Genomic DNA, 71,741 nt, shown 5'->3' with positions numbered 1-71,741 from the left:
CAAAGCTGTTCAAAAAATTATCGTTTAGATGAAAATTTAAGATCTGAAGATTTTGGGGGGGAAATGTTCCTGGTTTTGGTTTTCCAAAAGAAAATATTTGCGTTGAAAACTTCATAAATTTACCTACAATGTTTTTTTATTTTCCCAGGGGTGGGAAATTTCCCAGCTATCGAGTCAATTTCTACCCTCCATCCCACTGAATTATCTCCTGGATTCCCACTTCCATGCTTCATTACTTGCCATGTAGGAAACCTTTTTCAAACAAGCCAATTCCTGTTCTTGTGTAAACTGGCTCTACTCGACTGACTTCGGTGGAGCTCGGCCCATTTACATGTGCTGGGGATTTGCTCCCTTGTAGAATTGAGACGATGTATGTGGTTGTCCAGTCGTGATATTATTATCCCTAGATCCAATGGTGCAGAATGACAGGATTCCCAGCTAGGCTGACCAGATAGCAAGTGTGAAAAATCGGGACGGGGTGGGAAGTAATAGGCACCAATATAAGACAAAATCCCGAATATTGGGACTGGCCCTATAAAATTGGGACATCTGGTCACACTCTTCCCAGCGAATCACACCTCCCAGTGTGCATGACTCCACTAGGAAGTGGTTCTTATCATGGTTGTAAAGAACAGAAGCCACATAAAACTCCAACCAAATGGTTACTAGTATAAAAGGAGACTTGAAAGTCCAGAGAGCATCTGAATTAACTCTGACACACCCCTTTGGGATTTAGAAAACCATCCTTTGTCTTTTGGTCCAGCCCTTCCACATCTGTCCAGGTTATTCCATCTGACCACGGGCTCAGGATTTGGGCCTGCTAAGAGGTCCTGCGGTAATATAAGACAGCCTGACAGCAAATCAAATTTGGAATGCTCACCCCAGAAACGCTCTCAGCTACGCCCCCAACAGCCTGTAAGGGAAAACTGGGAGTTACTTGATCCTAAGCTTTCTTCAGTATCATCACAATATAGCTACTTCCCTCCCATTGTCCATAGGTTAACCACACCCTGGCCATGCTAGGAGCCCCTTGTCAGTCTAGCTATGCCAGCGTAGTAGTGCGCTTTTGTGGGTGTAGGTTATTCTAGCCCTTTCGAAGCTAAATAATCTATACAGGGAAAACACAGTTTTGCAGTTATAACTATAGCTACAGAAAGGGCTTTTGCCAGCACAGCCATCCTCGGTCAGAGATCAAACATCTTCACACCCCAGACCAGCACTGCTGTGCCAGCAGAAGTCTGTCGTGTGGACAAGTCTTCAGATAGTCAGCATTCCCACTGCCCTTCTTTGTCAGTGCTGGGATTAACCTCCAGCGTTTGGCAGTTTCCTTACTGCTCAGGATAAGAATTAGAACTCGTTGAAACTTTACTCCTGGGGTTGGACATTTCCCAGCCATTCAGGAGATTTCCACCCTCCCTCCCACTGAAATATCTCGTAGATGCCCCCACTTGCATGCTTCATTATCTGCCATATTAGGAAACTCTTTTCCAAGTGGGCCAAATTCTATTCCGGTGTAAACTGCCACTACTCTGTTGACTCTGTGTACCTGACCGTACCGGTTTACTTGCACCACTGCTGAGACTCCCCTTGGGGATTTAGAAAACCATTCTTTGTCTTTTGCCCCAGCCCTTCCACATCTGAGCACTGGCTGAGGATCTGGGCATGCTAAGTGGTCCTGCGGTACTATGAGACAGGCTGACAGCAAATCAAATTTGGAATGCTCACCCCAGGAACGCTCCCAGCTAGGCCCTCCTCAACCTGGAAGGAAAAAGCTGGGAGTTACTCGATCCTACGCTTTCTCCAGTATCATCACAAAATAGCTACTTCCCTCCCATTGTCCATAGGTTAACCACACCCTGGCCAAGCTAGGAGCCCCTTGTCAGTCTAGCTATCCCAGCGTAGTAGTGCGCTTTTGTGGGGGTAGGTTATTCTAGCGCATTCTGAACTATATAACCTGTATGGGCACAAGCAGACTTTTGCTGCTATAACTGTGTCCGGGGGCTTTTGCCAGCACAGCCATGTCGGTCCGAGATCAAACATCTTCACCAGACGAACACCACAGTGCCAGCAGAAGTCTGTCGTGCAGACAAGGCCTCAGATAGTCAACACTCCCACTGCCCTTCTTTCTCAGTGATGGGTTTAACCTCCAGAGTTTGGCAGTTTCCTTACTCCTCAAGATAACAATTCGAGCCGGTTGAAATGTTTCCAAATGAATTTTTATAAATATGTTGTCCATTGTTTTTCAAATTTTTTTCTTCTTTGGACAAACTCAGAAATGAAAATTGTTTGCAGGGGTTTCGTTTATGATTCCCACCCCCCTTTTCCTTTCACCCATTATTTCCTGTTTTCTGGAGGTGCTCGAACAATCATGTGTGTTTTAGAAATTAAAAAATAATTGCGAGTTTCAACATTTTTGCAACATTTTTTGGAACTCTTTGTTTTTTTAATGAAAAACTGAAAATGTCCTGTTCCCCTCCCCCCCTTTGCTTTTCCACTGACAAGGGCGGGAGATCTAAAACCAAAGCTTTCCCCATGTTTTGGTGTTCATTCTTTTTGTTAAAAATCAGAAGAAATTGGAAGACACCAATTTTTCCATGAAACTTTTCATATTGACCAAAAATATATATTGAGTTCGCTAGAGCTGGTTGAAATGTTTTTGTCAAAATAATTTTTCAACTTAAAAGTTGTTTTTCAGCCAAGGTTTTGTAGGAAAAAAATCATTTAAATGAAAAATAAGAATCTAAAAATGTGGGTGATTTTGGTTTTCCAAAACTAAATATTTTTGCTGAAACGCTCAAAATGTGCTTTGAAAACCAAAAATGCATGGTTCTCTTTTTCAAATAAGAAACCAACAACATTCCCTGGGCTATTTTTAAAACTAGAAGAAAAAGATGAATTTAGAAGCTCTTTTCTTGAGTCTTATTTCTCCTGAGGAGAGACGAGGGTCTTTCCTGGACTCTCATGTAGGTTAGGAGGAGATTCTGAAAGGCACAAGGAGCAGTTATGCACCCAGCACTGCTCGGGGCAGTGTTGTTCAGTGGCTAGGTCACTGGATCGTGAGTCAGGAGAGCTGTACGGGCTGTACTGTCATACAAAGAATAATAACTGACTGCCCAGGTTACTCCAGCCAAACACTGGGCTCAAGATATGGGCTTCTTAGAGACAGCACGATAATATAAGAGTTCCTGACAGCGAAGTAATTTCTGAATAGTCATTGGCAGGGCACTAAGGATATCCCCACCAACTGACAGGAAATAAAACCAGAAAGAATTGACCCTGCTCTTTCTGCATTATCATCCAAACAAAGCTAATTTCCTCCCAGTGGCAGCAGGAAACTTTGCTTTTAGAAACATTCCACCTACCCATTATTCTTCTCATCAGCATTAATCTCTAGAATCTACGAGAACTGGATCTCTTTTATTTAGTCTGACATCTCTTTAGTGAGATTAACAATAGCCCTAGATTTTAAGGCCAGAAGGGGTCATTAGAATCATCTAGACTGACTTCCTGCATAACACAACACAGACTCTCACCCAGTGATTCCTGCATCTAGCCCATAACTTCTGTCTTATTCAGTGCCTCCTTTAAAAAAAGATAGCCCATCTAGATGTCAAGATGTTCAGGGATTAAGGCCATGTCTACACTACCACTTATGTCAGCAAAACTTATGTCGCCCAGGGGTGTGAAATAAATACACCCCCCCCCCCCCCCCGAGTGACATACGTTTCGCCAGCAGAAGCGGCAGTGTGCACGGCGGTATGTTGGCGGGAGAGCTTCTCCCACCGACATTGCTCCTGCCGCTCGTTGCGGGTGGTTTAATTACATCAACAAGGCAGCTCTCTCCGTCGGCATAGAGCGGCTACACGAGAGAGCTTACCGGTGGCACAGCTGGATCGGTACAGCCGTGCCGCTGTAAGCTCTCTCTGTGGACATAGCCAAGGTTAATAAATATAGTTTAAAATTTGCACTTCTTTTCTTAATTCAACTTGTCTAACTTCAGTGTAGATTATTGGATCTCGTCTTCCTTTGTTTGATTAAAGAGCCATCTCCCATCGGAAATCTCTTCCCCCCTGCAGTTGAGGTGTATACCAGGATCACGTCACCTCTTAACTGTCGCTGTGCTAAACTAAATAGATTGCGCTTCTTGCCTTTGGACTCCCCGAGCTCTCTCGGTTAGCCTGACCTCTGAGCCCACCTCCGGAGCTATTGTTTAATCTGAATTCAAATTGATTACAGGTAGCAGATTAATGTAAAAGCTCCAAAGGAGAGTAAATTCTGAATACTCACAGACACGCTGTCTCCAAGTCTTCCATTAACCTACAGGAAAAAGCAAGTTACTAAAAGATGAATTACTTGTTGCTGCTCTTTCTCTGGCGGCCGTGAAATGACAACGATGTCCTGAAAGGCACTGGACTCAACGTCTGCTGGTTGGGAAATGGGAGCCGGTGTGGTCTGATAAAAAGGGAGCTGGGCTGGGGGACAAGCGCTCCGGGATCTGTTCTGGGCTCTGCTGTTGACTTGGCCCAGTCACTTAGAAGAGTCGCTGCCCTTCTCTATGCCTTTCTTTGTCTTCTCTTGGCCTTCCTTCACTTAATCTGATCGGTCACAGCTACATGCACCAGAATCACTTGTCAGACTCTCAGAGTCAACCGTCTTTGGAGAGCAGCACCAGCAGGGCTCAGTGTGCCCATAAACCGCTAGGAAGACAAAGGCAGGAGCGATTTAGTGCTGCTCCCTTCTCCGATATTATTGAAATGATGCTGGTTTCCTGGCTGTGGCTGAGCCAGGCAGCTCCTGGGGTGGGAAATTTCCCAGCTCCCTGGTCGATTTCCACCCTCCCTTCTACTGAAATATTTCCTAGATCCCCACGTGCTTCACTGGCTTCTATGTTAGGAAACCCCTTTTTTTCAAATGGGCTAAATTCTATTCTAATGCAACTGGCATTTCTCTATTGAGTTCAGTGGTTCGAGGCCTATTTACAGCTGCTTGGGGAGCTGCTCCCTTGTGTAGCTGAGACCATGTCTATGATTGTTCATGGTGATACTATTATCCTCACTCCAGATGTGCAGAATGAGAGGGTTCCCAGTGACTCACAGTGCCAGGTGTATCTGATTACGCTGTCCAGTACTTCTATCAGGGTGGTAAAGAACAGAGCCTACAGAGACCCAACAAACCGGCTACTTGGATAATGGGAGAGCTGACACTGCAAAGAATGCCTGGATTAATTGACACCCCCCTCCTGGATTTAGAAACCTGTTGCTTTGTCTTTTGCCTTAATCCTTTCACATCTGTCTAGGCTTTTCCAGCTGACCACGGTGCTCAGCAATGGGGCTCAGGTTCTGCGATAATATAAGACAGTGACCCAGGCTGACAGCAAAGCAACTTTGCGTACTCACCCCTCGAAAGCTTCCAGACGCGCTCCCAGAAGTCTGCAAGGAAACTGCTGGGAGTTACTTGATCCTGCGCTTTCCCCAATAGCATCAAAATGTAACGGAGTCCCCCCCATTGTCCATAGCTGACCCACTCCATGGCTACACTGGGCGCACCTTGCCACGCCAGCTAGCCCGGGGCCCTTCTGTCGCTGCAGCTTATTCAACTATCCCCCCAGCAAAGTACGCTCTGCAAGCAAAAGCATGGTTCTGCTGCTGTAACTGTGCCATACAGAAGGGGCTTTGGCGAGCACAGCCACGTCAGCCAGGGACCAAACGTCTGCCTACCCCAGACCGACACCGCTATGCCCGAGGAATTCGGTCATGTAGACATGCCCCAGACAGCTCTGTCATGGGCAGCATCCCCACTGCCCTTCTTTCTCGGTGCTGGGATTCACTTCCAGAGTTTGGCAGTTTCCTGACTCCTCAGGGTAAGAATTAAAGCTGGCTGGAATTTTTCCAAATGAAAAAAGATTTGATTTCTTTTTCAAATTTTCCACCCTCCCTCCCACTGAAATGGCTCGTAGGATGCCCCCACTTGCATGCTTCATCGTCTGCCATGTTAGGAAACTCTTGTTCAAGTGGGCCCAATTCTATTCTGCTGTAAACTGCCACTACTCTGTTGACTTTGGTGGCGAGAGGCTGACTCCCACATGCTGGGGATCTGCTCCACTGTATAGTGAGCGTGTTGTTGTGATTGTCCATGGTTGATACTATTATCCCAAGCCGCTGTGGAGCAGAACAACACGATTCCCAGCGAATCACAACTCCCACTATCTATGACAACTATGAATACTCACACCAAGAGCGCCTTCAACTCTGTCCTCAACAGCCTGGAAGGAAAAATCTTGGAGTTACTTCATCTGCTCTTTCTCCAGTGTCATCAAAATGTAGCTGATTCCCTCACAATGGCTCTACTCCATTTTGCGTGGAGGGGGGAAGGCAAATGTTGATGATTTAGACTTTAGAGAAGTCATTTCCCCTCTGTGTGCCTTTCTTTCTTCTCTCCTGCCTTCCTCCATTAGGCTGACCAGTCACTGCTTAATCTACCAGAATTTACTTAAGAGACTCAAAGCCAACTGTGTTTGGTGTATTTATGGACAGAGCACCACCAACAGTGCTGACTGTGCCCCGAACCACGAGAGAGAAAAAAGGCAGGAGTTCTTAATGCTGCTCTTTCTCCCATATCATTGAAATGATGCTAGTTTCATCAGAGTGGCAGTGGCTGAGACAGGAAGCTCCTGGAGTGGGACATTTCACAGCCATGCAGGCGATTTCCGCCTTCCTTCCCACTGAAATATCTCTTACATCCCCACTTGCACGCTTCATTATTTGCCAAGTTAGGAAACCCCTTTTCAATGGGCCAAATGCTATGCTGCTGTTAACCAGCATTCCTGTATTGATAACAGTTGTGCGAGGACGATTTGGAGCTGCTCCCTTGTCTAGTTGAGGCCATGCATATGACTGTCCATGGTGATACTACTGTCCCCACTCCAAAGGTGCAGAATTACAGCATTTGCAGCCAATCACGGCTCCCAGTGTGTATGACCCCACTAGGCAGTGGTACTTCACATGGGTATAAAGAACAGGTCTCACGGAATCCCCAGAAAATGGCTACTAGTATAATAGAAGAATTGAAACTGCAAAGAACTTCTGGATTGGTTCTGACACACCCTCTGGGATTTAGACACCCATTGCTTGGTCTTTTGCCCCAATCCTTTCACATCTGTCCACGCTCTTCCAACTGACCACTGGCTTAGGGTTTCAGGCTTGCTCTGAAACCTAAGAGCCACTGCAATAGTAGAAAAACAGCCTGACAGCAAATCAAATTTGGAATACTCACCCCAGGAATGCTCCCAGCTACGTCCTCAACAGCCTGTAAGGAAAAAGCTGGGAGTTACTTGATCCTACGCTTTCTCCAGTATCATCACAATATAGCTACTTCCCTCCCATTGTCCATAGGTTAACCACACCATGTCCACACTAGGAGAACCTTGTCAGTATAGCTATCCCAGCGTACTAGCGCCCTTTTGGGGGTGTAGGTTATTCTAGCACATTCTGAGCTAACTAATCTCTACAGGGAAAAGTACAGTTTTGCTGCCATAACTGTGTCCACACGAGGGGCTTTTGCCAGCACAGCTGTGTCAGCCAGGGACCAAACATCTTCACACCCCAGACCAGCACCACTTTGCCCGGGGATGTCTATAGTGTAGAACACGTCTCCAGACAGCTCTGTGATGGGCAGCATCCCCACTGCCCTTCTTTTCTCAGTGCTGGGATTAACATCTGGAGTTTGGGGTTTCCTTACTGCTCAGGATAAGAATTAGAGCTGGTTGAAGGTTTTCCGCATGCATTTTTTGAAGGAAATTGTCAATTGTTTTTCAATTTCGCCCCCTTTTTGGACAAAATCAGAAAGGAAAAAGGTTTACAATTTCCTCAGTTAAGATTCCGACCCCCTTTCCTAGATTTTCACTCCTTATTTCCCTTTGACTAGAGCTGTTTGAAAAATGGTGTGTTTTAGGACATTTTCCACACAAAGTAATTGCGTGAGACAACACTTCTGAAAATTTTCCCCCTTTACTTTCTTACTGAAAATCAGAGGTTAAAACTGGGGGGGCGGATTGTGTGAAGCGAGATAGAGGATCAAAAACCCAATTTTTCCCATGTTTGCTTTTAAATCTCTTTGTTAAACTATCAGCCAAAATTGAAGACAACTAGGAATACTCACACCAACAGCGCCTTCGACTGAGTCCTCAACAGCCTGTAAGGAAAAATCATGGAGTTACTCGATCCTACGCTTTCTCCAGTATCATCACAAAATAGCTACTTCCCTCCCATTGTCCATAGGTTAACCACACCCTGGCCACACTAGGAGCCCCTTGTCAGTCTAGCTATCCCAGCGTAGTAGTGCGCTTTTGTGGGGGTAGGTTATTCTAGCGCATTCTGAACTATATAACCTGTATGGGCACAAGCAGAGTTTTGCTGCTATAACTGTGTCCGGGGGCTTTTGCCAGCACAGCCATGTCGGTCAGAGATCAACATCTTCACCAGACGAACACCACTGTGCCAGCAGAAGTCTGTCGTGTAGACAAGGCCTCAGACAGTCAAACACTTCCCACTGCCCTTCTTTCTCAGTGATGGGTTTAACCTCCAGAGTTTGGCAGTTTCCTTACTCCTCAAGATAAGAATTCGAGCCGGTTGAAATGTTTCCAAATGAATTTTTATAAATATGTTGTCCATTGTTTTTCAATTTTTTTCTTCTTTGGACAAACTCAGAAACGAAAATTGTTTGCAGGGGTTTCGTTTATGATTCCCACCCCCCTTTTCCTTTCACCCATTATTTCCTGTTTTCTGGAGGTGCTCGAACAATGATGTGTGTTTTAGAAATTAAAAAATAATTGCGAGTTTCAACATTTCTGCAACATTTTTTGGAACTCTTTGTTTTTTTAATGAAAAACTGAAAATGTCCCGCCCCCACCCCCCTTTGCTTTTCCACTGACAAGGGCGGGAGATCTAAAACCAAAGCTTTCCCCATGTTTTGGTGTTCATTCTTTTTGTTTAAAAATCAGAAGAATTGAAAGACACAAATTTTTCCATGAAACTTTCATATTGACCAAAAATATATATTGAGTTCGCTAGAGCTGGTTGAAATGTTTTCGTCAAAATAATTTTTCAACTTAAAAGTTGTTTTTCAGCCAAGGTTTTGTAGGAAAAAAATCATTTAAATGAAAAATAAGAATCTAAAAATGTGGGTGATTTTGGGTTTCCAAAACTAAATATTTTTACTGAAACGCTCAAAATGTGTTTTGAAAACCAAAAATGCATGGTTCTCTTTTTCAATTAAGAAACCAGCAACATTCCCTGGGCTATTTTTAAAACTAGAAGAAAAAGATGAATTTAGAAGCTCTTTTCTTGAATCTTATTTCTCCTGAGGAGAGACGAGGGTCTTTCCTGGACTCTCATGTAGGTTAGGAGGAGATTCTGAAAGGCACAAGGAGCAGTTATGCACCCAGCAGTGCTCGGGGCAGTGTTGTTCAGTGGCTAGGTCACTGGATCGTGAGTCAGGAGAGCTGTACGGGCTGTACTGTCATACAAAGAACAATAACTGACTGCCCAGGTTACTCCAGCCAAACACTGGGCTCAAGATTTGGGCTTCTTAGAGACAGCACGATAATATAAGTGTTCCTGACAGCGAAGTAATTTCTGAATAGTCATTGGCAGGGCACTAAGGATATCCCCACCAACTGACAGGAAATAAAACCAGAAAGAATTGACCTTGCTCTTTCTGCATTATCCTCCAAACAAAGCTAATTTCCTCCCAGTGGCAGAAGGAAACTTTGCTTTTAGAAACATTCCACCTACCCATTATTCTTCTCATCAGCATTAATCTCTAGAATCTATGAGAACTGGATCTCTTTTATTTAGTCCGACATCTCTTTAGTGGCATTAATAATAGCCCTAGATTTTAAGGCCAGAAGGGGTCATTAGAATCATCTAGACTGACTTCCTGCATAACACAACACAGACTCTCACCCAGTGATTCCTGCATTTAGCCCATATCTTCTGTCTTATTGAGTGCCTACTTTAAAAAAAGAAAGCCCATCTAGATGTCAAGATGTTCAGGGATTAAGGCCATGTCTACACTACCACTTATGTCAGCAAAACTTATGTCGCTCAGGGGTGTGAAATAAATACCCCCCCCCCGAGTGACATACGTTTCGCCAGCAGAAGCGGCAGTGTGCACGGCGGTATGTTGGCGGGAGAGCTTCTCCCACCGACATTGCTCCTGCCGCTCGTTGCGGGTGGTTTAATTACATCAACGAGGCAGCTCTCTCCCGTCGGCATAGAGCGGCTACACGAGAGATCTTACGGTGGCACAGCTGGATCGGTACAGCCGTGCCGCTGTAAGCTCTCTACTGTGGACATAGCCAAGGGTTAATAAATATAGTTTAACATTTGCACCTTCTTTCTTAATTCAACTTGTCTAACTTCAGTTGTAGATTATTGGATCTCGTCTTCCTTTGTTTGATTAAAGAGCCATCTCCCATAGGAAATCTCTTCCCCCCTGCAGTTAGGTGTATACCAGGATCACGTCACCTCTTAACTGTCGCTGTGGTAAACTAAATAGATTGCGCTTCTTGCCTTTGGACTCCCCGAGCTCTCTCGGTTAGCCTGACCTCTGAGCCCACCTCCGGAGCTATGTTTAATCTGAATTCAAATCTGATTTACAGGTAGCAGATTAATGTAAAAGCTCCAAGGGAGAGTAAATTCTGAATACTCACAGACACGCTGTCTCCAAGTCTTCCATTAACCTACAGGAAAAAAGCAAGTTACTAAAAGATGAATTACTTGTTGCTGCTCTTTCTCTGGCGGCCGTGAAATGACAACGATGTCCTGAAAGGCACTGGACTCAAACGTCTGCTGGTTGGGAAATGGGAGCCGGTGTGGTCTGATAAAAAGGGAGCTGGGCTGGGGGACAAGCGCTCGGGGATCTGTTCTGGGGCTCTGCTGTTGACTTGCCCAGTGACTTTAGAAGTAGTCGCTGCCCTTCTCTATGCCTTTCTTTTGTCTTCTCTCGGCCTTCCCTCACTTAATCTGATCGGTCACAGCTACATGCACCAGAATCACTTGTCAGACTCTCAGAGTCAACCGTCTTTGGAGAGCAGCACCAGCAGGGCTCAGTGTGCCCATAAACCGCTAGGAAGACAAAGGCAGGAGCGATTTAGTGCTGCTCCTTCTCCGATATTATTGAAATGATGCTGGTTTCCTGGCTGTGGCTGAGCCAGGCAGCTCCTGGGGTGGGAAATTTCCCAGCTCCCTGGTCGATTTCCACCCTCCCTTCTACTGAAATATTTCCTAGATCCCCACGTGCTTCACTGGCTTCTATGTTAGGAAACCCCTTTTTTCAAATGGGCTAAATTCTATTCTAATGCAAACTGGCATTTCTCTATTGACTTCAGTGGTTCGAGGCCTATTTACAGCTGCTGGGGAGCTGCTCCCTTGTGTAGCTGAGACCATGTCTATGATTGTTCATGGTGATACTATTATCCTCACTCCAGATGTGCAGAATGAGAGGGTTCCCAGTGACTCACAGTGCCAGGTGTATCTGATTACGCTGTCCAGTACTTCTTATCAGGGTGGTAAAGAACAGAGCCTACAGAGACCCAACAAACCGGCTACTTGGATAATGGGAGAGCTGACACTGCAAAGAATGCCTGGATTAATTGACACCCCCCTCCTGGATTTAGAAACCTGTTGCTTTGTCTTTTGCCTTAATCCTTTCACATCTGTCTAGGCTTTTCCAGCTGACCACGGTGCTCAGCAATGGGGCTCAGGTTCTGCGATAATATAAGACAGTGGACCCAGGCTGACAGCAAAGCAACTTTGCGTACTCACCCCTCGAAAGCTTCCAGACGCGCTCCCAGAAGTCTGCAAGGAAACTGCTGGGAGTTACTTGATCCTGCGCTTTCCCCAATAGCATCAAAATGTAACGGAGTCCCCCCCATTGTCCATAGCTGACCCACTCCATGGCTACACTGGGCGCACCTTGCCACGCCAGCTAGCCCGGGGCCCTTCTGTCGCTGCAGCTTATTCAACTATCCCCCCAGCAAAGTACGCTCTGCAAGCAAAAGCATGGTTCTGCTGCTGTAACTGTGCCATACAGAAGGGGCTTTGGCGAGCACAGCCACGTCAGCCAGGGACCAAACGTCTGCCTACCCCAGACCGACACCGCTATGCCCGAGGAATTCGGTCATGTAGACATGCCCCAGACAGCTCTGTCATGGGCAGCATCCCCACTGCCCTTCTTTCTCGGTGCTGGGATTCACTTCCAGAGTTTGGCAGTTTCCTGACTCCTCAGGGTAAGAATTAAAGCTGGCTGGAATTTTTCCAAATGAAAAAAGATTTGATTTCTTTTTCAAATTTTCCACCCTCCCTCCCACTGAAATGGCTCGTAGATGCCCCCACTTGCATGCTTCATCGTCTGCCATGTTAGGAAACTCTTGTTCAAGTGGGCCCAATTCTATTCTGCTGTAAACTGCCACTACTCTGTTGACTTTGGTGGCGAGAGGCTGACTCCCACATGCTGGGGATCTGCTCCACTGTATAGTGAGCGTGTTGGTGATTGTCCATGGTGATACTATTATCCCAAGCCGCTGTGGAGCAGAACAACACGATTCCCAGCGAATCACAACTCCCACTATCTATGACAACTATGAATACTCACACCAAGAGCGCCTTCAACTCTGTCCTCAACAGCCTGGAAGGAAAAATCTTGGAGTTACTTCATCTGCTCTTTCTCCAGTGTCATCAAAATGTAGCTGATTCCCTCACAATGGCTCTACTCCATTTTGCGTGGAGGGGGGAAGGCAAATGTTGATGATTTAGACTTTAGAGAAGTCATTTCCCCTCTGTGTGCCTTTCTTTCTTCTCTCTGCCTTCCTCCATTAGGCTGACCAGTCACTGCTTAATCTACCAGAATTACTTAAGAGACTCAAAGCCAACTGTGTTTGGTGTATTTATGGACAGAGCACCACCAACAGGGCTGACTGTGCCCCCGAACCACGAGAGAGAAAAAAGGCAGGAGTTCTTTAATGCTGCTCTTTCTCCCATATCATTGAAATGATGCTAGTTTCATCAGAGTGGCAGTGGCTGAGACAGGAAGCTCCTGGAGTGGGACATTTCACAGCCATGCAGGCGATTTCCGCCTTCCTTCCCACTGAAATATCTCTTACATCCCCACTTGCACGCTTCATTATTTGCCAAGTTAGGAAACCCCTTTTCAATGGGCCAAATGCTATGCTGCTGTTAACCAGCATTCCTGTATTGATAACAGTTGTGCGAGGACGATTTGGAGCTGCTCCCTTGTCTAGTTGAGGCCATGCATATGACTGTCCATGGTGATACTACTGTCCCCACTCCAAAGGTGCAGAATTACAGCATTTGCAGCCAATCACGGCTCCCAGTATGTAGGACCCCACTAGGCAGTGGTACTTAACATGGGTATAAAGAACAGGTCTCACGGAATCCCCAGAAAATGGCTACTAGTATAATAGAAGAATTGAAACTGCAAAGAACTTCTGGATTGGTTCTGACACACCCTCTGGGATTTAGACACCCATTGCTTGGTCTTTTGCCCCAATCCTTTCACATCTGTCCACGCTCTTCCAACTGACCACTGGCTTAGGGTTCAGGCTTGCTCTGAAACCTAAGAGCCACTGCAATAGTAGAAAACAGCCTGACAGCAAATCAAATTTGGAATACTCACCCCAGGAATGCTCCCAGCTACGTCCTCAACAGCCTGTAAGGAAAAAGCTGGGAGTTACCTGATCCTACGCTTTCTCCAGTATCATCACAATATAGCTACTTCCCTCCCATTGTCCATAGGTTAACCACACCATGTCCACACTAGGAGAACCTTGTCAGTATAGCTATCCCAGCGTACTAGCGCCCTTTTGGGGGTGTAGGTTATTCTAGCACATTCTGAGCTAACTAATCTCTACAGGGAAAAGTACAGTTTTGCTGCCATAACTGTGTCCACACGAGGGGCTTTTGCCAGCACAGCTGTGTCAGCCAGGGACCAAACATCTTCACACCCCAGACCAGCACCACTTTGCCCGGGGATGTCTGTAGTGTAGACACGTCTCCAGACAGCTCTGTGATGGGCAGCATCCCCACTGCCCTTCTTTCTCAGTGCTGGGATTAACATCTGGAGTTTGGGGTTTCCTTACTGCTCAGGATAAGAATTAGAGCTGGTTGAAGGTTTTCCGCATGCATTTTTTGAAGGAAATTGTCAATTGTTTTTCAATTTCGCCCCCTTTTTGGACAAAATCAGAAAGGAAAAAGGTTTACAATTTCCTCAGTTAAGATTCCGACCCCCTTTCCTAGATTTTCACTCCTTATTTCCCTTTGACTAGAGCTGTTTGAAAAATGGTGTGTTTTAGGACATTTTCCACACAAAGTAATTGCGTGAGACAACACTTCTGAAAATTTTCCCCCTTTACTTTCTTACTGAAAATCAGAGGTTAAAACTGGGGGGCGGAGTGTGTGAAGCGAGATAGAGGATCAAAAACCCAATTTTTCCCATGTTTTGCTTTTAAATCTCTTTGTTAAACTATCAGCCAAAATTGGAAGACAACTAGGAATACTCACACCAACAGCGCCTTCGACTGAGTCCTCAACAGCCTGTAAGGAAAAATCATGGAGTTACTCGATCCTACGCTTTCTCCAGTATCATCACAAAATAGCTACTTCCCTCCCATTGTCCATAGGTTAACCACACCCTGGCCACACTAGGAGCCCCTTGTCAGTCTAGCTATCCCAGCGTAGTAGTGCGCTTTTGTGGGGGTAGGTTATTCTAGCGCATTCTGAACTATATAACCTGTATGGGCACAAGCAGAGTTTTGCTGCTATAACTGTGTCCGGGGGCTTTTGCCAGCACAGCCATGTCGGTCCGAGATCAAACATCTTCACCAGACGAACACCACTGTGCCAGCAGAAGTCTGTCGTGTAGACAAGGCCTCAGACAGTCAACACTCCCACTGCCCTTCTTTCTCAGTGATGGGTTTAACCTCCAGAGTTTGGCAGTTTCCTTACTCCTCAAGATAAGAATTCGAGCCGGTTGAAATGTTTCCAAATGAATTTTTATAAATATGTTGTCCATTGTTTTTCAATTTTTTTTCTTCTTTGGACAAACTCAGAAACGAAAATTGTTTGCAGGGGTTTCGTTTATGATTCCCACCCCCCTTTTCCTTTCACCCATTATTTCCTGTTTTCTGGAGGTGCTCGAACAATGATGTGTGTTTTAGAAATTAAAAAATAATTGCGAGTTTCAACATTTCTGCAACATTTTTTGGAACTCTTTGTTTTTTTAATGAAAAACTGAAAATGTCCCGCCCCCACCCCCCCTTTGCTTTTCCACTGACAAGGGCGGGAGATCTAAAACCCAAAGCTTTCCCCATGTTTTGGTGTTCATTCTTTTTGTTAAAAATCAGAAGAAATTGAAAGACACAAATTTTTCCATGAAACTTTTCATATTGACCAAAAATATATATTGAGTTCGCTAGAGCTGGTTGAAATGTTTTCATCAAAATAATTTTTCAACTTAAAAGTTGTTTTTCAGCCAAGGTGGTTTTGTAGGAAAAAAATCATTTAAATGAAAAATAAGAATCTAAAAATGTGGGTGATTTTGGGTTTCCAAAACTAAATATTTTTGCTGAAACGCTCAAAATGTGTTTTGAAAACCAAAAATGCATGGTTCTCTTTTTCAATTAAGAAACGAGCAACATTCCCTGGGCTATTTTTAAAACTAGAAGAAAAAGATGAATTTAGAAGCTCTTCTTGAATCTTATTTCTCCTGAGGAGAGATGAGGGTCTTTCCTGGACTCTCATGTAGCTTAGGAGGAGATTCTGAAAGGCACAAGGAGCAGTTATGCACCCAGCAGTGCTCGGGGCAGTGTTGTTCAGTGGCTAGGTCACTGGATCGTGAGTCAGGAGAGCTGTACGGGCTGTACTGTCATACAAAGAATAATAACTGACTGCCCAGGTTACTCCAGCCAAACACTGGGCTCAAGATATGGGCTTCTTAGAGACAGCACGATAATATAAGAGTTCCTGACAGCGAAGTAATTTCTGAATAGTCATTGCCAGGGCACTAAGGATATCCCCACCAACTGACAGGAAATAAAAGCAGAAAGAATTGACCCTGCTCTTTCTGCATTATCATCCAAACAAAGCTAATTTCCTCCCAGCGGCAGCAGGAAACTTTGCTTTTAGAAACATTCCACTTACCCATTATTCTTCTCATCAGCATTAATCTCTAGAATCTATGAGAACTGGATCTCTTTTATTTAGTCTGACATCTCTTTAGTGAGATTAATAATAGCCCTAGATTTTAAGGCCAGAAGGGGTCATTAGAATCATCTAGACTGACTTCCTGCATAACACAACACAGACTCTCACCCAGTGATTCCTGCAGCTAGCCCATAACTTCTGTCTTATTGAGTGCCTACATTAAAAAAAGATAGCCCATCTAGATTTCAAGATGTTCAGGGATTAAGGCCATGTCTACACTACCACTTATGTCGGCAAAACTTATGTCGCTCAGGGGTGTGAAATAAATACCCCCCCCCCCCCCCGAGTGACATACGTTTCACCAGCGGAAGCGGCAGTGTGCATGGCGGTATGTTGGTGGGAGAGCTTCTCCCACCGACATTACTACGGCCGCTCGTTGGGGGTGGTTGAATTACATCAACGAGGCAGCTCTCTCCCATCGGCATAGAGCGGCTACATGAGAGATCTTACGGTGGCACAGCTGGATCGGTACAGCCGTGCCGCTGTAAGCTCTCTACTGTGGACATAGCCAAGGGTTAATAAATATAGTTTAACATTTGCACCTTCTTTCTTAATTCAACTTGTCTAACTTCAGTTGTAGATTATTGGATCTCGTCTTCCTTTGTTTGATTAAAGAGCCATCTCCCATCGGAAATCTGTTCCCCCCTGCAGTTAGGTGTATACCAGGATCACGTCACCTCTTAACTGTCGCTGTGGTAAACTAAATAGATTGCGCTTCTTGTCTTTGGACTCCCCGAGCTCTCTCGGTTAGCCTGACCTCTGAGCCCACCTCCGGAGCTATGCTTAATCTGAATTCAAATCTGATTTACAGGTAGCAGATTAATGTAAAAGCTCCAAAGGAGAGTAAATTCTGAATACTCACAGACACGCTGTCTCCAAGTCTTCCATTAACCTACAGGAAAAAAAGCAAGTTACTAAAAGGTGAATTACTTGTTGCTGCTCTTTCTCCGGCGGCCGTGAAATGACAACGATGTCCTGAAAGGCACTGGACTCAAACGTCCGCTGGTTGGGAAATGGGAGCCGGTGTGGTCTGGTAAAAAGGGAGCTGGGCTGGGGGACAAGCGCTCGGGGATCTGTTCTGGGCTCTGCTGTTGACTTGCCCAGTGACTTTAGAAGAGTCGCTGCCCTTCTCTATGCCTTTCTTTTGTCTTCTCTTGGCCTTCCTTTCACTTAATCTGATCGGTCACAGCTACATGCACCAGAATCACTTGTCAGACTCTCAGAGTCAACTGTCTTTGGAGAGCAGCACCAGCAGGGCTCAGTGTGCCCGTAAACCACTAGGAAGGCAAAGGCAGGAGCGATTTAGTGCTGCTCCTTCTCCGATATCATTGAAATGATGCTGGTTTCCTGGCTGTGGCTGAACCAGGCAGCTCCTGGGGTGGGAAATATCCCAGCTCCCTGGTCGATTTCCGCCCTCCCTTCTACTGAAATATTTCCTAGATCCCCACGTGCTTCACTGGCTTCTATGTCAGGAAACCCCTTTTTTCAAATGGGCTCAATTCTATTCTAATGCAAACTGGCATTTCTCTATTGACTTCAGTGATTCGAGGCCTATTTACAGCTGCTGGGGAGCTGCTCCCTCGTGTAGTAGAGACCATGTCTATGATTGTCCATGGTGATACTTTTCAGAGTAACAGCCGTGTTAGTCTGTATTTGCAAAAAGAAAAGGAGGACTTGTGGCACCTTAGAGACTAACCAATTTATTTGAGCATAAGCTTTCGTGACTCCGATGAAGTGAGCTGTAGCTCACGAAAGCTTATGCTCAAATAAATTGGTTAGTCTCTAAGGTGCCACAAGTACTCCTTTTCTTCATGGTGATACCATTATCCTCACTCCAGATGTGCAGAATGAGAGGGTTCCCAGTGACTCACAGTGCCAGGTGTATCTGATTACGCTGTCCAGTACTTCTTATCAGGGTGGTAAAGAACAGAGCCGACAGAGAACCCAACAAACCGGCTACTTGGATAATGGGAGAGCTGACACTGCAAAGAACACCTGGATTAATTGACACCCCCCTCCTGGATTTAGAAACCTAGTGCTTTGTCTTTTGCCTTAATCCTTTCACATCTGTCTAGGCTCTTCCAGCTGACCACTGTGCTCAGCACTGGGGCTCAGGTTCTGCGACAATATAAGACAGTGACCCAGGCTGACAGCAAAGCAACTTTGCGTACTCACCCCTCGAAAGCTTCCAGACGCGCTCCCAGAAGTCTGCAAGGAAATTGCTGGGAGTTACTTGATCCTGCGCTTTCCCCAATACCATCAAAATGTAACGGATTCCCCCCCATTGTCCATAGCTGACCCACTCCATGGCTACACTGGGCGCACCTTGCCACAACAGCTAGCCCGCGGCCCTTCTATCGCTGCAGCTTATTCGACCAGCCCCTGAGCAAAATGAGCTCTGGAAGCAAAAGCCGGGTTCTGCTGCTGTAACTGTGCCATACAGAAGGGGCTTTGGCGAGCACAGCCACGTCAGCCGGGACCAAACGTCTGCCTACCCCAGACCGACACCTCTATGCCCCAGGAATTCGGTCATGTAGACATGCCCCAGACAGCTCTGTCATGGGCAGCATCCCCACTGCCCTTCTTTCTTGGTGCTGGGATTCACTTCCAGAGTTTGGCAGTTTCCTGACTCCTCAGGGTAAGAATTAAAGCTGGCTGGAATTTTTCCAAATGAAAAAAGATTTGATTTCTTTTTCAAATTTTCCACCCTCCCCCCCACTGAAATAGCTCGTAGATGCCTCCACTTGCATGCTTCATCATCTGCTATGTTAGGAAACTCTTAATCAAGTGGGCCCAATTCTATTCTGCTGTAAACTGCCACTACTCTGTTGACTTTGGTGGCGAGAGGCTGACTCCCACATGCTGGGGATCTGCTCCACTGTATAGTGAGCGTGTTGGTGATTGTCCATGGTGATACTATTATCCCAAGCCCCTGTGGAGCAGAACAACAGGATTCCCAGCGAATCACAACTCCCACTATGTATGACTCCATATCAAATGGTTTAAAGAACAGGCCCCCAGAAATGTAACAAACTGGCTACTAGGATAACAGGAGAAATGAAACGGCAAAACACATCCTGATTAACTCTGATACACCCCTTTGGGATTTAGAAACCCAGTGCTCTGTCTTTTTTCCCAATCCTTGCACATCTGTCCAGCCTATTCCAACTGACCACTTCCTCAGGGTTTGGGCTGGCTAAGAGGTGCTGGGATAATATAAAACAGCCTCACAACGAACCAAATGTCATTGCTCACCCCAAGGTGCTGGGAGTTAATTGATGCTGCTCTTTCTCCAGCGCCATCAACATGCCCTCCCCTTGTCCATAGCTTGACCACACCATGTCCACACTAGCAGCGCCGGGTCGGGATGGCGACCCCAGCGTACAACTGCACTTTTATCGGTGTAGCTTGTTCTAGCTGTCTCCGAGCAAAATAATTTCTATGGCAAATGCATGGTTTTGCTGCTATGAATGTGTCTCCTCTAGGGCCATTTGCCAGCACAGCCATGTCGGTTAGAGATCAAATATCGTCAGTCCCCAGACCGACCCTGCTATGCCCGCAGAAGTCTGTAGTGTAGAGGTGTCTCCAGACAGGTCTGTGATGGGCAACGTTCCCTCTGCCCTTCTTTCACAGTGCTGGGATTAACCTCCAGAGTTTGGCAGTTTCCTTACTGCTCGGGATAAGAATCTCAGCTGGCTGAAATTTTAGCCTAACCTCTGAGCCCACCTCTTGAGGTCAAAATGGGCTTCCTACGTTTAATCTGACTTAAAGGCTCATGTCAAAGCTCCAAAGGACAGTACATTCTGAATACTCACGGACACACGGCCTACAAGTCCTTCAGGAACCTACAGGAAAAAAAGCAAGTTACTAAAACATGAATTATTTGTTGCTGCTCTTTCTTCAGGGGCAGTAAAATGACAAGGATGTCCTGAAAGGGACTGGACTCAAACGTCTGCTGGCTGGGAAATGGCAGCCGGTGTGGTCTGGTAAAAAGGAAGCTGGGTTGGGGGAAAAGAGTTCGGGGAACATCTGTTCTGGGCTGCGCTGCTGAACTTCTCAGTGACTTTAGATGAGTCGCTTCCCCTCTCTGTGCCTGCCTTTCTTCTTCTCTTTGCCTTCCTTCATTTAGTCTTATCGGTCACTGTTACATCAGCCAGAATAACTTTACAGACTCTCAGGGTCAACTGCCTCGGGAGTATCTATGGACAGAGCAGCACCAGCAGGGCTCAACGTGCCCCCAGACCGCTAGGGAGACAAAGTCCGGAGTTATTTAGTGCTGCTCTTTCTCCGATATCGTTGAAATGATGCTGGTTTCATGGCAGTGGCTGAGGCAGGCAGCTCCTGGGGTGGGAAATTTCCCAGCTCGCTGGTCGATTTCCGCCCTCCCTTCTATTGAAATATTTCCTGGAAGTGCTTCACTGGCTTCTATGTGAGGAAACCCCATTTTGCAAATGGGCTAAATTCTATTCTGGTGTGAACTGTCATTTCTCTATTGACTTCCATGGTGTGAGGCTGATTTACATCTGCTGGGGAGCTGCTCCCTCGTGTGGTTGAGACCATGTATATAATTGTCCGTGGTGATGCTATTATCCCCACGCCAGATGTGCAGAATGAAAGGATTTCCAGTGAATCTCCCCTGAGAAGTGGTTCTTAGCAGGGTTGTAAACAGCGGAGCCCACAGAGACCCAAGAAACTGGCTATTGGGATAGGATAAAGGGTAGAACTGGCACTGCAAAGGACACTGGATTAACTCTGACTCCCTGCAGGGGATTTAGAAGCCCATTGCTCTGTTTTTTGCCTTATCCTTTCACATCTGTCCAGGCTATTCCAACTGACCACTGTGCTCAGCACTGTGGCTTGTGAAGAGGGTCTGCGTTAATATAAGACAGCCCGACAGCAAGCTACTTTGACACCCCTGGAACTCTTCCAGATACGCTCCCAGAAGTCTGCAAGGAAATTGCTGGGAGTTACTTGATCCTGTGCTTTCTCCAATACCATCAAAATGTAACGGAGTCCCTCCCATTGTCCATAGCTGACCCACACCATGGCTACAGGAGAAGCACTGCGTCAATATAGCTAGCCCCGTGTATTGGTGCGCGTTTGTAGCTCTAGTCTACTCTTGTCCCCCATGAGCAAAACAAGCTATGGAAGCAAAAGCACAATTTTGCTGGTATAACTGTGTCTACACTAGTGGCTTTTGCTTGCACAGCTGTGTCAGCCAGGGACCAAACATCTTCACACCCCGCAGCAACATAGCTAGGCTAGTAGATGTCTATAGTGTAGACATGGACCAAGACATGTCTGCAGTGGGAAACCTTCCCACTACTGTTCTTTCTGAGTGCTAAGATTAACCTCGAGAATTTGGGAGCTTCCTTACTGAGTCTGGGTCATCTGGATAAGAATTAGAGGTGGCTGAAATTTTTCCAAACGAATTTTTGTGAAAAAATTGTTGATTTGTTTTCACATTTTTTCATTGTTTGGAGAAAAATCAGAAAGGGAAAAGCTTTGCATTTATGATGATCACCCCGTTTCTTTTTCCCCAGAACTGTTTGAAAAATTATGCGTGTTTTGGGAAATTTCAAAACCATGTGGGCTTCACCATTTTTGCATAATTGATTGAAACTGAATGATAACCTGAAAATATCCCCTCCTTTACTTTTCCACTTAAAGAGGGAGGCAAAAGAAATGGAGTCTGGGAATTGAAAAGCAAAACTTTCCCCATTGTTTGGTTTTAATTCTCTTGGGTGAAAAAACAGAAAATAGTGTAAGAAACACATTTTCCCATTAAAATTGTCATTCTGAGCACAAACTAATTTTTGGTTACCTCGAGCTAGTTGAATTTTTCTCTACATAATTTTTCAGCTTAAAAGTGGTTTTTCAACCAAAGTTGAAGCTTTTGCAGGGAAAAAAATCATTTAGATGAAAAATTAGAAGCTGAACATTATTGGGGGGGAAATTTTGGTGATTTTGGTTTTCTACAATAATATAGTTTTAGAGAAACCCTCAAATATTGAACCACGATGTTTTTTGATAACCAAAAATTCTATTGTTTTCATTTTCAGTTGAAAAAGCAAAAAAAATCCGTCGTGGGCTATTTTTAAAACTAGAAGAAAAAGAAGAATTTCGAAGCTCTTTTGTTGACTCTTCTCTCTCTTCCTGAGAAGAGCTGAGAATCTTTCCTGGACTCTCACTTAGGTTAGGAGATTTCCAAAAGCTCAATGAGCAGTTCTGCCATACAGGACACAGTGTCTTTGAGGTGAGCTGTGACCGGATAAGGAGGCAGGAGAGCTCGGTTCTAGTTCCAGCTATGCCCTGAGAACGGCAATGAAAACTAGCAGTGTTTGGATGACAGGTTTCAGAGTAGCAGCCGTGTTAGTCTGTATTCACAAAAAGAAAAGAGGACTTGTGGCACCTTGGAGACTAACAAATTCATTTGAGCATAAGCTTTCGTGAGCTACAGCTCACTTCATCGGATGCAGTCAGTGAAGTGAGCTGTAGCTCACGAAAGCCTATGCTCAAATAAATTGGTTAGTCTCTAAGGTGGCACAAGTACTCCTTTTCATTTTGCGAATACAGACTAACACGGCTGTTACTCTGAAACCTGTCATTATGCAAGGCACTGAATTTAGCCGTATGGAGTGGAAATCTATCACTGAATGCATCCGATGAAGTGAGCTGTAGCTCACGAAAGCTTATGCTCAAATAAATTTGTTAGTCTCTAAGGTGCCACAGGTCCTCCCAGTGTTTGGATGCTTACCCATAGGCCAAATAGCGCGCTGCTTTCCTTTGGGCAAAGGATGGAGAGGAGGAGAGCGGCAGTCACGATCTGGAGCTTCATCTTGGATTCTGTTTGGTTCTTCCAGGTCCTGACGGCTGTGGGGTTTAGTAGCTGTATTTATACAGTGTGTCTTATCTGACATTACAAGCTTAATTGCCCAAACTCAATGCCCGCATTATCGAGGAGACCAATCGCCTTTATCCATCAGGAAAGGTCAGAGATTTCATTTATCACTAAACTCCACCATGTGTTCATCTTAGTGTCAGAGTACAGGCCAAATTATGCTTTATCTGCACCCGTGAAATCCTGGCCTAAATTGGTACAACTACGAACAGAGTCAGACAAAATCAGTGGCCATCTTGGGAAAGCGTTGGCCTTTAGCTTCCGTGCAAGAAGGATGGACTTTGGAACAGTCTTAAAGGCTACTAAAAAGGATGGGAGTCAGGACTCCTCAGTTCTCTCAACTCTGCCATAATTATGGTGGGCACTGAGTGAGAGACAACTGAGTGAGAGACAACCCCTGCCGCCAAAGGGTTTACAATGTATGTGGCCAAGGGAAGGATTATTGTCCCCAGTTTGCAGACTGGGGGAAACTGAGGCTCAGAGCGATGCAGTGACTTGCCAAGGTCACACAGGGAGTCTGTGGGAGAGATGGGAATTAAACCCAGATCTCCAGTGTGGTGATCCTGCCATATATACAGTCTCCTAATATCAGGGCCCAGAGAAGCTGATTCTCAGTGACACTAACCACTTAAAGTGATTGCATTTTACAGTCACTTTAAATGTCCTCTTTACTCTGGCAGAGAGGTAAAGGGGCCTTAGTATAACTGAGGCTCTGCTACATGACAGTGGGTTGGTAGCACCACTCTAGCTAAGACTGAAATGCGATTTGGGTTCTGCACTCCAAGGGATTGCTGACATGGACTCTCTCTGACACAACACTGTCTCTGAAGAGCCAGCACCCACCTCCGGCCGCACACAAGCTCTGGAAGGTGATGTGTCCCTTGTCCTTTATGTGCCCGAGTTGGCATGATGAGCATGTTCTGGGATCTGAACAGATGCGTATTGTTCCTCAGCTGGACTGCTGACTTGCCCTTATCTGCTCTTATCAGCACGAGGCGGATGGCTTCCAGAAATGAACAAGAGGAGGCGTTGTTGCTGGCTGGTTTCTAGGAAGTGTTCTTGCATCAGGGGTGATGGCAGAGAGATGTCCCATCACAGAGGGATTTGTCACCAGTGACAAGTTAAATGTGCTGTGAGGCAAAGTCCAAGAGGAGCTCACAAGCTCTTTGTTGTTCCGTGGTTTTGACATGTGGGTAATGACAGACACACTAGGTAGGGGTGCGAGGTTATTCAGGGTGAAATGCTAAGCTGCTCTGTCAGGGCCACATCTACAGCTGGTCCGAATTGACTGCATTGGCGTCAGTGGGGCCAGATCCCAGCTGGGGTGAATGGATCATAGCTGTACTGGCATCAATGGGGCCAGATCCCAGCTGGGGTGAATGGACCATAGCTGCATTGGAGTCAATGGGGCCAGATCCCAGCTGGGTGAATGGACCATAGCTGCATTGGCATCAATGGGGCCAGATCCCAGCTGGGTGAATGGATCATAGCTGCATTGGAGTCAATGGCGCCAGATCCCAGCTGGGGTGAATGGACCATAGCTGCACTGGCGTCAATGGGGCGAGATCCCAGCTGGGGTGAATGGATCATAGCTGCATTGGTGTCAATGGGGCCAGATCCCAGCTGGGTTGAATGGACTATAGCTGCATTGGAGTCAATAGCGCCAGATCCCAGCTGGGGTGAATGGACCATAGCTGCATTGGAGTCAATGGGGCCAGATCCCAGCTGGGTGAATGGACCATAGCTGCATTGGCATCAATGGGGCCAGATCCCAGCTGGGGTGAATGGACCATAGCTGCATTGGCATCAATGGGGCCAGATCCCAGCTGGGTGAATGGATCATAGCTGCATTGGCATCAGTGGGGCCAGATCCCAGCTGGGGTGAATGGACCGTAGCTGCATTGGCGTCAGTGGGGCCAGATCCCAGCTGGGGTGAATGGACCATAGCTGCATTGGCGTCAGTGGGGCCAGATCCCAGCTGGGGTGAATAGACCATAGCTTCATTGGTGTCAATGGGGCCAGATCCCAGCTGGGGTGAATGGACCATAGTTGCATTGGAGTCAGTGGGGCCAGATCCCAGCTGGGGTGAATGGACCATAGCTGCATTGGAGTCAATAGCGCCAGATCCCAGCTGGGGTGAATGGACCAAAGCTGCATTGGCATCAATGGGGCCAGATCCCAGCTGGGTTGAATGGACCATAGCTGCATTGGCATCAATGGGGCCAGATCCCAGCTGGGGTGAATGGACCATAGCTGCATTGGTGTCAATGGGGCCAGATCCCAGCTGGGGTGAATGGACCATAGCTGCATTGGCGTCAATGGGGCCAGATCCCAGCTGGGGTGAATGGACCATAGCTGCATTGGCGTCAGTGGGGCCAGATCCCAGCTGGGGTGAATGGACCATAGCTGCATTGGAGTCAATGGGGCCAGATCCCAGCTGGGGTGAATGGACCATAGCTGCATTGGCGTCAATGGGGCCAGATCCCAGCTGGGGTGAATGGATCATAGCTGCATTGGTGTCAATGGGGCCAGATCCCAGCTGGGGTGAATGGACCATAGCTGCTTTGGCATCAATTGGGCCAGATCCCAGCTGGGTTGAATGGACCATAGCTGCATTGGCATCAATGGGGCCAGATCCCAGCTGGGGATGAATGGACCATAGCTGCATTGGAGTCAATGGGGCCAGATCCCAGCTGGGGTGAATGGACCATAGCTGCACTGGCGTCAATGGGGCCAGATCCCAGCTGGGGGTGAATGGATCATAGCTGCATTGGTGTCAATGGGGCCAGATCCCAGCTGGGTTGAATGGACTATAGCTGCATTGGAGTCAATAGCGCCAGATCCCAGCTGGGGTGAATGGACCATAGCTGCATTGGAGTCAATGGGGCCAGATCCCAGCTGGGTGAATGGACCATAGCTGCATTGGCATCAATGGGGCCAGATCCCAGCTGGGGTGAATGGACCATAGCTGCATTGGCATCAATGGGGCCAGATCCCAGCTGGGTGAATGGATCATAGCTGCATTGGCATCAGTGGGGCCAGATCCCAGCTGGGGTGAATGGACCGTAGCTGCATTGGCGTCAATGGGGCCAGATCCCAGCTGGGGTGAATGGACCATAGCTGCATTGGCGTCAGTGGGGCCAGATCCCAGCTGGGGTGAATAGACCATAGCTTCATTGGTGTCAATGGGGCCAGATCCCAGCTGGGGTGAATGGACCATAGTTGCATTGGAGTCAGTGGGGCCAGATCCCAGCTGGGGTGAATGGACCATAGCTGCATTGGAGTCAATAGCGCCAGATCCCAGCTGGGGTGAATGGACCAAAGCTGCATTGGCATCAATGGGGCCAGATCCCAGCTGGGTTGAATGGACCATAGCTGCATTGGCATCAATGGGGCCAGATCCCAGCTGGGGTGAATGGACCATAGCTGCATTGGTGTCAATGGGGCCAGATCCCAGCTGGGGTGAATGGACCATAGCTGCATTGGCGTCAATGGGGCCAGATCCCAGCTGGGGTGAATGGACCATAGCTGCATTGGCGTCAGTGGGGCCAGATCCCAGCTGGGGTGAATGGACCATAGCTGCATTGGAGTCAATGGGGCCAGATCCCAGCTGGGGTGAATGGACCATAGCTGCATTGGCGTCAGTGGGGCCAGATCCCAGCTGGGGTGAATGGACCATAGCTGCATTGGAGTCAATAGCGCCAGATCCCAGCTGGGGTGAATGGACCAAAGCTGCATTGGCATCAATGGGGCCAGATCCCAGCTGGGTTGAATGGACCATAGCTGCATTGGCATCAATGGGGCCAGATCCCAGCTGGGGTGAATGGACCATAGCTGCATTGGCGTCAATGGGGCCAGATCCCAGCTGGGGTGAATGGACCATAGCTGCATTGGCGTCAATGGGGCCAGATCCCAGCTGGGGTGAATGGACCATAGCTGCATTGGCGTCAGTGGGGCCAGATCCCAGCTGGGGTGAATGGACCATAGCTGCATTGGAGTCAATGGGGCCAGATCCCAGCTGGGGTGAATGGACCATAGCTGCATTGGCGTCAATGGGGCCAGATCCCAGCTGGGGTGAATGGATCATAGCTGCATTGGTGTCAATGGGGCCAGATCCCAGCTGGGGTGAATGGACCATAGCTGCTTTGGCATCAATTGGGCCAGATCCCAGCTGGGTTGAATGGACCATAGCTGCATTGGCATCAATGGGGCCAGATCCCAGCTGGGGATGAATGGACCATAGCTGCATTGGAGTCAATGGGGCCAGATCCCAGCTGGGGTGAATGGACCATAGCTGCACTGGCGTCAATGGGGCCAGATCCCAGCTGGGGTGAATGGATCATAGCTGCATTGGTGTCAATGGGGCCAGATCCCAGCTGGGTTGAATGGACTATAGCTGCATTGGAGTCAATAGCGCCAGATCCCAGCTGGGGTGAATGGACCATAGCTGCATTGGAGTCAATGGGGCCAGATCCCAGCTGGGTGAATGGACCATAGCTGCATTGGCATCAATGGGGCCAGATCCCAGCTGGGGTGAATGGACCATAGCTGCATTGGCATCAATGGGGCCAGATCCCAGCTGGGTGAATGGATCATAGCTGCATTGGCATCAGTGGGGCCAGATCCCAGCTGGGGTGAATGGACCGTAGCTGCATTGGCGTCAATGGGGCCAGATCCCAGCTGGGGTGAATGGACCATAGCTGCATTGGCGTCAGTGGGGCCAGATCCCAGCTGGGGTGAATAGACCATAGCTTCATTGGTGTCAATGGGGCCAGATCCCAGCTGGGGTGAATGGACCATAGTTGCATTGGAGTCAGTGGGGCCAGATCCCAGCTGGGGTGAATGGACCATAGCTGCATTGGAGTCAATAGCGCCAGATCCCAGCTGGGGTGAATGGACCAAAGCTGCATTGGCATCAATGGGGCCAGATCCCAGCTGGGTTGAATGGACCATAGCTGCATTGGCATCAATGGGGCCAGATCCCAGCTGGGGTGAATGGACCATAGCTGCATTGGTGTCAATGGGGCCAGATCCCAGCTGGGGTGAATGGACCATAGCTGCATTGGCGTCAATGGGGCCAGATCCCAGCTGGGGTGAATGGACCATAGCTGCATTGGCGTCAGTGGGGCCAGATCCCAGCTGGGGTGAATGGACCATAGCTGCATTGGAGTCAATGGGGCCAGATCCCAGCTGGGGTGAATGGACCATAGCTGCATTGGCGTCAATGGGGCCAGATCCCAGCTGGGGTGAATGGATCATAGCTGCATTGGTGTCAATGGGGCCAGATCCCAGCTGGGGTGAATGGACCATAGCTGCTTTGGCATCAATGGGGCCAGATCCCCAGCTGGTGTAAATAGGTGTAATTCCATTGAGTCCAAACCATCTGAGGGCACTGTTGAAGGGGAGTTTGCGGACTGCGTTAATCTCCCTAACTAGAATCTGTACTTGGGGCAGAGCTGCTCCCTGGGAACTGGGCACTTGTATTTGAGCTGAGATTACTGATAGAGGGGTTTGTCTGTGTGCTGTTTGTGACCGTCTCTGTTTCAGTGCTGGTGTATAGTGTGTAAATATACAAGCGGCACTAGGAAGATACCCAGACTCTGGACCACTGATTTCTTCTCCAATGAGAAGCTGACCTGTGAGGCCCCAGCGTCTGCTTTTTCTTGGCTGAATGCCCTATGGCTTTGGGCTGCTCCTTTCCCCTCTTTGTCCATCTGGGTGTGTCCACATTACAGACAGGAGGTGTGACGGTAGCATAGGTAGGCATATCTTTGCTAGCTTTAATCTGTAATAGCACAGATATGGTAGTGCGGGCTAGCAACCCAAGTGAGTACCCAGGCTTGCTGGTGACCTTCAAGCTGCCAGAGTCCTCCAAGAAGAAGATAGAGGGTGGGTATTTATTATGTGTATTACAGTAATACCTACAGGCCCCCACCTGAAATCCCATTGACTCCAAGAGAGTTATGGGTGATTTCCACCAGCTGGGGATCTGGTCCTTTGACTCCAATGAAGCTAGGGACCATTTACACCAGGTGGGGATCTGGATTCATCATCATTTTTAGCCACTCCTGGACACCTACAGATAATCCTGAGAAAAACTATTGCCTCCTAAAGAGCATAAGAATCGTCACTCCAGATGAAACCAATGAGTTAATCTGCCCTGATATCCCTTCCCTCCTCCCTAAGCTGGAACAGAGCAATAGGCCCTTCTCGTCTGGTATCCTGTCTCCTAAAGCGGCCAGGATTCCACTGGTGCCTCACCTGTACCATAGACAGAGTTAATATCACCTCCCTGCTACTGTAGCTGCTAAACTCTGGCGAGATACCCTCGGAGCAAGATACTCACATAGACAAGTGACTCTCCACTGTTATTCTGCAAGAAAAATGCCGTGTGATATTCCCACTCCAAGGCACAATGCAGGTTCAGGGGCAGCGAGTTATATGGCTTGTGGTGCCCGGGCTCCACCAATATTCAGGGCTTGGGGGCCCGGCTCCACCAATGTTTGGGGCTGGGTCTCTCCCCCGGCCCTGCCGGCCGCCCCCATGCGCCTCCCCCCGAATGTCCCCCGGCTGCCACTTGCTGCCCCCACGCACCGCCCGGAGCCTCCAGCTCAGGCTGACTCTGCTCTGCCGGCTTCCAGCATCCAATGCTGCCGCAGGGTCCTAGTCCCCCCCTCCACTGGGGTCAGGGCAGGCTGCCCTTCTGCCCTAGCCCTGAGCCTCTCCAATGCCCCAAACCCCTCATCCCCAGCCCCAGACAGAGCCCTCATCCCCCCACACCCCACCCCTCTGCCCTAGCCCTGAGCCCCCTCCCACACACCAAACCCCTCATCCTCAGCCCCACAGCCCTCACCCCTGCACCCCCTCCTATCCCCAAACTCCATCCCAGAGCCTGCACCCCTCACCCCCTCCTGCACACCCACCCCCTGCCGCAGCCCAGAGCCTGTCCCCAAACTCCCTCCCAGAGCCTGCACCCCTCACCCACTCCTACACCCCCAGCCCGGAGCCTGCACCCAGCACCCAAACTCCATCCCAGAGCCTGCACCCCAGAGCCCCTCCCCCACCCAAACTCCCTCCCAGAGCCTGCACCCCTCCTGCACCGTAATCCCCAGCCCCAGTCCAGGGCCTGCACCCCAGACCTCCTCCCCCCACCCACACTCCCTCCCAGAGCCTTAGGCAGGTGGGAGGTGGAGTTAGGGGGGGGGGGGTTCTGGGCACCACCAAAATTTCTACAAACCTGCCACCCCTGCGCAGGCCTTATTCTGATAGCAAAGAGTCAGCCAAGGCATCCTTGAGTGCAAAATATTTCCTGAGTTTCTGGGACAATTGCTGAGACCAGGGCATTCTGGGTGATTTCAGAAGGCCCTTTTGTGTGATATTTTACCAGTGCCAGTGAATTGTGGGACACGGCATGGCTGCCCTGTGGGATTGCAGAGGAAGAGGGAATTTAGTATAATAGCAAAGAGTCAGCCAAGACACCCTCAAAATGAAACCATTTACCTGAGTTCCTGAGACATTCCCTAACAGCAGTGCCTTCTGGGAGATTTCAGAAGCCTTTTTGTGTGGTATGTTATTGGATGCCCAAGGGAACTGTGGCAATGTGAATCTCCCCTCAGCTGCAGGAAAACGCCCATAACTCCTGGGGCCTACTGCTTCCTCACCTGGCGACGTAGCTTGCAGCAGCAGCCCCTTCTGGGTGATACCTGAAAGCCTCTCGTAGCTGTCTTCACAGCTGCCCAGGAGGAGTGTGGGAGAGGAGCTCAACCTGCCATAAGCCCTGGGAGATGTTCATAAGCCCCCTGGAGCAGGTGACATTTCCAAACATGGTAAAAGCTCAGCAAATATGCCTTGCTTAGCAAACTTTAGACCAGACATGAAACCAGGTTGACCTGATGTATGTGCATCGATGTGACATCCAGAGGGAACCTCTGATACTTAAACACTCTTATCGTTGTTTCCTGCCATATTGCCACTGAAGTTCCCGGACTTCTACAAAAAGTAAGATTGAAGGGGAGGTATTTATTATTTGTGTTAGGGTAACACCTAAACACCCCTAATTGAGATCCCATTGACTATCAGAATTACACTGATTGACACCAGCTGTGGTTCTGGCCCCATCCACATTCTCATCCACTCCTGCAAACCTACAGATAGTCCTCAGAAAAACTCATAAGTCCCAGGGCTGCCTAATTCCTGGCACCGAGTCCGATTGATGGGATTCTGGGAGGCAGGAGGGACAGTTTCATAGCTGGTTTTGCCAGCAAAGGAGTGGGCAGTTAGCAGGCAGTGATGCAGGAAACCATTGAGGCAATGCTTCGTAGTGGAAAGATAACTGCTGATATTCACCGATCCCGCCCAGTTTGGGTATTTCTGCAACGGAAGAAAGAAAAGATAGGTGCTAATAATATTCATTTTCAGCAGCTCACGAAGGTATCAGAACTTCTGTCACTTATAGTAGGGAAGGGACCTCCAGAGGTCATCCAGTCCAGTCCCCGGCACTCGTGGCAGGATTATGTATTATCTAGACCATTCCTGACAGATGTTTGTCTAAATTGCTATTCAAAATCTCCAATGATGGAGATTCCACCACCACCCTAGGCAATTTATTCCAGCGCTTAACTATCCTGACAGGAAGGTTTTCCTAATGTCCAACCTAAACCGTCCTTGCTGAAATTTAAGCCCATTGCTTCTTGTCCTAAAGAATTTAGGAACATAAGAATTGCCACACCGGATCAGACCTATGGGCCAATCTGCCCTGGTATCCCTCCTGCCCCTCACACAACAATGGGGCCATAGTCTGGTACCCTGTCTCCTGCAGTGGCCATCAGCCGCTGTTCTAGGAAAATGGGAACAAAGCTCCCCCTAGTGGACAATGTTGGAACATCGTGGGGGAAGGTTTTCTCCTAACTCCCTTTAGTTAGAGGTTGATCTTACCCGTGGGCAGAAGGGTTTAGATCCCTTCCCAAACTCTTAGTTATTTTTCAGACGTCCTTATTATCCTGACGCTGGATGTTCTTCTTATCCATATCAACGGCTAGGATACCTCTCTGCAGCCTGCGGCAGTGAGCCTCCCAGCTAGGGTTGCCAACCCTCCAGGATTGTCCAGGAATTAAAGATTCATCTTTAATTAACGATTATGGCATGTGATGAAACCTCCAGGAATACGTCCCACCAAATTTGGCAGCTCTGCTCCCAGCCCGGGTCGACAGATGTGGGCTTGCAGACTCGCACTCCTGGTCTAAGAATAGCCACCCCTCTCGCGAGCCTTCAAAGCCCAAACTCCAGCCGGAGCTGCAATTTCAGAGCTTTGTTTACACCGCTATTTTTAGAGTGCTAGCCCTGCAATCCGGGCTGGGAGCCTTGCTTCCACGGGCTGAGTACATGTACTTGTAGATGTCATTTAGGGCCCAGATCTTCAAAGGTAGCTAGGTCTGGGTGTTGGGAGTCTAGGCCCCATTTTCCAAAGTGAACTAGGCACTTAAGAGCCTAACTGTTACCAAGCCAAAGGCAGTTAGGCTCCTAGAGGGGCAGAGGGGCCAGCTACCCCATGACAGAAGGTGGCTGTATTTGAGCATCCTAAAATGGAGGCACCCAAAATCACTGGTGTCATAAAAATAAAGGGAAGGGTGAAACCCCTTTAAAATCCCTCCTGGCCAGAGGAAAAATCCTCTCCCCTGTAAAGGGTTAAGAAGCTAAAGGCAATCTCGCTGGCACCTGACCACAATGACCAATGAGGAGACAAGATACTTTCAAAAGCTGGGAGGAGGGAGAAAAACAAAGGGTCTGTGTCTGTCTGTGTGATGCTTTTGCCGGAGACAGAACAGGAATGGAGTATTAGAACTTAGTAAGTAATCTAGCTAGGTATGTGTTAGATTATGATTTCTTTAAATGGCTGAGAAAATAGCTGTGTTGAATAGAATGAATATTCCTGTCTGTGTATCTTTTTTGTAACTTAAGGTTTTACCTAGAGGGATTCTCTATGTTTTGAATCTAATTACCCTGTAAGGTATCTACTATCCTGATTTTACAGAGGTAATTCTTTTCTTTTTACTTCTATTAAAAGCCTTCTTGTAAGGAAACGGAATGCTTTTTCATTGTTCTAAGATCCAAGGGTTTGGGTCTGTGGTCACCTATGCAAATTGGTGAGGATTTTTACCAAACCTTCCCCAGGAAGTGGGGTGCAAGGGTTGGGAGGATTTTGGGGGGAAAGACGTGTCCAAACTCCATTTTTTCAGGAACCCAGATAAAGTTTGGTGGTGGCAGTGGAAATCCAAGGGCAAAGGGTGAAATTAATTTGTACCTTGGGGAAGTTTACCCTAAGCTGGTAAAAATAAGCTTAGGAGGTTTTCATGCAGGTCCCCACATCTGTACCCTAGAGTTCAGAGTGGGGAAGGAACCTTGACAACTGGTCTCTTTGGAAATTTCTGAAATTTCTTAGTTAAACAAAGGCCACTTTAAAACTCTCTGGCAGTGTAAGTAGACCTTTATGTAAGTGTAAATCACAGTTACACGGAGAGTCACTGACAATCAGTGCCGTAGGCTACCCTCTTTATTGCCGCCCCACAAAACCTCATGGAAATAGTTTGAATTATAACACTGACACTCAACACTGTCTGTCATGTGCTCTCAGCATATGCCTTCAAAGGAATTTAAGGCTGAATTTGTCCCATGGCATCCAATGCTGCATCGTTAAAGCCAGGCCCGCCGACAGCAATTCCGGGCCCCATTCCTATATAGTCAATGGGCACTCTTCCGGCACGGCTAGGGCTTCCACATGCCCAGCCAGCTGCCTTCCCCACCGCTGGTACCACCCTGCACGCGCCTAGGAGTCCTGTGGCCCACGCGGGTGATTTAAAAGGGCCCGGGGCTCCCGGCCACTGCCGTTGCTACTGAGGCTGCGGCTGGGGGCCCCCAGGCCCTTTTAAATCACCCGAGCCCCTGGGCAATTGCCCACCCCCCACAACCCCGTTGGTGAGTCTGGTTAGAGCAGAAAACTGAATCGGCAATCCCGAGCCCTGCAGACGAATATTGCCTCCTAATGGGTGCTGTAATTTTTGCTGTCTAAGTATATACGCACAACCACAAGGAAGACTTCTGCTCAGAAGCTATCTATCAAGACTGCTTCTAACCCGGTGGCTCTGAACCTTTCCAGACGACTGTCCCCCTTTCTGGACTCTGATTTGTCTTGCCTACCTCCAGGTTTCACCTCACTCAAAAACTACTCGCATTCAAAATCAGACATAAAAATACAAAAGTGTCACAGCCCACTATTACTGACTAATGGCCGCCTTTCTCATATTGACCATCTAATTATAAAATACATCAATTGGAATATACATATTGTACTTGCATGTTAGTGTATCATATATAGAGCAGTATCAACAAGTCGCTGTCTGTACGAAATTTTAGTTTGTACGGACTTTGCTAGTGAATCATAGAACATCAGGGTTGGAAGGGACCTCAGGAGGTCATCTACTCCAACCCCCTGCTCAAAGCAGGACCAATCCCCAATTTTTGCCCCAGATCCCTAAATGGCCCCCTCAAGGGTTGAACTCACAACCCTGGGTTTAGCAGGCCAATGCTCAAACCACTGAGCTATCCCTCCCCCCAACAGTGCTTTTTGTGTAGCCCATTGTAAAACCAGGCAACTATCTAGATGAGTTGCTGTATCCCCTGGAAGATCTCTGCATACCCCAGGGGTACACGTACCCTGGTTGAGAACCACGGCTCCAATCACCGTTCACACAGCATGGCTCTCTGACCCCCCTCTGGTGGCTGGACCACCTAGGGGCTTAGGAGTCTGCTTTGAGCTAACAGAGATGCTGGGTTCTTTATCCCATACAGTAGAGACTCCTGCTTTTATATGCCCGGGTACCTCATCGTGGGACATCCTTGGACAGGTCATTACCGGTGGGGATTAGATTTCAACAAAATACATTGTATCCATCTGAAATGAAGACACATTTAAATGGAATCCAAGTTGAGTTCATCTGGCAGCTAATCACAATTCTCTAAAGACCGTTGGCGGCTGTAAGGGTTATAGCTGTTAAATAAAAGCCAATAATCAACGAATAAAGTCTCTCCTGCCCCGCCTCTTGGAGGCACAAATTCACACTACATAAGCGTGAACAGGGTGACCGGGTAGCAAGTGTGAAAAATCGGGACAGAGTGTGGGGGGTAACAGGCGCCGATATCAGAAAAAAGCCCTGAATATCAGGACTGTCCCTATAAAATCAGGACATCTGTTCACCCTGAGTGTGAATCACATCTGCATTTTTTTTAGATTTCATGATGGACCCCCAGCTTTTCTGGCAAAATGTTGTTGTAGCTACCTAAGAAGTAGTATGGGAACACTGCTTCTGCAGTCACGGTCATCTGACACCCTAAGCTCCAGGAAAGGGGTTCAGGAAGCAGCTACCGCATTTAGTTCGGGAAGTGTTTGATATTGCTCCTGCTAAAATTATCCAAAAGAGCAGCCCCGCACCCATCTGGTTTGCAAAACCCATTGCTCTATTGCAGTGATTTTCAAAGGGGCCTATGAAGTTAGGTCTCCTGATCCACGTCCTCTCCAGCAAACAGGGAAAGATTAAGAATGAGCTCTCAGATCTGGAGACTCTCATAAAAAACCAACCTTCCACACAAACTTCCTCGTGGTTGAACTTTACAAAAAACTAGACAAGCCATTTACAACACACACTTTGCTTCTCTACAAAATAAAAAGGACACTAAACTAACTCCTTTTAGAAATTGCAGCCTTAATGTCTTTTGGGGAAAAGATTTGGTGTCTCATAGGAAGGATAGATGGTGATAGTCAGGGTTAGGCCAGAGGGGTGGATGAGGGTGGCAAACCAGTGGAAGGGGCTGGAGCCCCAAATAGCTAAGAATAAATTACTCCCTCTCTTAAATTTGTCCCTTAACCTGTGTCCTTTGGAGAAGCAAGACTGAAGTGCAGTTTATGGGTTGTTCTGATGAGAGCAAATGCCTGTGTGATATTCTGGCCAAAAGCATGTAAGTATTCTGGAAAGGATTCATTTTATAGAGACACCTGCAGATTTCTGGGGATTATGTGCTGGAACTTCCTTTCCTCCTTTAAGTCACTGTTTTTTGTAAAGCACTTTGAGACCCTCCGAAGGAACATACTGGAGAAGGGCCAAGTAACAAACAAAAAATAATTTCCTTCTGGGGTATCTGGCTGGTGAGTCTTGCCCACATGCTCAGGGTTTAGCTGATCGCCATATTTGGGGTCAGGAAGAAATTTTCCTCCAGGGCAGATTGGCAGAAGCCCTGAGGGTTTTTCGCCTTCCTCTGCAGCATGGGGCAGGGGTCACTTGCTGGAGGATTCTCTGCACCTTGAAGTCTTTAAACCATGATTTGAGGACTTCAGTAGCCCAGACATAGGTGAGAGGTTTATTGCAGGAGTGGGTGGGTGAGATTCAGTGACCTGCATTGTGCAGGAGGTCAGACTAGATGATCATAATGGTCCCTTCTGACCTTAATATCTATGCGTCTATGATTGGATCTAAACAGGGTTAATGAAATCCTCCCCAGCACCTGTCACATTTGCACTGCTACCTGGGGGCGGTAGCCTTATGGGTAGGTGGATCATAACAGAAGAGACAAGGGCTGTCATTGCCAATGGCTTCTGGGTGTACTGATTAGGGATTATTTCTCAGTCAGTGCTGGAATTGAGCAATGAGGCTGACCCCTCGCCCTGTGAGATACTGATGTGAAAGAGCCTTAGAGGCAAGAGAACGTCTGATATTTACCACAGCTCTTTTGTCCAGCACTTTGTCCGCTACCCCTTCTGCAGGTTCCTGCAAAATACAACCAGGAGTTCCTTGTTTCTGCTCTGCCACCAGATCACTGGAACAAAGCTGATTTAATTGGCAGAAGCAGAGTGGGAGGCCCTGGATGACAGTGGGAAGTATTTATTCCTCCTGGAAACTTCCACATTTGGCACAAACATCTCAGCCAGAGAGTGCTGCCTTTGGGCAACACTGACGGTGCCAGGGATATCTTCTGTGGCCAGAGTCGTGTTCTTAGGTGTATTAGGAAGCACCATGGAAGGGGCTTCCGCCGCAGCTATAAAGACCAGAGAAAACCAGACCACAACAATATGGACTATACACTAGGAACCAAAGCTGCAACCTGCTCAAGGTTACACCAGGTCCTTCCACAATCCATTTGTTAATAACCTGTGTCAAAATGCTATCTCTGCAGGGAGGACTGTTCTGATCACTAGTAACTCTGTCCAAGGAGCATTATTGCTAGGAACTGGCACAGCAATCAAGTCAGAAACAAGAAGGGGGATAGAGGAGGCGTTTGTGGAGAGGTGGGACTAATTCAATACTCCTGGTTGAGAGAAGGATTAAATGTTATAAATGTATTATTTCTCCAAATTAATCTCAAACATCACCGCTTCCTGCCTGAATCATTCCTGCGAAGGTCGGACACAGGAACCAGAACTACAAGGTGAATGGGGGCAAAGTGTTATTTTCTGAGATTTACTTCCTATCTTAAGAGGAACCAGGGTTTCTCCTTCATCTGCTGGTTGTTCTTCAGTAGCTGGGGATGATTCCATTGATTTACTGTCCGGGGGAGATCACAGTGCATGGAAGCACCTGGGGAGGTCCAGTAATTAAAGCTGTGGGGACCCAACTTCACTGAGACTCAGTGAGCCCCAGGTTATAAAGCAAGAGCTGAAAACCACTCTGGTGCCCCCTGGGAGTTTCCACTCTCAACAGATTCACCATTGACTAGACACTGATATCTCCTTATTTGGGGCTTTTCCGGGGACAACTCTACCCTATTGGTGTCATTGCCTTGGGAAGGAGCACTGCTGATGGGTCTGGCACAAGGACGCCTTTGGGGCATGGAGAGGGCGCAATGTACAATGAAAAGTCAAATCAGAGACAGAAGATTCTGGAAGTCCCGAAGGGATCATTGTGATCATCTCCTCTGACTTTCTGCGTAACACAGGCCGGAGAGCCTCACCGAGGCATTCTTGCCTGACAAATAATGAGTCTCAGATCTCACTTGGGGCAGGGACTGTTCCTCACTGTGTGTCTGCACAGCACAGCGGGGCACAGCCCCCCATGGAGTCGGGGCAGTCTCTCAGTACATGACGGTGCTGGGCCAGGTGCAGTGGGGCCCTGATCTTGGTTGGGGCTACTACCATGAAGAATCGTTTATTCTGAGTGATTGTGAGGTTGTGGTTGCAGAGTGTGGCAATTTTCAGTGTGCTGCCATGGTGGGGGTGGGGGGGGGGTCCCTGTTCAAAAGCTTGGGAAACTGCTGCTCAAAAGCCGTTAAGACACAAGATGAGGATGTGAGTGGAAACAGGTTTATTTGCATTATTGCAGAGGCATCCGAGGGGCAATGGAAGGGTAAGAACTGTGCCCTACAGTCAAATCATTGAACAGGGCAAAAGCAAATTCCACTGGAGAGTGCTGCTTTACTCATGGTCAGGCTGAGATGGGTGAGAGCACGGGACAGAAAGCATCAGGGCTGTTGTCGTGGTGGGTTTCTGGGAGCCTCGTGCTGGGAGATAAGAAGAAAAGAAACATCCATCAGGACCAAAATACAGTGGGACCCCAATAAATTGTCATAGATTTTAAGGCCAAAAGAGACCAATGTGAACATCTAGTCTGACCTCCTGCATCACACAGGCCAGAGAACCTCACCCAGTAATTTCTGCATTAAGCCCGTAACTTCTGTTTGAGCGAGAACATATATTTTAGAAAGAGATCCAGCCTTGACTTAAAGACTTCAATCCACCACTTGCCTAAGGAACTTGTTCAAATAGCTAATTCCCCTCCCTGTTAAAAAGTGCACCTTATTTCTAGACTGAATTTATCTGCCATTAGGACTTGTTGTGCCTCGGTTAGATTAAAGAGCTACCTACTATCAGGAGTCTTATCCCCCCATATAGGTGATTGTATACCAGGATGAAGTAATCTTTAACCTTCTCTTGGATAAGCTAAATAGATTAAACACCTTAAGATGCTTTTTTCCAGGCTTTGAATCTGTCCCAGAGCTCTTCTTCAAACCCTCTCCAATTATCTCAACATCCTTTCTAAAGTAGGAACACCAGAATGAGACAAAGTGGGGCCAACTCTCTACTGATGTAACTTCATTTCAAGTAAATGGAAAGTTTGGTCCAGTATTCCACTGCTGGCCTCATCGACTTCAGCTCCCTGCTACTGTAACATTGCTAGGCTCTGCTGAGAGAACCTCAGAGCAAAGGTAGTTTCTGACTCATAGATATCTGGGGCTCCTTTGTTATTATGGAAGAAAAAAACCATGTGTTATTCCCACTCAGATGACTTCATGCACATTTAATGTAATAGCAAAGGACGCAGCCAAAGCATGCTTCATAGGAAACAATTTACCCTGACTTCCTAGGACAGTTGCCAAGACCACTGCATTCTGGGTGATTTTAGAGGACCCTCCTGTAAGAGATTTCATGGGTACCCAAAAGAAATTATGGGACACTTTCACGCCTCTCGAGTGGACTTGTGGGAGAAGAGGTCATCCTCCGATAAAGCCATGGGAAATTGTCATGAGGCCCCTGCTGCCAGCTGACTGTGTATTCTAGAATTCCTGGGACAGTTCCCAGCTGCAATAAATTCCAGGTGATTTTAGAGGAACTTTTTGCAAGATGTTCCATGAGTCCTGAAGGGACCTATCGAGATGTCAACATCCCATCGCCCCTGGCAATCTCCCATAACCACCCTGGAGCTACTGTGTGTTCGCTAGGAGACTGTTCGACGTAACTCCCAGTTGCAATGCCTTCTGGGTGATACAGAAAGCTTTTTGTTTTCTGCATCATGGATACACGGATATGCCGTAAGCCCTCTGGAGCAGCTGGTCTCTCCAAAGTGCCTTTGCAGCATTTGAAAACACAGCCAATGCTCCTTACTTGGCAAATGTTACCAGCCAACAAACCAGCCAAAACATGGTTGATTCCCTGGATGTGTGTGAAAACAAATGACATGGAGAAGTAATCTCTGCCACTTACACTGTTGTCTTTACAGCTGTTGTCACTTACGGTATTGCTGTTGAAACTACCGAAGCCCCGCAAGTTGCAGAATATTTATTATGTGTATTATGGTAAAACCTGGAGGTCCCCAACTGATAATCAAATGACTCGAAGTTATGGACTGTTTAAACCAGCTGGGGATCTGACCCCAACATCACTCTCATCCACTGCTGGAAAAGAATATAATCCTTGCAAAAGTTCATACATCTAAAGACTGCATAAATAGTTTCACCACAACTCATTGATGAAATACAGGGGGACAGAAGTTGCTTAGAAAATTTCGCAAGCAAAGGGTTAGGCTGATAGTGAGCAGCGATGCAGGATACTCTTGAGGCAAAATATGATAGTCAGACAGCAAAGATAACTGCTGATACTCACCGCTGACTAGAATTGGTTGTTTTTCTACAACAGAAAGAGAAGTTAGGAATGCCCCCTGTTCAACGCCCCACCAGGGTAAGAGAGGCTGTACCATCTAGTAACTTCAGAATAAGCCAAAGTAACAGTGGGACACTTCATGCTTCTACAGTGGACATGTGGGAGAAGAGATCATCCTCCCGTGAGGCCATGGGAAATTCTCATGAGGCCCCAAGTGGGGATGGGCAGGTATCCCAAAACTCCTGGAATATCTCCCAGGTGCAATGCATTGTGGGTGATGTCAAAGACTCTCTTGCAGGATATTTCATGGTTGCCCAGAGGAATTGTGGAGACGCCAACCTCCCGTCTGTCCTGGCAATCTCTTATAAGCCTTCCAAATATGTGTTCCCCTAGGCACGCCGTGAGGTAGCTCCCAGCAGAAGTGTTTTCTGAGCAAAATCAAAAAACCTCTTCTGGCATTTCTCATTGCTGCCCCAGGGACTGTGTGAGAGGAGGTCAAACTGCTATAAGTCCCGGGAGATATTCATAAGCCCTGTGGAGTGGGAGGACTGTCCATGCCACCTTTGCAACATGGGCAAACGCAGCCAATGCTCCACGGAGGCAAACGTTACCAGACCTCAAAGTACCTGAAATGGGGTCCATTCACTGATGTGTGTGAAACTACATGGCATGGAGAGGTAATCTCTTGTACTTACGCTGTTGTCGTCAAAGCTGCCGTCACCCACGTTGCCGGTGTTTACACTTCCGGAGTCCTGCAAGATGGGGAATGTTTGTTTTGTGTATTGTGGTAACACCTATAGGGCTCCAACGGTTAGTTTATTGATCCCACAGGGCCATGGACAATTTCCAGCACCTGGGGATGTGGCGTATTGATTCCAGCGCTTCTATGGACAATTTACACCAGTGCGAACCTGCCCCTGTTGATTTCTATGAAGCTACGGCAAATTTACAGGAACTGTGGATCTGGCCCCAATATCATTCTCATCCACCGGTGGAAACGAAGAGATAATCCTTGGTAAAGCTCCGACATCGCAAGGCTGCAGATTTGTTATACCAAGCCCGACTCATGGGATCAAAGGGGTCACAATCAAAATTACGTAGAGGCCTTTGCCAGCAAAGGGTCGGGCTGTTAATGAACAGCGATACAGAATACTATTGAGGCAAAGCATGATAGTCCGATAGCAAAGATAACTGCTGATACTCACCACTGACCAGAATTGGTTGTTTTTCTACAACAGAAAGAGAAGTTAGGAATGTACAGTGTTTAACCACCCACCAGGGTTTCAGAGGCTGTACCATCTAGTAACTTCAGAATAACCACACCAGATCAGACCAATACATCAGTCTACCCTGATGACCCTCCCCGGCCTGGAGCAGGGGAACGGGCGCCCCCTAATCCTATCTCCTAAAAGGCCCACTCTGCCAGTGCTGGCCTGATCAATACCACAGACATAGGTAATATCTCCTCGATGCTACTCTACCATTTTGGTTTTATACGTTGCTGAGAATTCCTCACAGATAAATAGGTTTCTTATTCATAGCTATCTAGGTCTCCTTTATTATTCCACAAAAACAACCAAAGTATTATTCCCACTCAGATGACATGATGCAAATTTATTTTAATAGCAAAGGAGTCAGCCAAAGGAATCCTTGATAGGACACAATTTGCCCCCCATTCCTAGGACTGTTGCCAAGAGCAGGGCATTCCATGTGATTTCGGAAGGATCTCTTGTGAGAGATTTAGTGGGTGACCAAAGGAACTGTGAGACACTTCATGCCTGTCCAGCGGACTTGTAGGAGAAGAGATCATCCTTCCATGAGGCCATTGGAAATTCTCATGAGGCCCCCAGTGCGGATGGGGATGAATCCAAAAAATTTGGGATATCTCCCAGGTGCAATTCATTGTCGGTGATGTCAAAGACCCTCTTTCAGGCTATTTCCGGGTTGCCCAAAGGAATAGTGGATATGACAACCTCCCATCAACCCTGGCAATCTCATATAAGCCTCCGAAATATTTGTTCACCTGGGAACCCCCTGAGGTAGCTCCCAGGAAAAGTGCATTCATTCTGAGTCATGTCAAAAAGCCCCTCCTGGCATGCCTCATTGCTACCCTGGGGACTGTGGGAGAGGAGGTCAACCTGCTATAAGCCTTTGGAGATATTCATAAGCTCTGTGGAGTTGGAGGACATTCCTTGCAGCCTTTCCAACATGGGCAAACGCACCCAATGCTACTCGCAGCGAAAGATTACCAAACATCAAACCAGCTGAAACGGGGTCATTCATTGTGTGTGAACCTACATGGCGTGGAGAGGTAATCTCCTGTACTTACGCTGTTGTCGTCAAAGCTGCCGTCGCCCACGTTGCCGGTGTTTACGCTTCCGGAGTCCTGCAAGATGGGGAATGTTTGTTTTGTGTATTGTGGTAACACCTATAGGGCTGCAACACATATTCCATCACACCAGCGCGGCCCTGGACAATTTCTAGCATGTGGGAATGTGGCTTATTGATTCCAGTGATTCTCTGGACAATTTGCACCAGTGGGAACCTGACCCCATTGATTTCTATGAAGCTACGGCAAATTTACATGAACTGGGCATCTGCCCCCAACATCATTCTCATCCACGGGTGGAAATCAAGAGATAATCCTTCGTAAAGCTCCGACATCCCAAGGCTGCAGATCTGTTACACCAAGCCAGACTGATGGGATCAAAGGGGTCAGGACGGCAATTGCCTCGAGGGCTTTGCCAGCAAAGGGTTGGGCTGTTAGTGAGCAGCGACGTAGAATAGTATTGAGGCAAAGCATGTTAGACCGATAGCAAAGATTTCTGCTGATACTCACCACTGACCAGAACTGGTTGTTTTTCTACAAGAGAAAGAGAAGTTAGGAATGCCCCCTGTTCAACTCCCCACCAGGATAGCAGAGGTTGTACCATCTAGTAACTTCAAAACAGCCACACCAGATCAGAGCAATCGGTCATGCTACCCTGATGTCCCTCCCCGGGCTGGAACAGAGGAATGGGCTCCTCAGTCATATCTCCTAAAAGGCCCACTACTCCAGGGCTGGCCTCAGCAATGCCAGAGACATAGGTAATATCTCCTCAGTGCTAATCTACAACTTCAGCTCTTATACTATGCTGAGATCCCCTCCCAGCTGAGGACGTTCCTTTTTCATAGATATCTGGGTCTCCTTTATTATTCACAAGAAACAAGCCACATGTTATTCTCAGTCAGGTGACACGATGCATATTTAATCTAATAGCAAAGGAGTCAGCCAAGGTATCTTTGATAAGCCACAATTTACACTGAGTTCCAAGGACTGTTGCCAAGAGCAGTGCATTTCGTGTGATTTCGGAAGGATCACTGATGAGATATTTTGTGGGCACCCAAAGTAACTGTGGGACACTCCCTGCCTATCGAGTGGACTTGCAGAAGAAGAGATCATCTTCCATGAGGCCATGGGAAATTCTCATGAGGCCACAAGTGGGGATGGGCAGGTATCCCAAAACTCTTCTCCCAGGTGCAATGCATTGTGGGTGATGTCAAAGACTCTCTTGCAGGATATTTCATGGGTGCCCAAAGGAACTGTGGGGACGGCAACCTCCCTTCAAACCTGGCAATCTCATATAAGCCTTCCAAATATGTGTTCCTCTCGTGACCCCCTGAGGTAGCTCCCAGCAGAAGTGTCTTCTGAACAAAATCAAAAAACCTCTTCTGGCATTTCTCATTGCTACCCCAGGGACTGTGTGAGAGGAGGTCAAACTGCTATAAGTCCAGGGAGATATTCATAAGCCCTGTGGAGTTGGAGGACTCTCCATGCCACCTTCGCAACATGGGCAAACGCAGCCATTGCTCCACGAAGGTAAACGTTACCAGACCTCAAAGTAGCTGAAATGGGGTCCATTCACTGATGTGTGTGAAACTACATAGCTTGGAGAGGTAATCTCTGGTACTTACGCTGTTGTCGTCAAAGCTGCCGTCACCCACGTTGCCGGTGTTTACACTTCCGGAGTCCTGCAAGATGGGGAATGTTTGTTTTGTGTATTGTGGTAACACCTATAGGGCTCCAACGGTTAGTTTATTGATCCCACAGGGCCATGGACAATTTCCAGCACCTGGGGATGTGGCGTATTGATTCCAGCGCTTCTATGGACAATTTACACCAGTGCGAACCTGCCCCTGTTGATTTCTATGAAGCTACGGCAAATTTACAGGAACTGTGGATCTGGCCCCAATATCATTCTCATCCACCGGTGGAAACGAAGAGATAATCCTTGGTAAAGCTCCGACATCGCAAGGCTGCAGATTTGTTATACCAAGCCCGACTCATGGGATCAAAGGGGTCACAATCAAAATTACGTAGAGGCCTTTGCCAGCAAAGGGTCGGGCTGTTAATGAACAGCGATACAGAATACTATTGAGGCAAAGCATGATAGTCCGATAGCAAAGATAACTGCTGATACTCACCACTGACCAGAATTGGTTGTTTTTCTACAACAGAAAGAGAAGTTAGGAATGTACAGTGTTTAACCACCCACCAGGGTTTCAGAGGCTGTACCATCTAGTAACTTCAGAATAACCACACCAGATCAGACCAATACATCAGTCTACCCTGATGACCCTCCCCGGCCTGGAGCAGGGGAACGGGCGCCCCCTAATCCTATCTCCTAAAAGGCCCACTCTGCCAGTGCTGGCCTGATCAATACCACAGACATAGGTAATATCTCCTCGATGCTACTCTACCATTTTGGTTTTATACGTTGCTGAGAATTCCTCACAGATAAATAGGTTTCTTATTCATAGCTATCTAGGTCTCCTTTATTATTCCACAAAAACAACCCAAGTATTATTCCCACTCAGATGACATGATGCAAATTTATTTTAATAGCAAAGGAGTCAGCCAAAGGAATCCTTGATAGGACACAATTTGCCCCCCATTCCTAGGACTGTTGCCAAGAGCAGGGCATTCCATGTGATTTCGGAAGGATCTCTTGTGAGAGATTTAGTGGGTGACCAAAGGAACTGTGAGACACTTCATGCCTGTCCAGCGGACTTGTAGGAGAAGAGATCATCCTTCCATGAGGCCATTGGAAATTCTCATGAGGCCCCCAGTGCGGATGGGGATGAATCCAAAAAATTTGGGATATCTCCCAGGTGCAATTCATTGTCGGTGATGTCAAAGACCCTCTTTCAGGCTATTTCCGGGTTGCCCAAAGGAATAGTGGATATGACAACCTCCCATCAACCCTGGCAATCTCATATAAGCCTCCGAAATATTTGTTCACCTGGGAACCCCCTGAGGTAGCTCCCAGGAAAAGTGCATTCATTCTGAGTCATGTCAAAAAGCCCCTCCTGGCATGCCTCATTGCTACCCTGGGGACTGTGGGAGAGGAGGTCAACCTGCTATAAGCCTTTGGAGATATTCATAAGCTCTGTGGAGTTGGAGGACATTCCTTGCAGCCTTTCCAACATGGGCAAACGCACCCAATGCTACTCGCAGCGAAAGATTACCAAACATCAAACCAGCTGAAACGGGGTCATTCATTGTGTGTGAACCTACATGGCGTGGAGAGGTAATCTCCTGTACTTACGCTGTTGTCGTCAAAGCTGCCGTCGCCCACGTTGCCGGTGTTTACGCTTCCGGAGTCCTGCAAGATGGGGAATGTTTGTTTTGTGTATTGTGGTAACACCTATAGGGCTGCAACACATATTCCATCACACCAGCGCGGCCCTGGACAATTTCTAGCATGTGGGAATGTGGCTTATTGATTCCAGTGATTCTCTGGACAATTTGCACCAGTGGGAACCTGACCCCATTGATTTCTATGAAGCTACGGCAAATTTACATGAACTGGGCATCTGCCCCCAACATCATTCTCATCCACGGGTGGAAATCAAGAGATAATCCTTCGTAAAGCTCCGACATCCCAAGGCTGCAGATCTGTTACACCAAGCCAGACTGATGGGATCAAAGGGGTCAGGACGGCAATTGCCTCGAGGGCTTTGCCAGCAAAGGGTTGGGCTGTTAGTGAGCAGCGACGTAGAATAGTATTGAGGCAAAGCATGTTAGACCGATAGCAAAGATTTCTGCTGATACTCACCACTGACCAGAACTGGTTGTTTTTCTACAAGAGAAAGAGAAGTTAGGAATGCCCCCTGTTCAACTCCCCACCAGGATAGCAGAGGTTGTACCATCTAGTAACTTCAAAACAGCCACACCAGATCAGAGCAATCGGTCATGCTACCCTGATGTCCCTCCCCGGGCTGGAACAGAGGAATGGGCTCCTCAGTCATATCTCCTAAAAGGCCCACTACTCCAGGGCTGGCCTCAGCAATGCCAGAGACATAGGTAATATCTCCTCAGTGCTAATCTACAACTTCAGCTCTTATACTATGCTGAGATCCCCTCCCAGCTGAGGACGTTCCTTTTTCATAGATATCTGGGTCTCCTTTATTATTCACAAGAAACAAGCCACATGTTATTCTCAGTCAGGTGACACGATGCATATTTAATCTAATAGCAAAGGAGTCAGCCAAGGTATCTTTGATAAGCCACAATTTACACTGAGTTCCAAGGACTGTTGCCAAGAGCAGTGCATTTCGTGTGATTTCGGAAGGATCACTGATGAGATATTTTGTGGGCACCCAAAGTAACTGTGGGACACTCCCTGCCTATCGAGTGGACTTGCAGAAGAAGAGATCATCTTCCATGAGGCCATGGGAAATTCTCATGAGGCCACAAGTGGGGATGGGCAGGTATCCCAAAACTCTTCTCCCAGGTGCAATGCATTGTGGGTGATGTCAAAGACTCTCTTGCAGGATATTTCATGGGTGCCCAAAGGAACTGTGGGGACGGCAACCTCCCTTCAAACCTGGCAATCTCATATAAGCCTTCCAAATATGTGTTCCTCTCGTGACCCCCTGAGGTAGCTCCCAGCAGAAGTGTCTTCTGAACAAAATCAAAAAACCTCTTCTGGCATTTCTCATTGCTACCCCAGGGACTGTGTGAGAGGAGGTCAAACTGCTATAAGTCCAGGGAGATATTCATAAGCCCTGTGGAGTTGGAGGACTCTCCATGCCACCTTCGCAACATGGGCAAACGCAGCCATTGCTCCACGAAGGTAAACGTTACCAGACCTCAAAGTAGCTGAAATGGGGTCCATTCACTGATGTGTGTGAAACTACATAGCTTGGAGAGGTAATCTCTGGTACTTACGCTGTTGTCGTCAAAGCTGCCGTCACCCACGTTGCCGGTGTTTACGCTTCCGGAGTCCTGCAAGATGCGGAAAGTTTATTATGTGTACTGTGGTAACACCTATAGGGCTGCAACACATATTCCATCACACCAGCGCGGCCATGGACAGTTTCTAGCATCTGGGAATGTGGCTTATTGATTCCAGTGATTCTCTGAACAATTTTCACCAGTGGGAACCTGACCCCGTTGATTTCTATGAAGCTACGGCAAATTTACATGAACTGGGCATCTTCCCCCAACATCATTCTCATCCATGGGTGGAAATCAAGAGATAATCCTTGGTAAAGCTCCGACATCCCAAGGCTGCCGATCTGTTACACCAAGCCAGACTGATGGGATCAAAGGGGTCAGGACGGTAATTGCCTCGAGAGCTTTGCCAGCAAAGGGTTGGGCTGTTAGTGAGCAGCGACGTAGAATAGTATTGAGGCAAAGCATGTTAGACCGATAGCAAAGATTTCTGCTGATACTCACCACTGACCAGAACTGGTTGTTTTTCTACAAGAGAAAGAGAAGTTAGGAATGTCCCCTGTTCAACCCCCCACCAGGATAGCAGAGGTTCTACCATCTAGTAACTTCAAAACAGCCACACCAGATCAGAGCAATCGGTCAAGCTACCCTGATGTCCCTCCCCGGGCTGGAACAGAGGAATGGGCTCCTCAGTCATATCTCCTAAAAGGCCCACTACTCCAGGGCTGGCCTCAGCAATGCCAGAGACATAGGTAATATCTCCTCAGTGCTAATCTACAACTTCAGCTCTTATACTATGCTGAGATCCCCTCCCAGCTGAGGACGTTCCTTTTTCATAGATATCTGGGTCTCCTTTATTATTCCACAAGAAACAAGCCACATGTTATTCTCAGTCAGGTGACACGATGCATATTTAATCTAATAGCAAAGGAGTCAGCCAAGGTATCCTTGATAAGCCACAATTTACACTGAGTTCCAAGGACTGTTGCCAAGAGCAGTGCATTTCGTGTGATTTCGGAAGCATCACTGATGAGATATTTTGTGGGCACCCAAAGTAACTGTGGGACACTCCCTGCCTATCGAGTGGACTTGTAGAAGAAGAGATCATCTTCCATGAGGCCATGGGAAATTCTCATGAGGCCCCAAGTGAGGATGGGCAGGTATCCCAAAACTCCTGGAATATCTCCCAGGTGCAATGCATTGTGGGTGATGTCAAGGACTCTCTTGCAGGACATTTCATGGGTGCCCAAAGGAACTGTGGGGACGGCAACCTCCCTTCAACCCTGGCAATCTCTTATAAGCCTTCCAAATATGTGTTCCTCTCGTGACCCCCTGAGGTACCTCCCAGCAGAAGTGTCCTCTGAGCAAAATCAAAAAACCTCTTCTGGCATTTCTCATTGCTACCCCAGGGACTGTGTGAGAGGAGGTCAAACTGCTATAAGTCCCGGGAGATATTCATAAGCCCTGTGGAGTGGGAGGACTGTCCATGCCACCTTTGCAACATGGGCAAACGCAGCCAATGCTCCACGGAGGCAAACGTTACCAGACCTCAAAGTAGCTGAAATGGGGTCCATTCACTGATGTGTGTGAAACTACATGGCATGGAGAGGTAATCTCTTGTACTTACGCTGTTGTCGTCAAAGCTGCCGTCACCCACGTTGCCGGTGTTTACACTTCCGGAGTCCTGCAAGATGGGGAATGTTTGTTTTGTGTATTGTGGTAACACCTATAGGGCTCCAACGGTTAGTTTATTGATCCCACAGGGCCATGGACAATTTCCAGCACCTGGGGATGTGGCGTATTGATTCCAGCGCTTCTATGGACAATTTACACCAGTGCGAACCTGCCCCTGTTGATTTCTATGAAGCTACGGCAAATTTACATGAACTGGGGATCTGGCCCCAATATCATTCTCATCCACCGGTGGAAACGAAGAGATAATCCTTGGTAAAGCTCCGACATCGCAAGGCTGCAGATTTGTTATACCAAGCCCGACTCATGGGATCAAAGGGGTCAAAATCAAAATTACGTAGAGGCCTTTGCCAGCAAAGGGTCGGGCTGTTAATGAACAGCGATACAGAATACTATTGAGGCAAAGCATGATAGTCCGATAGCAAAGATAACTGCTGATACTCACCACTGACCAGAATTGGTTGTTTTTCTACAACAGAAAGAGAAGTTAGGAATGTACAGTGTTTAACCACCCACCAGGGTTTCAGAGGCTGTACCATCTAGTAACTTCAGAATAACCACACCAGATCAGACCAATACATCAGTCTACCCTGATGACCCTCCCCGGGCTGGAGCAGGGGAACGGGCGCCCCCTAATCCTATCTCCTAAAAGGCCCACTCTTCCAGTGCTGCCCTAATCAATACCACAGACATAGGTAATATCTCCTCGATGCTACTCTACCATTTTGGTTTTATACGTTGCTGAGAATTCCTCACAGATAAATAGGTTTCTTATTCATAGCTATCTAGGTCTCCTTTATTATTCCACAAAAACAACCCAAGTATTATTCCCACTCAGATGACATGATGCAAATTTATTTTAATAGCAAAGGAGTCAGCCAAAGGAATCCTTGATAGGACACAATTTGCCCTCCATTCCTAGGACTGTTGCCAAGAGCAGGGCATTCCATGTGATTTCGGAAGGATCTCTTGTGAGAGATTTAGTGGGTGACCAAAGGAACTGTGAGACACTTCATGCCTGTCCAGCGGACTTGTAGGAGAAGAGATCATCCTTCCATGAAGCCATTGGAAATTCTCATGAGGCCCCCAGTGCGGATGGGGATGAATCCAAAAAATTTGGGATATCTCCCAGGTGCAATTCATTGTCGGTGATGTCAAAGACCCTCTTTCAGGCTATTTCCGGGTTGCCCAAAGGAATAGTGGATATGACAACCTCCCATCAACCCTGGCAATCTCATATAAGCCTCCGAAATATTTGTTCACCTGGGAACCCCCTGAGGTAGCTCCCAGGAAAAGTGCATTCATTCTGAGTCATGTCAAAAAGCCCCTCCTGGCATGCCTCATTGCTACCCTGGGGACTGTGGGAGAGGAGGTCAACCTGCTATAAGCCTTTGGAGATATTCATAAGCTCTGTGGAGTTGGAGGACATTCCTTGCAGCCTTTCCAACATGGGCAAACGCACCCAATGCTACTCGCAGCGAAAGATTACCAAACATCAAACCAGCTGAAACGGGGTCATTCATTGTGTGTGAACCTACATGGCGTGGAGAGGTAATCTCCTGTACTTACGCTGTTGTCGTCAAAGCTGCCGTCGCCCACGTTGCCGGTGTTTACGCTTCCGGAGTCCTGCAAGATGGGGAATGTTTGTTTTGTGTATTGTGGTAACACCTATAGGGCTGCAACACATATTCCATCACACCAGCGCGGCCCTGGACAATTTCTAGCATGTGGGAATGTGGCTTATTGATTCCAGTGATTCTCTGGACAATTTGCACCAGTGGGAACCTGACCCCATTGATTTCTATGAAGCTACGGCAAATTTACATGAACTGGGCATCTGCCCCCAACATCATTCTCATCCACGGGTGGAAATCAAGAGATAATCCTTCGTAAAGCTCCGACATCCCAAGGCTGCAGATCTGTTACACCAAGCCAGACTGATGGGATCAAAGGGGTCAGGACGGCAATTGCCTCGAGGGCTTTGCCAGCAAAGGGTTGGGCTGTTAGTGAGCAGCGACGTAGAATAGTATTGAGGCAAAGCATGTTAGACCGATAGCAAAGATTTCTGCTGATACTCACCACTGACCAGAACTGGTTGTTTTTCTACAAGAGAAAGAGAAGTTAGGAATGCCCCCTGTTCAACTCCCCACCAGGATAGCAGAGGTTGTACCATCTAGTAACTTCAAAACAGCCACACCAGATCAGAGCAATCGGTCATGCTACCCTGATGTCCCTCCCCGGGCTGGAACAGAGGAATGGGCTCCTCAGTCATATCTCCTAAAAGGCCCACTACTCCAGGGCTGGCCTCAGCAACGCCAGAGACATAGGTAATATCTCCTCAGTGCTAATCTACAACTTCAGCTCTTATACTTTGCTGAGATCCCCTCCCAGCTGAGGACGTTCCTTTTTCATAGATATCTGGGTCTCCTTTATTATTCCACAAGAAACAAGCCACATGTTATTCTCAGTCAGGTGACACGATGCATATTTAATCTAATAGCAAAGGAGTCAGCCAAGGTATCCTTGATAAGCCACAATTTACACTGAGTTCCAAGGACTGTTGCCAAGAGCAGTGCATTTCGTGTGATTTCGGAAGGATCACTGATGAGATATTTTGTGGGCACCCAAAGTACTGTGGGACACTTCCTGCCTATCGAGTGGACTTGTAGAAGAAGAGATCATCTTCCATGAGGCCATGGGAAATTCTCATGAGGCCCCAAGTGGGGATGGGCAGGTATCCCAAAACTCTTCTCCCAGGTGCAATGCATTGTGGGTGATGTCAAAGACTCTCTTGCAGGATATTTCATGGGTGCCCAAAGGAACTGTGGGGACGGCAACCTCCCTTCAACCCTGGCAATCTCTTATAAGCCTTCCAAATATGTGTTCCTCTCGTGACCCCCTGAGGTACCTCCCAGCAGAAGTGTCCTCTGAGCAAAATCAAAAAACCTCTTCTGGCATTTCTCATTGCTACCCCAGGGACTGTGTGAGAGGAGGTCAAACTGCTATAAGTCCCGGGAGATATTCATAAGCCCTGTGGAGTGGGAGGACTGTCCATGCCACCTTTGCAACATGGGCAAACGCAGCCTTTGCTCCACGCAGGTAAACGTTACCAGACCTCAAAGTAGCTGAAATGGGGTCCATTCACTGATGTTTGTGAAACTACATGGCATGGAGAGGTAATCTCTTGCACTTACGCTGTTGTCGTCAAAACTGCCATCGCCCACGTTGCCAGTGTTTACACTTCCAGAGTCCTGCAAGATGGGGAATGTTTGTTTTATGTATTGTGGTAACACCTATAGGGTGCAACACATATTCCATTACACCAGTGCGGCCATGGACAATTTCCAGCACCTGGGGATGTGGCGTATTGATTCCAGCGCTTATATGGACAATTTACACCAGTGCGAACCTGCCCCTGTTGATTTCTATGAAGCTACAGCAAATTTACATGAACTGGGCATCTGCCCCCAACATCATTCTCATCCACTGGTGGAAATCAAGAGATAATCCTTGGTAAAGCTCCGACATCCCAAGGCTGCAGATCTGTTACACCAAGCCAGACTGATGGGATCAAAGGGGTCAGGATGACAATTGCCTCGAGGGCTTTCCCAGCAAAGGGTTGGGCTGTTAGTGAGCAGCGACATAGAATAGTATTGAGGCAAAGCATGTTAGACCGATAGCAAAGATTTCTGCTGATACTCACCACTGACCAGAACTGGTTGTTTTTCTACAAGAGAAAGAGAAGTTAGGAATGCCCCCTGTTCAACTCCCCACCAGGATAGCAGAGGTTCTACCATCTAGTAACTTCAAAACAGCCACACCAGATCAGAGCAATCGGTCAAGCTACCCTGATGTCCCTCCCCGGGCTGGAACAGAGGAATGGGCTCCTCAGTCATATCTCCTAAAAGGCCCACTACTCCAGGGCTGGCCTCAGCAATGCCGTAGACATAGGTAATATCTCCTCAGTGCTAATCTACAACTTCAGCTCTTATACTATGCTGAGATCCCCTCACAGCTGAGGACGTTCCTTATTCATAGATATCTGGGTCTCCTTTATTATTCCACAAGAAACAAGCCACATGTTATTCTCAGTCAGGTGCCACGATGCAAATTTAATCTAATAGCAAAGGAGTCAGCCAAGGTATCTTTGATAAGCCACAATTTACACTGAGTTCCAAGGACTGTTGCCAAGAGCAGTGCATTTCGTGTGATTTCGGAAGGATCACTGATGAGATATTTTGTGGGCACCCAAAGTAACTGTGGGACACTCCCTGCCTATCGAGTGGACTTGCAGAAGAAGAGATCATCTTCCATGAGGCCATGGGAAATTCTCATGAGGCCACAAGTGGGGATGGGCAGGTATCCCAAAACTCTTCTCCCAGGTGCAATGCATTGTGGGTGATGTCAAAGACTCTCTTGCAGGATATTTCATGGGTGCCCAAAGGAACTGTGGTGACGGCAACCTCCCTTCAAATCTCATATAAGCCTTCCAAATATGTGTTCCTCTCGTGACCCCCTGAGGTAGCTCCCAGCAGAAGTGTCTTCCGAGCAAAATCAAAAAACCTCTTCTGGCATTTCTCATTGCTACCCCAGGGACTGTGTGAGAGGAGGTCAAACTGCTATAAGTCCCGGGAGATATTCATAAGCCCTGTGGAGTTGGAGGACTCTCCATGCCACCTTCGCAACATGGGCAAACGCAGCCATTGCTCCACGAAGGTAAACGTTACCAGACCTCAAAGTAGCTGAAACGGGATCCATTCACTGATGTGTGTGAAACTACATAGCTTGGAGAGGTAATCTCTGATACTTACGCTGTTGTCGTCAAAGCTGCCGTCACCCACGTTGCCGGTGTTTACGCTTCCGGAGTCCTGCAAGATGAGGAAAGTTTATTATGTGTACTGTGGTAACACCTATAGGGCTGCAACACATATTCCATCACACCAGCGTGGCCATGGACAGTTTCTAGCATCTGGGAATGTGGCTTATTGATTCCAGTGATTCTCTGAACAATTTTCACCAGTGGGACCCTGACCCCGTTGATTTCTATGAAGCTACGGCAAATTTACATGAACTGGGCATCTGCCCCCAACATCATTCTCATCCATGGGTGGAAATCAAGAGATAATCCTTGCTAAAGCTCCGACATCCCAAGGCTGCAGATCTGTTACACCAAGCCAGACTGATGGGATCAAAGGGGTCAGGACGGCAATTGCCTCGAGAGCTTTGCCAGCAAAGGGTTGGGCTGTTAGTGAGCAGCGACATAGAATAGTATTGAGGCAAAGCATGTTAGACCGATAGCAAAGATTTCTGCTGATACTCACCACTGACCAGAACTGGTTGTTTTTCTACAAGAGAAAGAGAAGTTAGGAATGCCCCCTGTTCAACCCCCCACCAGGGTAGCAGAGGTTCTACCATCGAGTAACTTCAAAACAGCCACACCAGATCAGAGCAATCGGTCAAGCTACCCTGATGTCCCTCCCCAGGCTGGAACAGAGGAATGGGCTCCTCAGTCATATCTCCTAAAAGGCCCACTACTCCAGGGCTGGCCTCAGCAATGCCAGAGACATAGGTAATATCTCCTCAGTGCTAATCTACAACTTCAGCTCTTATACTATGCTGAGATCCCCTCCCAGCTGAGGAAGTTCCTTATTCATAGATATCTGGGTCTCCTTTATTATTCCACAAGAAACAAGCCACATGTTATTCTCAGTCAGGTGACACGATGCAAATTTAATCTAATAGCAAAGGAGTCAGCCAAGGTATCCTTGATAAGCCACAATTTACACTGCGTTCCAAGGACTGTTGCCAAGAGCAGTGCATTTCGTGTGATTTCGGAAGGATCACTGATGAGATATTTTGTGGGCACCCAAAGTAACTGTGGGACACTTCCTGCCTATCGAGTGGACTTGTAGAAGAAGAGATCATCTTCCATGAGGCCATGGGAAATTCTCATGAGGCCCCAAGTGGGGATGGGCAGGTATCCCAAAACTCTTCTCCCAGGTGCAATGCATTGTGGGTGATGTCAAAGACACTCTTGCAGCACATTTCATGGGTGCCCAAAGGAACTGTGGGGATGGCAACCTCCCTTCAAACCTGGCAATCTCATATAAGCCTTCCAAATATGTGTTCCTCTCGTGACCGCCTGAGGTAGTTCCCAGCAGAAGTGTCTTGTGAGTAATCTCAGAAAACCTCTTCTGGCATTTCTCATTCCTACCCCAGGAACTGTGTGAGAGAAGGTCAAACTGCTATAAGCCCTGGGAGATATTCATAAGCCCTGTGCAGTAGAAGGACATTCCTTGCTGCCTTCGCAACATGGGCAAACGCAGCCATTGCTCCACAAAGGTAAACGTTACCAGACCTCAAAGTAGCTGAAATGGGGTCCATTCACTGACGTGTGTGAAACTACATAGCTTGGAGAGCTAATCTCTGGTACTTACGCTGTTGTCGTCAAAGCTGCCGTCACCCACGTTGCCGGTGTTTACGCTTCCGGAGTCCTGCAAGATGAGGAAAATTTATTATGTGTACTGTGGTAACACCTATAGGGCTGCAACACATATTCCATCACACCAGCACGGCCATGGACAATTTCTAGCATCTGGGAATGTGGCTTATTGATTCTAGTGATTCTCTGAACAATTTTCACCAGTGGGAACCTGACCCCGTTGATTTCTATGAAGCTACGGCAAATTTACATGAACTTCCCCCAACATCATTCTCATCCATGGGTGGAAATCAAGAGATAATCCTTGGTAAAGCTCCGACATCCCAAGGCTGCAGATCTGTTACACCAAGCCAGACTGATGGGATCAAAGCGGTCAGGACGACAATTGCCTCGAGGGCTTTGCCAGCAAAGGGTTGGGCTGTTAGTGAGCAGCGATACAGAATAGAATCATACAATCATAAAATCATAGAATATCAGCGTTGGAAGGGACCTCAGGAGGTCATCTAGTCCAACCCCCTGCTCAAAGCAGGACCGATCCCCAATTAAATCATCCCAGCCAGGGCTTTGTCAAGCCTGACCTTAAAAACTTCTAAGGAAGGAGATTCCACCACCTCCCTAGGTAACGCATTCCAGTGTTTCACCACCCTCCTAGTGAAAAAGTTTTTCCTAATATCCAACCTAAATCTCCCCCACTGCAACTTGAGACCATTGCTCCTTGTTCTGTCATCTGCTGCCACTGAGAACAGTCTAGAGCCATCCTCTTTGGAACCCCCTTTAGGTAGTTGAAAGCAGCTATCAAATCCCCCCTCATTCTTCTCTTCCGTAGACTAAACATCCCCAGTTCCCTCAGCCTCTCCTCATAACTCATGTGTTCCAGTTCCCTAGTCATTTTTGTTGCCCTCCGCTGGACTCTTTCCAATTTTTCCACATCCTTCTTGTAGTGTGGGGCCCAAAACTGGACACAGTACTCCAGATGAGGCCTCACCAGTGTCAAATAGAGGGGAACGATCACATCCCTTGATCTGCTGGCAATGCCCCTACTTATACATCCCAAAATGCCATTGGCCTTCTTGGCAACAAGGGCACACTGTTGACTCATATTCAGCTTCTCGTCCACTGAACCCCTTGGTCCTTTTCTGCAGAACTGCTGCCTAGCCATTCGGTCCCTAGTCTGTATCAGTGCATTGGATTCTTCCGTCCTAAGTGCAGCACTCTGCACTTGTCCTTGTTGAACCTCATTAGATTTCTTTTGGCCCAATCCTCCAATTTTTCTAGGTCCCTCTGTATCTTATCCCTACCCTCCAGCATATCTACCTCTCCTCCCAGTTTAGTGTCAATAGTATTGAGGCAAAATATGTCAGTCCGATAGCAAAGATAACTGCTGATACTCACCACTGACCAGAACTGGTTGTTTTTCTACAAGAGAAAGAGAAGTTAGGAATGCCCCCTGTTCAACTCCCCACCAGGATAGCAGAGGTTGTACCATCTAGTAACTTCAAAACAGCCTCACCAGATCAGAGCAATAGACCAATATACCCTGATGACCTTCCACAGGCTGGAACAGAGGAATGGGCCCCCCAATCATCTCTACTAAAAGGACCGGTATTCCAATGCTGGCCTCAGCAATGCCGTAGACATAGGTAATATCTCCTCAGTGCTAATCTACAACTTCAGCTCTTATACTATGCTGAGATCCCCTCCCAGCTGAGGACGTTCCTTATTCATAGATATCTGGGTCTCCTTTATTATTCCACAAGAAACAAGCCGCATGTTATTCCCACTCAGATGAGATGATGCAAATTTAATCTAATAGCAAAGAGTCAGCCAAGATAGGCCTCAATTTGCCCTCCGTTCCTACGACTCTTGCCAAAAGCAGTGCATTACGTGTGATTTCGGAAGGATCTCTAGTGAGAGATTTAGTGGGTCTGCAAAGGAACTGTGAGACTCTTCACGCCTATCCAGTAGACTTGTAGGAGAATAGATCATCTACCATGAGACCATGGGAAATTCTCATGAGGCCCCCAGTGGGGATGAGGATGAATCCGAAAAATTTGGGATATCTCCCAGGTGCAATTCATTGTGGGTGATGTCAAAGACTCTCTTTCAGGCTATTTCAGGGGTGCCCAAAGGAATTGTGGATATGAAAACGTCACATCTGTCCTGGCAATCTGATATAAGCCTCTGAAATATTTGTTCACCTGGGGACCCCCTGAGATATCTCCCAGCAGAAGTGCATTCTATGTCATGTCAAAAAGCTTCTTCTGGCATGCCTCATTGCTACCCTGGGACTGTGGAAGAGGCGGTCAACCTGCTATAAGCCTCTGGAGATATTCATAAGCCCTGTGGAGTAGGAGGACATTCCTTGCTGCCTTCGCAACATGGGCAAATGCAGCCAATGCTACTCACAGGCCTATGTTAACAGACATCAAACTAGCTGAAACGGGATCCATTCACTGATGTGTGTGAAGCTACATGGCATGGAGAAGTAATCTCTGGTACTTACGCTGTTGTCGTCAAAGCTGCCGTCTCCAACATTGCCGGTCTTTACACTTCCAGACTTCTGCAAGATGGGGAATGTTTATTATGTATATTTTGGTAACACCTATAGGGCTGCAACGGATATTCCATCAACCCAGTGGGCCGTGGAGAATTTACAGCATCTGGGGATGTGGCATATTGATTCCAGTGCTTCTCTGGACAATCTGCACCAGTGGGAACCTGACCCAATGGATTTCTATGAAGCTACGGCAAATTTACATGAACTGGGCATCTGCCCCCATCATCATTCTCATCCACTGGTGGAAATCAAGAGATAATCCTTGGTAAAGCTCCGACATCCCAAGGCTGCAGATTTGTTATAGCAAGCCCGACTGACGGGATCAAAGGGGTCAGGACGGCAATTGCCTCGAGGGCTTTGCCAGCAAAAGGTCGGGCTGTTGGTGAGCTGCGATACAGAATAGTATTGAGGCAAAGCAAGATAGTCCGATAGCAAAGATAACTGTTGATACTCACCACTGACCAGAACTGGTTGTTTTGCTGCAACAGAAAGAGAAGTTAGGAATGCCCCCTGTTCAACCCCCCATCAGGGTAGCAGAGTTTGTACCATCTAGTAACTTAATAATAGCCACAGCCACGGATCAGAGCAATAGGTCAATCTACCCTGATGACCCTCCCCAGATTAGAACAGTGGAATGGGCCCCTCAGTCATATCTCCTAAAACTCCCACTCTTCCAGTGCTGGCCTGATGAATGCCACAAACCTGGGTAATATCTCCTTGGTGCTAATCTACAACTTCAGCTCTTATACGGTGATGATATCCTCTCACAGCTAAGTAGGTTTCTTATTCATAGATATCTAGGTCTCCTTTATCATTCCACAAAAACAAGCCAAGTATTATTCCCACTCAGATGACATGATGCAAATTTATTTTAACAGCAAAGGAGTCAGCCAAGATAGGCCACAATTTAGCCTGAGTTCCAAGGACTGTTGCCAAGAGCAGTGCATTTCATGTGATTTCGGAAGGATCTCTGGTGAGATATTTTGTGGGCACCCAAAGTAACTGTGGGACACTTCCTGCCTATCGAGTGGACTTGCAGAAGAAGAGATCATCTTCCATGAGGCCATGGGAAATTCTCATGAGGCCCCAAGTGGGGATGGGCAGGTATCCCAAAGCTCTTGGGATACCTCCCAGGTGCAATGCATTGTGGGTGATGTCAAAGACTTTCTTGCAGGACATTTGATGGGTGCCCAAAGGAACTGTGGGGACGGCAACCTCCCATCTGTCCTGGCAATCTCATATAAGCCTTCCAAATATGTGTTCCCCTAGTGAACCCCTGAGGTAGCTCGCAGCAGAAGTGTCTTCTGAGCAATATTGAAAAACCTCTTCTGGCATTTCTCATTGCTACCCCAGGGACTGTGTGAGAGAAGGTCAAACTGCTATAAGCCCTGGGAGATATTCATAAGCCCTGTGGAGTACGAGGACATTCCTTGCTGCCTTCGCAACATGGGCAAATGCAGCCAATGCTACTCACAGGCGTACGTTAACAGACATCAAACTAGCTGAAACGGGATCCATTCACTGATGTGTGTGAAGCTACATGGCATGGAGAGGTAATCTCTGGTACTTACGCTGTTGTCGTCAAAGCTGCCGTCACCCACGTTGCCGGTGTTTACACTTCCAGACTCCTGCAAGATGAGGAATGTTTATGTGTATTTTGGTAACACCTATAGGGCTGCAGCAGATATTCCATCGACCCAGTGGGGCCATGGACAATTTCTAGCATCTGGTTATGTGGCATATTGATTCCAGTGCTTCTCTGGACAATTTACACCAGTGGGAACCTGGCCCTGTTGATTTTAATGAAGCTACATCAAATTTACATCAACTGGGGATCTGGCCCCAACATGCTGGAAACCAAGAGATAATTCTTGGTAAATCTGCGATATCCCAATGCTGCAAATTTGTTACCACAACCTGACTGATGGCGTAAAGAGGGGCAGGAAGTCAGTTGCCTAGATAATTTTGCCAGCAAAGGATTTGGCTGTTAGTGAGCAGTGATTCAGGATGCCCTGGAGGCAAAGCACTATAATCCGATAGCAAAGATGACTGATGATAGTCACCACTGACCAGAACGGGTTGTTCTGCTTCAAGGGAAGGAAAAGTTAGCAAAGCGTACTGTTCAGCTCCCCACCAGGGTGTCAGGGGTTATATCACTGAGTAACTAAAGAATTGCCACACCCAATCAGAGCAATGGCCCAGTCTATCTTGATATCCCTGCCTAAGCTGGAGCAGAGAAATGAGTCCATCTAGCCTGGTTTTTAGGTGCAGTGTAGTGTGTGTGATTACCGAAATCGCCCCTCTTTAGAAATTGTATGGGTGCCCAAGGGAACTGTGAGTTGTCAACCTCCCATCAGCCCCTTGCAATTGCCCATAAACCTCCTGTGACCTACCCTGTGTTCACATGGGTTGGGGATCTTCTAAAGTAGCTCCAAGCAGCAGTGTCTTCTGGGCGATTTTGGAAATCCCCTTGGGGTGAATTTATAGCCATGCAGGGGAGCTCTGGCAGAGATGCTCAACCTGCCATAAGCCTGCGGAGATTTTCGTAAGCCCCCTGCAGCAGGTGCCATTTCTGAATTGCCTTTGTAACATGGAAAAACTGCAAGAAATGCTACTTGCTTGGTAACCTTTACCAGACAAGAAACCAGCTGGAGCAGGGTTGATTGACCTGATATGTATAAAGCTACATGACATGAGGAGGGAATCACTGATATTTATGCTGTTGTCATTAAAGCTGCTATTGCCCACATTGTCATTACTGAAGCTACCAGAGCCCTGTTAGATGAGGGGTATTTATTCTGTGTTTTACGGTAACCTCTAGAAGCCCCCTCCTGATTATCCATTGACCAAATGGAGCTACAGACAATTTACATCATCGGGAGAGCTGGCCTCATTGACTCCAGTAGTTCTATTGGCCATTTACAACAGCCTGGCCCTGCTCCTAACATCATTCTAGTCACTCCTAGAAACCTATAGATAATCCTCAGGAAAAAACCAGACATCCCAAGGCTGCATAATTTGTTTCACCAAGCCAGATTAATGGGTAGAGCAGGGCAGGGGGGCAGTTGCCTAGAGGGTTTTGCCGGCAAACAGTTGTGCTGTTAGAAGAAAAGGAGGACTTGTGGCACCTTAGAGACTAGCCAACTTATTTGAGCGTAAGCTTTCGTGAGCTACAGCTCACTTCATTGGATGCATGAAAGTTGTGCTGTTAGTGAGGATACTACTGAGGCAAAGCATGGAAGTCTGATAGCAAAGAGGACCAGCTGATACTCACCACCGACCACAACTGGTTTTTCTGCAACAACAGAAAGAAAAGTTAGGACTGCATGCTGCTCAGCCCCCCACCAGGCTACCAGAGATCACATCACGCAGTAACTTAAGAACTGCTGCTCCCGGTGAGACCGATGGGCCAGGGGACCCTGATATCCTGCCCGGAGCTGAAACAGAGGAATGGGCCCCTCTAGTCTGGTATCCTGCCTCCTACATGGGCCAGTTTTGCAGCGCTGCCCTCATGGTGTGTCTGTGCAACACCTGGCTTAGGGGGCCCTGATTCCAGGTGGGTCCAGGTCTGCCCCCGCTGTGTGTCTGTTGAACACCCGGCACAATGAATCCTCACCAGAGTGTGGGCAGGGACTGTCTCCCCTGTGTCAGGGCAGCGCCCGGCAAATCGGGGTCTTGGTTTCAGAGGGACCCTCTAAGTGCTATTGTAATAGAAATAATAAGTACATCATCTCACCAATGGAGCTGCTCTGGCGCTCTCCAGGGAGAGGAGTCCTATGAGGAAAGCTGCCACGTATGACACCTTCATCTTTGCGTCTTTACTCTCTCTGGAGCGGAGTTGTTTCTGGTCTGGCACGCTCCGTGGGAGATGGCAAGGCTGAGCACGCTATTTGTACTGTATGCTGGGCTGGGCACTGCCCACCTTATTGTTCCAAGCCCTGATAACGCAATTGCAGTGAGAGGCAATTTCTTCTTTCTCCTCCCCTAGATCCTCCCATTCCTCTTTCTCCCTATCACACCCTCGTTGCCTCTTAATCTTTCCTCCACCACACCCTGCTGGAGCCCAGACTTTCATACTCACTTTTTCATCCTGCAGCAATCCGAGGGTTTTGAGAATCAAGAGAGGCTGAGCTAGGTCAGGCCGTAGGACACAGGTCACATCCCCAGTGGTCGTTGGCCTGGAGCACACCTTTGGAAACAGGAAGTAGGTTTCTAAATCACCCAGGCACTTTGTGTTGATATAATTGAAGTGGTACAACTCCCCTAATGGTATTGCTTATTACCGTATGGAATTATGATGTAAGCTTTGTCTCCACTACTGCCTATGTCGGCAAAATGAATGTCGCTCAAGGGTGTGAATATTCCACCCCCTGAGCGACATAAATTACACTTTTCAGAGTAGCAGCCTTAGTCTCTAAGGTGCCACTAGTACATAAATTACACTGACATCAGCGCTAGTGTGCACAGCGCTATGTTGGCGGGAGAGTTTTTCCTCCCCACATAGCTTATGCTGCTCGCGGGAGAAGCTTTTTTTATGCTGACGGGACAGCTCTCTCCCATCACCATAGAGCGTCTTCACCATACATACGTGTACACATGGCTCATTCTGCCTTCTCATTCCCGGAGTCAAGTGGTTTTATGAGACTCTCCACTTTCATTTTCTAGAAAAGGTTACAAACGTGACCCTAGTGCAGAGTAAAATATTCAAACCCCAGGCAGCAAAGAAGAAGAAGAACCCAACGGGTGATTTTAAAATCTCATGATGTTTACGCCAATCTCATGATTTTGAGGGCCTGATTTGTGATTTTTGAATTGTGTGGGCTTGGCAGCACTGGACAGGAGTTGCCACACTGGGTCAAACCAGTGGGCCCATCCTGTCAATGGGCCAGATCCCCAGCTGGTATAAATTGGCCATAGCTCCACCGGAGTCAGTGGGGCCAGATCCTGTACTGGAGTGCTATTCTGATTCAAGCTGAGGATCCAAGTCATAGGTCTTAAGACCAATTAGGATCATTATGACCGTCTAGTCTGACCTCCTGCATTACAGAGGCCATAGAATTTCTTCCCACTGATTCCTACCATAAGCTCAATGGCTTCAGGTTGAATGAGAGCATAAATATTTAGTGTCAATATGAAACATCGCATCTACCTTCTTGCCTTCTCACTTGGTGTCATAGGTGACTTTTCTTGCAATTTTGGATCTTACACACACACACACACACACACATTATCTGTGACACTGTGGTCCCATGGAGGACCAACACCAGGAGGTGCTTGATGTTCAGTGCTTTGGAGCAGCTGGATCTGGGCATGGCAGGCATGCAGGAAACTCATATTAATGACATTAGGGTAGCTTGTTAGGCAGAGGGTATGGTGACCAGACATCCCAATATTAGGGACTTTGTCTTCTATATGCAGCTGTACCCCTCCCCCACACTTGCGATCTGGCCACCCTAGCAGAGGGTAACCAGAGGAAGGGCCTCTGTCTTTCTGGCCCTCCGGGCCTCCAAGGTGGTGTTTAGTGTGACCATTGGCATGTGATGTTGAGCATCAAAGGCTTCATACGTCCATAGCCAGGAGGAACTGTTATAATCATTTAGTCTGAACTCCTGCAAAACCCAACCCAGAGAAACTCATCCAATAATTTCTTCATCAAGGCCATAACTTCTTTTTGCGCTGTGACGTGTCTTTTAGAAAGACATCCAGGATAATCGCCTCAACCTAAACTCTCATTGCAATGCTGTGGCTTAAAGGACCAATTCGATCCTGGGTGTATGAAAAAGGGAACATCGAGCAGAAGGAGGGAAGAGATCGTGCCTCTGTATATGGTGGAGGTAAGACCACTACTAAAATACTGTGTCCACTTTTGGTGTCTTTTACTTCAAGAAAGATGTGGTAATACTGGAACGAGTTCAAAGGAGGGGCTGCAAAATGATCCAGGGGCTAGAAAACAAGGCTTGCAGTGAGAGAAGTTTGAACAGACACTTGATCATTGAGTATAGCTACTTACACACTGGTAGCAGGAGGTTTTTCAGTCTTGCTGGTAAAGGCATAACAATATCTAACGGCTGGAAGCTGAAGCTGGACAAATTCAGCCTTGAAATAAGATGCCGTTTCTTAGCCACGAGGGTGATTCAATTTTGACACAGCTTACTGGGGAGTTGGTGGCCTCTCCCAGCCTCAACCTCGGCCCTGGGCCCGGAATGGAGCAGCAGCCCGGGGCCAAGGCTGGGAGGGGGGGGGGGCCGGGAGCGGAGCTGCAGCCGGGCCATTATGGGGGCCGGAAGCCAGGCCCCCGGCCAGGTGCAGAGCCGCATCTAGGTTGGGGGCGGGGAGGGCTGGGCGGCACTCCCTCCCCACCCGCTGTGGGGGCTGGCCCAGGCCCACCGCACCCCCTTGAATGTTCCTCTGTGCCCCTCCATGGGGACATGCGCCGCAGTTTGGGGACCTCTAGTCTAAGGGGTCCGCGAAAGGGTGACGTTACCATAGAACAGTGGTTTTCAGCTGGTGGTCCGCAGACCGCTGGGGGCTCACAGACTGCGTCTAAGATTTCCAAAGGGGTCCGCACCTCCATTTGAAATTTTTTAGGGGTCCACAAATGAAAAAAAGTTGAAAACCCCTGATCTACACAGCTATTTTTAGTGCAGTCACACACGTCCCACCAGCACCCGGGCTGGAAGGCTCTCTCTCATTCGCAGGTAGATGTACCCCTAAAGTCTTTAAGACCGATATTAGATGTCTTTCTGAAAGGTGTGCTTTAATCCCGCTTCTGGGAGAAATTTTGTGGCCTGTTAATGTGAGGGTCCGGCTGAATGGTCACAGAGGTCCCTTTTGACCTTGGAATCTGTGAATGGATAAATCTCTGTGTTCCTCCCCTTCCTTCCTGTGCCAGAGTGACAGTAGGATTGTCCAACATGTTCATAACACTTTTTGCTCTGCATTTGATAATGTCTGTCATCTAGTCCCATGCTTCAGGGCTACAGCCAGTCACCTGCAGGGGTCAGGAGGGATGTTTTTCCTCGATGCACAATTGTAATTTGAAGGTGGGTTTCCACCTTCCTCTGATGCACCAGAAGGAAAATTCTGACATTTGGAGTTGAAATGAAACATTCTGATGGGTTGAAATGGAATTTTTCGTTTTGAATCCATATTTCAAAAGAAAATGAAATTTTGATTCAAAAATGAAAATGTCAATTTGAAATTATATTTCTGTTTGTTGTATTTCTTCCCATTGGAAAATGCTGCTGAAATCAACCTTTGCCCATGGAAAAAATTGAAGTAGATGAAATCAGGTTTGTCAAAAAGAAACTTCTTGGATGCAAAATTTCTAAGTAGCCCCGCCTGGGATGGCCTGACATCTGCATTCCCACTGTCTCCCTCGCTGAGGGTGGGACGGGAGTGCCCCTTACTCCTATGATATGCACAGTCCAGAGCGATGGGGCCCCACTCTCCTAGCTGTTTCACAAATGAGTTGGATCCACAGCTCTGAGGGAAGCCTTTGGCGCTGACTCAGAGAGCGGGAGGGAAGGTGCGATGTTAAATATTTACTCTAAATTTTTATCTTCAATAGGCTGAAATTGTTGTTTTTGGACCGATACCAGACCAGGTCCCCAGCAACTTGCACAGAAGTCACAGAGCCAGATTGCCAGGGAGTGCAAATCAGCATAGCTACATTTTAGGCAGTAGGGACAGATCCCAGATGGCGTAAATCAGTGTCACTCCATTAGAGTCAGTAGGCCAGGTTTCAGCTGGTGTAAGTTGACTGTAACACCTTTAAAGTAAACAGGTCAGAGCCCAGCTGGTGAGAATCAGCCACAGTCCAAATGGGGTCAGTGGGGTGATACCCCACCAGGTGTGAATCAGGCCTAGCTCTATTGACATGAACACCTATTTGCACCCGCTGAGGATCTGGTCCAGTAGGTTTTATGGGTGGTCATCTGCAGGCAGGATTTGGCCTGTCATCTTGATAAAGCCCTTATCAACGCCTGGGTCATGAGAGAACTGGAACAGTAAACAGGGTAAGGAAAGCTCTGTGGGACAGTTCTCCCAAGAAGTCAGCGAAACAGCTAACAAAGGACGGCTGGTGCCAGACGGTGACTGCACTTCGATAAAACTTCTCACAAGGGGCGCCTAACAAACCATAAACACTTGCCCGTTGAGTGCTAGGGCCCAGCTTCGCAGCTGCTGCTGTAAATCAGTGTAGCCCCACTGGACTCAATGCCAATTGGCCTCAGGTGAGGATCTGTCCCCTAAGTTTCTGTGGTAGGTTGGAACCAAGGCATCAAACCCATTCTGTGAAGAAAGCTGAATTCAGGCAAGATGCCCCACAGACGCACCTTGTCATGGTTCCATTAAATTCCGAGGGCCAGCTTCCCGGCTGATGTAAATATGTGCCTTTCACACAAAGTAAGACCTTACAGGCTCAAAAGACACGGTAGGCAAAGGGCTGGAGAGGAAACAGTGGGACAGAGTGGGGTAATAACTTATTGCTTATCCACATGGAGGCTCAGTGCGTAGCAAGCTGGGGTGTAATCTGCAGAGCACAATCTTGCCTGTCATTCTGTGGCTGTGTGGCCCCTGCTACCCTGGGCACTCGGACATTGGAAACACCAGGACGTCAAAGTGCCCTGCAGAAGTTTTAGAGCACAATAGCAGGGTCCGCGCAGCCACTTTGTGCCCAGCAAGCGAGAGTGCTGTGGATCTTTACGCTGGCTTGTCATGCCCTCAGGCTCTGGGTGGACAAGCCCGTCTCGAGGTCACCTAGCAGATCTGTGCTAGACCCAGCCGTAGGACGTAGCTCTCCAGCCTGTGAAGCCAATGGCCTGTGGACTAGATCAATGAGCCAGCTCTCCAGGGGGTGTGTATCAGAGCAGCTTCAGTGGAGTCAAGGAAGTCAGATCCAGAGCTGGCATAATTCCAGAGCACGTGACACTCTTTCAGCCATAGAGTATCTGGCCCAGTGAGTTAATCTGGGAATTCACACAAGGTGAGAGTAATGCCAGTGTTTAGGGTTGGCACAAAGACCTTTGCACCATATAATAAATCGCACACAGAATAATGATCAAACCCTCATTGCATGTTATAAAAGACAGCTGTGTATGGTGATTGGATCAGATCTTCAATGGGTGTAAACCAACGCCTCTCCATACACTCCAACAGAGCAATATCAATTTACACCAGTTGCAGATCTGGCCCATTGATGCCAGTGAAGTGACACTGATTTATATCATACACAACGTGGCCCTGATCTCAGTGGGGGCAGGGACTGTCTATCGCTGTGTCTGGGCAGCACCTGGCACAACAAGATCTGAGCACCAGAAAGGACCCTAATGATCATCCAGTCTGACCTCCTGCATAACAGAAGCCAGAGACCCTCATCCAATAATTCCTGCATCAAGCTGGTAAGTTCTGTTTGAGATAGTTCGGAAAGGGACCCAGTCTTGATTTAAAGAATTCCCTATGCTGGAGAATCCACCAGCTCTCTAGAGAGATGGAAAGTCCACCACTTCTTGACCAATCACATAGCTTTGTTAGCTCCTTCTGACGTTCCTCACAATCTTCTTTACACCCAACAAACCAATGTGTATCATTGGTAAATGGTGCCTTCTCATTGTCAACTCCTCCCTCCTCCAGACTGGTCTTACAAATGATACTTAGGTCTTAAATGGGGCATTTCATCCCTGTCACTTTACAAAAGCAGGTCACTTTGGGGAGCCTGTTTTACAGATGTGCCTGGAGAGAGGGCCAAGGACATACACTCAATCAGTTGCAGAGCTTGGAATGAAACCCAGGAGTCCTGACTCCCAAGTCTGCTGATCTAGCCACTGGCCGCACTCCCCTCCCAGAGCTGGGAATAAAACCCAACAGTCCTGGTTGCTACTCCTTGTGCTGGAACCCCCTAGGCCCCGCTGCTCACCCAGAGCTGTGGATAGAACCCAGGGGTCCTGATTCCCATTTGCCTGGTCTAACTATCAGACTTCACTCCCTTCCCATAGTAGAACCTTGGAGTCCCTACTTCTGCCCCAACCACTAGTTCATACTGCCTTAGCGGGGGTGTAAGCTGGAACCCCCACTGCTGAACTCCTTCCGTGTTAAAAACTGACCATCTACCCGTACGCTGATTCCTGTTCCTGCTGATCCATGGGTACCTCTCACCCAAAGACCGGGCTCCTCAATAGCCCGTAGTGCGGGGCTTTATCGCTGGAGTAGTGAGAGCCCAAACAAATCATATCTTCTGGAGTCCTCCCTTTCACATTTGTCAACACCCTTGAAAAATTCTAACAGGGTGGGGTGGCTCACTCCTTGACATCTGTCAGCAGCCAAGCCTATAGGGGCACAATAGCGTAGTGGGGCTCCTTATCTTTTATGCTTCCCTTAATAAATATGGGCAGCCCATACTATTCTATAACTTTCAATATTAACTCCTTAACAGCCCCAAGCCCCACCCTGTTATTAGTATGAGCATTGGTTTTTATGTCAGTGGTGCTTAGAGACTCCACCTGAAATCAGGTCCCAGTTGTGCCAGTGTGATGAAGTGGGAATGTTCTTAATGTTTTCTCTGAATACTGTGTGGGTGCCTCAGTTTCCCCTATGCATTTCTTAAGTATCTAGGTGGTAGGATAAGGGGGTGTGATTGTCGCAGAGCCCTAGAGGGCAGGTGTGATGGTGTCTGCACAGAGAATGGCCGACACCCTGTCTCCTGGCAATTGATGGCCTGGGCCCCTGCCCTGCAAGGTGCCAACTGAAGGCGTTGGAGAACAAAGAGATCAGGTGACCTCCTGGCCCGGGAAAGAGACAAAGGCCAGAGGAGGGGCTGGAGAGGGTGTCAGTTTGGAGCTGGCTGGGGAGACGGGGGGAGGCCCAGAATCTGGGTCTGGGCTCCCTACCCCCAAGATGGACCTAAGTGAAGGGTTCTGTTTTCTGTACCTACAAGCTCTGTTTTAGACCATGTTCCTGTCGTCTAATAAACCTTCTGTTTTAGTGGCTGGCTGAGAGTCACGGTGAATTGCAGGAAGTGGGGGGGGGGGGGGTGCAGGGCCCTGACCCCCCCCACACTCCATGACAGCCAGGCACTGCATGGACACACGAGAGACAGTCCCTGCATCAGCTGAGATCGGGGCCCCATCGTGCCAGGCATTGCCAAGACACACACAGAGGGAAACTGTCCTTGCCCCCCAAAAGTTCACACTTTAAACAGACCAACTAAGGATTATTCTCACCCTTTTATAGGTGAGGGAGCTGAGAGGATAAGTGACTTGCATGAGGTCACACAGAGATTCTGTAGCAGAGCCAGCAACTGAGAGCAGGAGTCCTCAGTCCCGGTGCCTTAACCCAGACCAGCCTTCATACCACTCTTGAATAGGAATTGGCACTATCTTAAATGGTGCAACATTCCATTGTGATGCAAAGAAAAATATTAAATTTATCACCAATGAAAATGGAGAGGAGAGAAATGGTTTGCTGGTGAGATTTATTTTCATTCCTTGTGAAGCTTCTGCTGTTCTTGGTGTAAACATTAGTGAATATCCTCATTGTCTGCTTGCTGATTAAAGACAGCAAAATCCTGCCCCAGCCCCTCACAGCACTTGTTACTACACAATTTGCGGTTAGCATTTGATTGAGGAGATCAGAGTGTGGAAGATGGGTCTTCCTTCTTATCATCATAGCCAGGTTCCCAGCTGACATTTCAATGATCATCCTGCTGTTTGAACCTCTACGGCTGGAAGGGGAAAAAAAACAAGTGTGAAGTACAGGGCACGTTTCATAGAGTCCTAGATGTTAAGGCTACAGGGGACCATTATGATCATCTAGTCTGACCTCCAGTATAACACAGGCCGGAGAAATTCACACAGTGGCCCCACTACTTGAGTTTGACTAAGGCATCAAGTCTAGATTTGAAGACATCAGGAGTGAGAAAATCCACCGTGTCCCTGGGGAGATTGTTCCAATGGTTAGCACCATCGCTATTAAAAATTTGGGCCTTATTTCTTATTTGAATTTGCCTGGCTTTAACTTCTAGCCATTGGTTCTTACTCTGCTAGGTTTAAAAGCCCTTTAGTACCTGGTATTCCTCATGAAGGTCCTTATACCCGGTAACCAAAATACCAGAGAATAAGCCGTATAATAAGCTGCAAAAAATCCTTAGTGCAGGGATTTCACATCTAGCTCTTCCCAGCTAGCAGGGTGTCAGTGTCTCTTTAGCTACCCCTCTCCCTTGTGGAATACAGGACATTCATGCAAGCCCTCTTATTGATGGGACAGGGGCATCAGCATAATAGGAGGGAGAGGAGAGATTTTGGGGAGCAGCCCTCCTGATTTACACCAGGGTCTGTGCAGCCCACGATGTTTCATAACACATACAACATCCGTGGCCTGTTAGTTTACAGCTAATGACAGACTCATAAACCTCTCTACAGGCGCCAGACAGGGATAAAGGGACACACGGCTACACAGGACATAAAATCCTTGTAAACAATTTTATAGCTTTCTCCAAGATGAACCCTATTGGTTTTATTAGCAGTGGTATGAGAATAGCATGGATAGGGGCCCACTCCTGGTTCAGGGCCCATCCGCATAAGGGATGGCCCCTGCCCCCAAAATCTTACCGTTTAAGGCCTTGTCTACACTGGGAAGTTTTCCCACTATAAGCTAAAGTGTGAATTTAAACCAATATAGTTATACTGGTATAATGCACCATGTGGACGCTCTCTTTCTAGAGTAAATTCGGGGAAGCCTTGTAATGCCATGCCCCTGGGTGGGTGATCAGCAGGAATCCAACAGGGGACCGCTGAGTCTCGGAGCAGGAGTGGCTACTGCCTCAGCTAGAAGACTCACATCCGTTAACCGAGGCTCCTACAGGCTCATCGAGCTCTACATGGAGCCTCGGCAGCGTTCCTTTTCTAATACAATATCAACAGATCCCAATGTTTAAGTTCAAGCATTTTCTTCAGTTGTTATTGGTTTAAATGTTCACAGTTGTGGGAAGTTCTGGGAGGGTCGGAAAAGAATTGGTTAATGGCAGTAGACGTTGAATCAGCCAGCTACAGCTTCCTGACTGTTAAAACACAAGGTGTCAACATCACATGTCAAAATCTATAGAGCTAGTAGCCTTAAATCAAACTCTGAGCTCTCTCACTTTGCCTAGCTGTGAAGTTCAGTTGTCGGTGGAGATATTTGTTCATCACTTTGTGCGAGTGTGTATAGTGAAATCGAGGTTTACTGATAAAGCTCTGGA

At 47.7% G+C, this 71,741-nt stretch overlaps 1 protein-coding gene across 2 annotated transcripts; it reads right to left on the bottom strand.

Annotated features, from left to right (window-relative positions):
* Positions 1–38,618: 38,618 nt before the first annotated feature.
* On the bottom strand, positions 38,619–62,355 carry LOC122463730 (uncharacterized PPE family protein PPE12-like). Of its 2 annotated transcripts, XM_043535179.1 has the most exons (27): positions 62,244–62,355; positions 61,782–61,802; positions 60,079–60,135; positions 58,963–58,986; positions 58,454–58,510; positions 57,343–57,366; positions 55,946–56,002; positions 54,830–54,853; positions 54,320–54,376; positions 53,212–53,235; positions 52,703–52,759; positions 51,588–51,611; positions 51,078–51,134; positions 49,954–49,977; positions 49,444–49,500; positions 48,321–48,344; positions 47,811–47,867; positions 46,696–46,719; positions 46,186–46,242; positions 45,062–45,085; positions 44,552–44,608; positions 43,437–43,460; positions 42,927–42,983; positions 41,803–41,826; positions 41,293–41,349; positions 40,601–40,624; positions 38,619–38,721 (listed from the first exon to the last, which is right to left on the bottom strand). In XM_043535179.1, exons 1-26 carry the CDS (start codon positions 62,313–62,315, stop codon positions 40,607–40,609), a joined length of 1,059 nt encoding a protein of 352 aa, XP_043391114.1. In that variant the 5' UTR covers positions 62,316–62,355; the 3' UTR covers positions 38,619–38,721; positions 40,601–40,606. The 2 variants fall into 2 exon arrangements, with proteins under 2 accessions (XP_043391114.1, XP_043391115.1); XM_043535180.1 differs by lacking the exons at positions 51,588–51,611; positions 52,703–52,759.
* Positions 62,356–71,741: the final 9,386 nt, after the last annotated feature.

This window comes from Chelonia mydas, chromosome 24, assembly GCF_015237465.2.
Source record: "Chelonia mydas isolate rCheMyd1 chromosome 24, rCheMyd1.pri.v2, whole genome shotgun sequence".
NCBI classification, from domain to species: domain Eukaryota; kingdom Metazoa; phylum Chordata; order Testudines; family Cheloniidae; genus Chelonia; species Chelonia mydas.
This window is presented reverse-complemented; position numbering and strand designations above follow the sequence as displayed.

Excerpts from the sequence above, each read along its gene's own strand:
- LOC122463730 (XM_043535179.1), bottom strand. The coding sequence starts at position 62,315 with ATGAAGGTGTCATACGTGGCAGCTTTCCTCATAGGACTCCTCTCCCTG. Across the intron at positions 56,003-57,342 it reads ACAACCAGTTCTGGTCAGTG|GACTCCGGAAGCGTAAACAC; the intron begins GTGAGTATCAGC and ends CTCATCTTGCAG. Across the intron at positions 53,236-54,319 it reads GCAGCTTTGACGACAACAGC|AAAAACAACCAGTTCTGGTC; the intron begins GTAAGTATCAGA and ends TTTCTCTTGTAG.